This window comes from Schistocerca nitens, chromosome 2, assembly GCF_023898315.1.
Source record: "Schistocerca nitens isolate TAMUIC-IGC-003100 chromosome 2, iqSchNite1.1, whole genome shotgun sequence".
NCBI classification, from domain to species: domain Eukaryota; kingdom Metazoa; phylum Arthropoda; class Insecta; order Orthoptera; family Acrididae; genus Schistocerca; species Schistocerca nitens.
The window spans coordinates 307160079-307232167 of NC_064615.1; the positions used below are offsets into that span (position 1 = coordinate 307160079).

Consider the following 72089-nt stretch of genomic DNA (forward strand, 5'->3'; position numbering starts at 1 on the left):
GTGATGCATTATCTATTACGAATTTCATTTGCGAGTATATGTATTGTGACAGCGCAGTTAAAATGGCTAGATTCTTGAAGAGGTACTTATTTGATGCCTGTGGGTGAACACCATTTATTACTCTTATTGCTCCCTTTTGAGAAATCGATACTTTCTTTCTAGGGAATGAATTACCCCAAAAAATTATTGGGTAAGACATTCTTGAGTGGAAATATGCATAAAAGTCAGAAAGCTGATACGTTTTTTTCCAAGATTAGCAATTACACGAAGAGCAAAAGAATCTGAACTTCACTGTTTGAGAAGCTCAGTAATATGCTTCTTCCAGTTCAAGTTTTCGTCAATATGCGCACCGAAACAATTGGAGCATTCTACCCTACTTACTGATTCCTGCTCATGAGGTACATCAGTTGATATGAGTCTTTTCGTTGTACCAAAATGAATGTACTGCTTTTTTCTCAAAATTTAGAGAGAGTCTGTTTTCAGAGAATCACTTATTAATCCTATGGAAAATATCAGTTAGCATCTCCTCTGTTGCTGCCCCTCTAGAGAGATTTATTAAACCACTAGTATATTTTTCTAAAAGAGCAAATTTTGGTTGTTGAATGAGTGGCCTCCGAATTTAACCCTATGGGGCGCCCTCTCCGATTTCTTTTTCCCAGTCACTAATTTTTTTCTGATTTTCCGACATCATCTGAATTATTCAGCACAACTCTTCCATTCTATTTTTCCAGTATGATTCAAATTAGCTATATATAAAGCCACCAGTTTCGCGAAACTTGAGTGTTTCTATGGGAGTATGATGATCCAAACAACAAACACTTTGGTAAAATCACAAAGAATATCAACTGGCGATATACTATTATTCAAGGCTTGTACAATTTGATGAGTGAATGTACAAATACCATTCTCATTTAAGCAACTTTCCTGGCATCCAAACTATGAATGTGAAGTAAATGGTTTGCACTTCTGTGTGTAACTACTACTGAGTACATTATGTTTTCGAATATTGCTTATCTGACCTTGTTAAATTAGTAAACGTGGACTCGTTATGTTAGTAATGCGAACGGTTCAGAGCAAGGGGAGCCTGCCACCGTTATTTTTCCCGAGGACATGCGGCTCTAATGTTACATTAAAAGACGACAGCATCGTCTCTGGTAAAATATGATGGAAGCAAAATAGTTCCCCATTCGGATCTCCATTGGTAACTAACGAAGTGCGTTGAAAGAAGACTGTAGACGTATGTGTGAAAGAGACCCAAGGTCACCAGAATGTTTCAGATAGGTTACATAATCATAAGAAAGTGGTTTCGAAACCAGATTACAAACCACAAAACATTATCGTGCCATATGCTGTGGGTAAACTTATTTTGTCGGTTATGAACCTCAGTTCGTGATCTAGTGGCCTTTTAAAAATAAGAGGAGAGAACTGTTTTGTTCTACGCCGAGGATGATTTTATCTAAGCGTTTCTCGAACATAAAGAAGAGAACGTAACGGTATACTTCCCAATGGAAACTTTAAGTGTTTAATGTCAACAAAGAGAGAAAAGCCTTACTCTGTTACCAAAAGGCGTCAAGGCCACAAAAGGAAATTAGTTTTGTTTCGATTTAAGTGAAATGAATACTATTATCGTGGAGCATTTACACAATACAATTCGGTTTTTCTCTTGGAAGATGAAACCCACGTCATGGAAGGCGAATAACGGCGAGCTGTAAGGGGTGAATGTGCAAAATAACCAAAACAACAATAATGGTGGTTAGAGTCTCTGCTCCTGTAACGCGGCGTCCCGAGTTCAAAAATGGTTCAAATAGCTCTGAGCACTATGGGACTTAACTTCTGAGGTCATCAGTCCCCTAGATCTTAGAACTACTTAAACCTAACTAACCTAAGGACATCACACACATCCATGCCCGAGGCAGGATTCGAACCTGTGACCGTAGCGGTCGCGCGGTTCCTGACTGTAGTGCCTAGAACCTTTCGGCCACTCCGGCCGGCGTCCCGAGTTCATTCCCCGTTCGACGACCTGTACGAGATAGGCGTATAACCCCAGAGGAGATATCCTGGACAATAATGCCATAGTATTGTTTTATATTTGCAGGTTAAAACTGAAGAAATGGCAAGACGGTGCGAATTTTCGTATGTGAGACCACGACAAAATCAAACCCCCACTGAATATGTAGATTTTCATAGAGAGCATTAGGCATCGTTTGACTGAAACAGAAGTAAGGAATTTGGGTCTTCGGTTTTGAAAGCAGTCTTCAATGGCAAACTTTGTGGCTGCTCTTCTGCAAGTGTTGTAGTTCTGGTTTTAGAATTGGTATTCTGCTTCCTCTCATTCGAGTTGTGGTGATCGTAGCGCTAACACTATGATCATTTGTTTACCTGTCATTTTGTTATGTTTCAAAACATAACGTGAAGTAAAGGACGGTCCACATTCCCAGTCCTGTGCTAATGAGAGGAACAGCTTTGAACTCAGAAGAACGACACTGGTAGACCAGAGTACATAAATGTTGCCATAGACGATACCTGTTAATACACTCTAAGACAAGAAAAAAGGAAAACACCCCAAAAGAATTCTCTGAACGGGAAGGGAATCGGTAGACGTGATGTACACTGTGATGTACACTTGGGGACTGACAAACGGTTACAATTTCCTTAAAAAATTGTATGATTTAGTCAAGAGAAAGGGATTCACAAAGTGAGCAAGTCAATAACGTGCTGGTCCGCCTCCAACCCACATGCAAGCAGTTACTCAGCTTGAAATTGATTGATAGTTGTTGGATATCCTCCTGAGGAAAATCCTGTCGAGTTGGTGCGTTAGATTTTCAAAATCCCGAGATGATTGGATAGTCCTGCCGATACTGCTCCAAACATTCTCAGCTGGGGAGAGATCCGGCAAACTTTCTGGTGAAGGTAGGGTTTGGCAAGCACGAAGACAAGCAGCAGATGCTCTCGCAGTGTGTGGGAGGGTATTATCTTGTTGAAATATAAGCCCAGAATGGCTTGCCATGAAGGGTAACAAAATGGGGTGTAGAATATCGTCGACGTATTGCTGTGCTGTAAGGGTGCCTCGGATGACAACCTAAGGCGATCTACTATAAAACTAAATGGCACCCCAGACCATCACTTCTGCTTGTCAAGCATATGGCAGCCGACAGTAAAGTTACTACCCCATCGCTGTTGGGTACATCAGGTCGTCGTGGCCTGGAATCCCATTCACTGCAGTAGAATTGTCTTCAGTGAGGAGTGCCGTGTCGAAGTGATGCCCGAGCAGAGAGGGAACAGTCTGACTGTCACACGCAATTCGTCCCCGGCAGCCAAGACTGCCATATCATTTTGTAGCAGGACGCCTTTGGTTGTCATCCGCTGCACCCGTACAGTACTGCTGTCTGTCGACGACATTCTACGCCCCGTTTTGTTCCCTTCATCGCAAGCGATTCTGAGCTTACGCTTTAGCAAAATACCGTCCACCCGCGCAAGGCAGGAGTTTCTGATGCTTGTGGTCGTGCTTGTCAAACCCTACCTTGGACACAGAAGTCACTGGATCTGTCCTCGCCGGCCGAAGTGGCCGTGCGGTTAAAGGCGCTGCAGTCTGGAACCGCAAGACCGCTACGGTCGCAGGTTCGAATCCTGCCTCGGGCGTGGATGTTTGTGTTGTCCTTAGGTTAGTTAGGTTTAACTAGTTCTAAGTTCTAGGGGACTAATGACCTCAGCAGTTGAGTCCCATAGTGCTCAGAGCCATTTTTGATCTGTCCTCTTTGAAGAACATTTGGACCATTAATGCTAGGGCCGTCCCACCAGCTCAGAATTTTGAGGATTTAACGAGCTAATTGGCAGAATTTGGCAAATTACTCGTCGAGACGACATCCAAAAACTCTACCGATCAATTTCAAGGCGTATAACTGCTCGAGTAAGGACCAAAAATGGTCCAATGCGTTACTCACTTGTTAAATTTGTCTTGAAAGTATCTTCAAATTTTTGCTGAAACTGAAATCATTTCTTCGTCTTTACAGACACATCACATCTACCGATTTCTGTTCCATTCGGGTAATTCCTTCATTGTGCGTCGTGCTTTTTTTTTCTCTGAATGTATATCAAGGTAAAACCCGCTCTATTTAATTGTATAAAGAGGTACCTAGTTTCAAAATTATCCACAAAATGTTACACGAAACTGATGACGCACAGAAAGACAAAAGTTATAGAAGAAAGGAATGCAGTACAATTGAGGGGAATGTGGTCACGCTCCCCGCGGGTCTAGTCCGGCCTGCCTCCAGACGCGCCGGGGACGCGTCCGATGAGTCAGTCGTCGCCGCGGCTCTGCTGAGGTTCGCCGTATCGCAGAAGACCCAGTGTCCTCGCCTCGTGACCCCGTCAGCCGGCGTCTTCATCCTTTCCTCATAGAGAATCACTTACCACGGTATTTTTCCAACGAACTCAGATACTGCGGCTAAATAATTAGGTTACTTTTCTTCTACTAAATGAGCTCAGTGAGGGGGAAACAACGACACAAAGCACTATATATGTATTTTAGATGCTATATTTATTACATCTGTAGTATTTCACATTACCGTATTTCACCACATGCATTTTGTTAAGTAGGTTACTTTAGAAAATTTAATTTGTTTGACACAAATATTGTGTGCTAAGGTTATTTTATGCAGTTTACATGGAAATGCATCCAGGTTTTGCAAAGTTCAGCTATCAGTAGTACTAAATGTAAAACTTTTACGCAAAATTACAAAATTTTTCAACTCTACAAATACGATTTTATGCAAATAATGCTTCAACTTGTAATACGTTCATTTAAGCTGCAAGTTTGGTACGATTGGAAAGTGACAATGACACGGCTCCTGGTTCTGGAAAATACTTGTTATACAGACATAAACTAAATGGGAAGTTACTCATTAAACATATTTACGCAAGGAGTAGAAGATGCAGAAAATATAAAAGTGGTTAATGGGAGTAAAATATACACTGTAACAAGGCTACTTTTAAATATATCTATGTTATACGGAATGTTTTGAGGACGGTGAGTGTATTGTACATTTAAAAAATAATTTCTACTGTTCAGTCACTTTTTATGAATATGTTAGTACCATGATGCTTTTTGGCTACATGTTGCTACCATTGGGAGCGTTACAATTACACATACATCATATCGATCTAAATAGTGATTAGGTTTATTTGCTGCATGAGCTTGTACAGAAAGATATATTTACTTCAGTGCATACATTAAGTGATTTGCACAGTTAACTTGTAGAATTAGTGTAATTACTTACATTTTTGCTTGAAATTTAGTTGCGTGGCGCTCAGAGCACTATAACAAATATATAAGAACTTAACACTTTTACTATTTATACATTATAGAGTGCACCAATCAGTCGTCCGTTTTTAGGCTTTATTACGCAACTCCAGACTTCGGTTAGTAGCTAGCCATTCTCAATGTACTATTTTCTATTATCAATGCATGTTAGTCCCTGTTTTATATTCTCAATGCAAGTAAGTCCCTGTCGTTCCGGCGTCAGTCACAGTTCTTGAAAGAACTGTGACTGACACCCGAGCATTGAGAATAAAAAATAGTTAATTGAGAATGGCTAGCTACTAGCCGAAATCTGGGTTTGCGTAATAAAATCTAAAAAAGGACAACTGATTGGTGCACTATATAATTTATGTCACATTACAGTCCCTGAGTGCACCTACTTTCCGAATGGGAAGGTAACCTGACTTTTGGTATTCAGATGTTTACTTTTTAAACATTCTTAACTGCCTAAAACAAACCTAATTTCAATTGATAGGACATTTATATATAATGAAGATGGAAAAAACTCTGTTTAAAAGTATTTATGCCTAATTTCATTGGGAACCGTGAGCACCACAAACCTATTATTGTCAATATACTTTTGACAAATGGCAGCAACGGTCGTAAATATTAATTTCTTCAAACATTTCTCTAATATGGAATGTTTATTTTATTGAAAACATTGTCTTTAACGAAAAAGAAACTTTTTACCATCTAATCAGATTGTTTAATATCTGCCATAGACAAATACATCTACAGAGGAAAGCTTCCATGTTGTCTGTATATTAATAACTTGACAGTTGAAATTATCTTTGGAGCTAAGAATGTTTAGAATGGTGTGAAGGGAATGGTGTAACCTTCTGAATTTTGGAAGAGTGAACCTGTGATGTGTCTGTTACTGTGCTATGACTGCCAGACAACGAAGTCTCCACAAAAATGTAGGTGAAGACACTAATGACACAAGATAAAGATCTAGTCCCTTGATGTACACACTAAAATAAATGTATCTTTCTATATAGGGCTGTATTATGATACATCTCCTCACTGGCACATGCAGCAAATGAACCTAGTCACACATCCAAAGTACATATAACTGTACTGCATGTTATAATGACAGCGTGCTTCTAAAACGCATTGTGCTAAAGAAATATTAGTAAAAGTAACTGGATCAGAAGAAATTATTTCATAACTCTATTGTTAATTAAAAGGACAGAATATCAATCAAACGGTTACAGGAACCTAAGAGCATATGTCAGTGTAAAGGTAACTATCCAGAGAATATGAAAGAACGTTCAGCGGTTGTACTTACTTTGTGAAAGTAATGCCAGATGTTGTAGATCAATACATTCCTAGCATGGAGAAAGAAAAGATCCTAGGAAATGGTGGAGTTCCAACAGATGTCGCAAGACAGTAACAAATACTAGAGGAGGCGTGTGCAGAATTTCAGTGATGTATAACACTTTCCAAATACGACGACAATGCTTTAACTGCTTTACTTGACAAGAAAGGAGACGGTCAGCACATAAACAAGTATTCACTTATCAGTTATCTCTCCATTATATCTAGGAAATATTATAATCAACATGTAGAAGAAGAACATTTGATTTTTAAGAAAAGCCCAAAAATGAAGCTGACTTTAGTAGGGGATACAGGGCGATGGAACACTGGTAAGTCGTTGGTGTAACTCTGGAACACAGGAGTGAAACAGGCGTCTGGCTTTCATACATTTTTACGAATACATTAGACTTCGTTTCAGCAGAACCTGTACTGACTGCCCTTGAGAAGAAAGAATTCATTCAGCCTGTCGTGGTATACTATGGACTATACGACACCACAGTTTGCATAGCGTTTAATCAGAACAATGAGAAACACAGGTCTAGTGAGAGGTGGCAAGCAAGGAACAGTCCACACAATCCTAAATGTTCTCAGTAGCCCCCCAGGGCACGCCGTCAGGTCATTACAAAGGAAAAAAAGACAAGTAAGTGATTTGTATTAATAGAACATAGCTACCCAACCCTCATTTTGCTGCAGACTTCCTAAGCCTGCTCAGTGTCTCTAGTGCAACTGACCGTCAACAATAAATGGAAACGCTTTTAGAGCAAATCTGAATGTTGGTCTTAAAACCAAATGTAATTTGCTGGGGAAATGAATAAATCCAAAAGAGAAACTGTCTAAATTAACGGTGATGTCACAGAGAAACTTGATATACATTGTGTAATTTACGCATAGCCGCTTCTTAGTTGTGGCAGTGACACATCGCCTTTTCATGTGAAAATCATTAAAAACCGAAGTAAAATTGAGGAGCATATCTCCAAGGTCATGGAACGGGTCAGTACATGAAATTACAACATAAAAGTAATAGTAAATAGAAATAAAATGTTCCTGGTCCCAAGGAAATGAAGTCATCATTTTAAGTAAACGCAATCCACAATATAACATAAGAATAGAAGGAGTGACCCGCGAGGAAACACTTCAGTTTCGATTTGAAAGTGCGTGGATTACTGCTAAGATTTTTGAATTCTTGTGATAGCTTATTGAAAGTGGATGCAGCAGTATACTCCATACCTTTCTGCATAAGAGTTAAGTCCGATCCAAATGTAGACTGAACTTTTGCCGAGTTCTAATTCAGTGAAATCTGCTTATTCTTGGGAACAAGCTGATATTGTTAACAAGAAACAACAGTGAAGAACACACACACACACACACACACACACACACACATATATATATATATATATATATATATATATATATATATATATATATATATATATATTGAGAGACCAATGTGAAAATACCCAGACTACTGAACTAGGGTCGACAAGAGATTCACTAACCCTTATTGCCTCAACCGCCCGTTTCTAAGCCAAAAATATCGTTTTAGAATGGGAAGATTTAGTCCAAGATATAATACCATACGACATAAGCGAAAGAAACTAAGCAAAGTAGACTAATTTTCGTGTCGAACGATCACTTACTTCAGATACCGTTCGAATATTAAGAATGGCAGCATTAAGTCTTTGAGCAAGATCCTTAATGTGGGCTTTCCATGACAGGTTACTATCTATCTGAACACATAGAAATTTCAATTGCACAGTTTCACTAATCATATGCCCAGTATGTGCAATTAAAACGTCGGGTTTTGTTGAATTGTGTGTTAGAAGCAGTAAAAACTGAGTCTCACTGTGATTTAGCCTTCGATTATTTTCTACAAGCCATGAACTTATCTCATGAACTGCACTGTTTGAAACCGAGCCAATGTTGCACACAACTTCATTTACTACCAAGCTTGTGTCATCATCAGACAGAATTATTTTCGAGTTACCCTTAATATTAGAGAGCACACCATTTATATTAATAAGGAACAGGAGTGGCCCAAACATTGATCCCTGGGACACCCCTCCTCCTTTGAACGTACCCTACTCAGACCCTACATCAGAATCATTTTCTACACTGTGAATAATGACATTTTGCTGTCTGTTGTTAAAGTAAGATGTGATACAACTGTAAGCTACTCCCCATATTCTGTGAAGGTCCAACCACTGGAGCAATATTTTTTGATCAACACAATCAAATGCCTGAGTTATATCAAAAAATATGGCTAGGTTATTCAGGCAGTAATGGAGAGATCGAGGTTGGGAAGCACAGGAACCAAGCAAATGCGTCCGAGAACAGGCTTGAGTGGAAGACGAAATGGCGGCTGTACCGAGTCTGTAATGCAGATGGGAGTAACACGTAACAGGGTGAACACATAGAGATAATCAAAGGAAAATACGAGAAGAAATTGAGTACAGTACTATAAAAGACAATAGGAAGTATGAGAAGATCATGGTGAAAATATGGCACTGACGCAAAAATTTGGCAGAGTGATGAAAGGCCTAAGTGGAAAATATGTCCTGGAGTATATGACACTCCCTTACAGTTATTTCAGTCAGTAGGAGACCCCAACATGACATAATTATTCCACATATTTCGGAACATACTATACGAGAGAAGTGAAATTCCCTCAGCCTTCAGGAAAAATGTCACACCTCAGATTCCTTATTTGGAATTCCAAACAAGGCAGTTGTTGATACACATAAGTACTACCGAACCATCGGTTTTAATAAGCATGAATGCAATACAGTACTTAGTTACAGAAGATTCTAAAATTGATAGTAGCCGTCTTGGTAGAAGATCAGTTCATGATCTCGAGAAATGTAGAAACAAGGCAGGCAATACTGACCTCCGGACTTATCCTGCAAGATAGATTAAAGAAAGGCAAAGCAACAGATACTGCTTCGAAAGATTTAGAGTAAGCTAATCACAACGTTCAGTGAAGTACCAAGGATTAAATACACTGAGCGAAATTCTGATTAAAATTTGTAGAGAAACCATTGTGCAAATATATGGGGTTATATTACGGGTTTGTGACCTAACCGTGATGTAGTTCACTCAGTATGTTGAGCAAGCTAAGAAGCATACCAAGGAGAAATTTGGAGTTGGGATTAAAGTCTAGTAGGATACTAAAATTCTTGAAGTTTATCGATAACGTTGATATTCTGTCAGAGAAGCGAAGTACTCAAAAGTGCCATTAAATTGCATTGATAGTGTCTTGAAACAAGATATAAGAAACACATTAACGTAAGTAAAACGAGGGAAATTGATTGTAGCTGAATTAAATCAGGCGAAGCTGAGGTAATTAGATTAGGAAAGCAAAGACGAACATTACTGATTAGTTTTGCTACTGTGGTACCAAACTAAGTGATGGTAGATGAAATAGACAAGCTATAAAACACGCAATGGAAATAGCAAGGAAGCATTTCTGAAATGATCAGTTCGTTAACATGTAATATCAGTTTTAGTGTAGGAAAGGCTGCTCTGAATGTATTTGTTTGTGGTGTTTCCCAGCGCGGAAGTGAATCGTGGCTGATAAACATTTCAGAATAGAAGAGAATCGGAGATTTTGGAAAATGATGGCATAAAAGAATGCGGAAGACTTGATGGGTAGATCGAATAAATAATGAGTAAACAGAAGAATTTATCAGAGAAAAAGGAAAATTATGGCGCAACTCGCCAAAAAGAATGGGCTCGCTTCATAAGACATGTCCTTAAGCATCAAGAAGTAGTTAGTTTGGTGAGGTAAGGAAGTGAGGATGGGGGATAAAGTAGCAGAGAACACAGTAATCAGATCCAAACAGATGTAGCTTGCGGCAGATGGAGAGGCTAGTGCGAGATGGACTAGCCTTGAGAGCTACATCAAACCAGTCTTCAGACTGAGGACCTCAAGAAGGACTATCAAAGGTAATTCTATGAGGATTCGAGGATAAAGGTACGGGTAGATGGTGCGGAATTCGTGCAAGGTAGTCATGTGAACCTTCACAGTAGACGTCTGTAAAAGCAGTCAAGTGGTTTGTAGGTGCCATATTTTTTTATGTGTTCACCACAGTAATAGTGGTAATAAATTAGAACAAACATATTTTGTGGTTTGGTGGCGTCTCTGACTACAGCTTGAGTGAAGCTGTTCGATTGCTAGGTGAATCAGTCTGGACTCTCCAACATGTCCACAAGGAATGGTGTGCAACTTGAAGCCATATAACGTGACTTGTGGACACTGGTCATAAATATATCCTAAGCGTCAGAAATGGATCAAATGGCTCTTAGCACTATGGAACTTAACATCTGAGGTCATCAATCCCCTAGACTTAGAACTACTTCAGCCTAACTAACCTAAGGACATGACACACATCCATGCCCGATGCAGGATTCGAACCTGCGACCGTATCAGTAGCGCGGTTCGGTTCCGGAGTGGAGCACCTAGAACCGCTAGGCCACAGCGGCCGGTCTAAGCGTCAATGTTTAAAGAAAAGCGCCCAGCTCGTCAATGAGAGTCGATTTCAATATCAGCAGGAATTGCTACTCTCACTGAATACACGCACATGTCAATACTGAGAAGGAAACTGAATGTAACATGCATTTCTAGTCAGGCACGTAACAAAAATTACAGCACCAAGTAAGACTTCACCGTTTGAGGGGGACCGAAAACACTGAAAGTGGCCTGTAGGTGGCTGTAGGCGTTTAGTGCGCACGATGTGTCATAGATACGCCTCTAATCAAATGTTATGAGTAGCCGAGAGCACCAACGGCGAAATGGGGTGTTCAACGCATGGATGATGTTGTTCATTATGGAGTTGGGTCTGTGGTATTTGTGGGCGATTCTCGTAGTTGGGCCCATTCATTCAGGTTACACAAACATGAACAGCGAGGTTTATCTTAACATTATTGTTTTGTAAGCATTGCCCTTTGTTCCACATGGCAAATGGTTCAAATGGCTCTGAGCACTATGGGACTCAACTGCTGTGGTCATAAGTCCCCTAGAACTTAGAACTACTTAAACCTAACTAACCTAAGGACATCACACACATCCATGCCCGAGGCAAGATTCGAACCTGCGACCGTAGCGGTCGTGCGGTTCCAGACTGTAGCGCCTTTAACCGCTCGGCCACTCCGGCCGGCTTTGTTCCACATATTCGTTATTATTATGCCATGGGCACTCCAGTCTTCCAGGATGGTGTGCCATGTGCACTGTCCTTAGCGGTACCTCCGCCGTTTGGAGGACTATCGTACCTTTACTACCCCACTAGATCGATGGATATTAGTTCCATAGTAAACCTCTGGGACAGGGCCGTCGCAGAGCTTAGTAGGTCTACAGATCTGGTCGCGATTTCCACCGCATGCTTGAAAAAATCCGAGGACAATCTTCGACGCCAAATCATCATCACTGTTGAGGCAGCAGACGGTGTGGACTGTATATGCGTGATGACTACTGACACCGACTAGTTCCGTGTGCGGTTTCGGTGTGTCACGGGAGGGTTGATAAAGGGCTCTCCGATGAACAGCCCGCGGCGGTCGAGAACGTGCCTGGGGAGGGGGGGGGGAGGGGGATCGAGCCGGTTAATGTCGCCAGCTGACAGCGACCACCAGGGCAGTCGCCGCAGTTATCGCGCACACATAGGGTCAGTGGTGTGTGACGTTTTGCCGGAACACTTCGAACATCGGTCGTGTCCATAGGTTATCGTTGCGGTGGCAGTGCGGAGGGAGGGAGGGCTGGATCAGTGGTGAGGGGGGCAGGGAGAGATCGCGGGCAAAGGGGTGGGGCGGGGGCCCCGTCTCACTACTCATCTGTGGCCTGTCTAAGCCAGCAGGACGATAAATGGCGGCGCCAGCGAACCGCCAGCGCACAGGCCACACTGCTGCGGCTGCGAGAGGACACCGGGTAAGTCTGTCTCTACGTGCTGTCACCGAGCTGCGTGCTGTGTGTATCACTCTGGTCAACTTGACAGTATCCTGCTCCCGCTGTTACTCATTCATAAAAACTGAGGCTGTGAAGATGAGGGAAACTATAGGTACAACCGAGTTCTTTTTTATCAACGTCTACATCATACTCCGCAAGCCACCTAATGGCGTGTAGTGGAGGGTACTCTACATCATACTCCGCTAGCGAGCTAATAGTGTGGGGCGGAGGGTACTTTCGGGACCACTATCTGATTCATCCAACCCTGTTCCTGTCGCGAATAGTGCGTGGGAAGAATGATTGTCGGTAAACCTCTGTATTCGCTCTGATTTCTCGAATTTTCTCCTCGTGGTTAATACGCGAGATGTATGTGGGTGGAAGTAATATGTTGTACGACTCCTCCTAAAAAGTGCTGTCCCGAAATTTCAATAGTAAATCTCTCCATGATGCACAACGCATGAACAGGCCTCGGAAGGCCCAACGGTACCGACCAGCCACTGTGTCACACTCAGTCCACAGGCGTCACTGACTGCGGATTTGGAGGGGCAGATGGTCAGCACACCGCTCTGCCGGACCTTGTCGGTTCTCGTGACCGGAGCCGATACTTCCCAGTCAAGTAGCTTCTCAGTTGGCCTCACATAGGCATCTGTCAACAGCACCGGACAGATCCAGTCGATCACTCACCCAAGTGGTGGCCAAGCCCCAAGCCCTTAACTTTGGTGATCTGATGTGAATCGGAGTTACCACTGCGGCAACGCCGTCATCGAGGTTATGTTACCAGACAAAATACCATCCATAAGCGAACCAGCATCCGCATCAGCGTATGTAAACAACATGAGCGCAAGTCCATTTGTATTGTGTGATCATAATGACATTGATACTGATGATGACACAGGAAAGACCGAAATACTAACCGTCGTTTTCGAAAGCTGCTTCACAGGCGAAGGTCGCTCCGTGATTCTTCCCACAAACCGTGGCACGAGTGGCAAGATTACAAATTCCGATATATGTTTCCTAGGGACAGAGAAACAACCGAAATCGTTAAACACAGGAAAGTCTGCTGACCTGTCGACGTACCGATTCCATCGTACACGGAGTATGCCAAAGAATTTTCTCCTCTTTTGGCAGCAGTGCACCGTCGGTCTCTACAGGAGTGAAGCGTTCTCAGTGATTGGTAGAAGACACAGTGGTTCACATTTCCAAGAGGGGTCGTCATACAGACGCCAAAAGCTGTAGGCCTATATCCCTGACATCGGTCTGTTGTAGATTTTTGGACCATGTATTATGACATTTCTGGAGATCAACAGGTTCCCGTGCAGGAATTACCATGGCTTCCAACACAATGATCGTGTCAAAACCGTGTCGTTATATGTGCCTACGGGACACAGAAAACCAGCAGATGCCATGTTCCTCGACATTCGGAAGGGGTAGAGTACAGTTCTACATATCCGTCTAATGAAGAAAATGCGATAGTACGGAATATCAGGCAAAATGTGTGACATGACTCAAGAGTTTCTTTCAAAGAGAACACAGCATGTCATTCTAAACGGAGAGAAGTCTTCACATTTGAAGGTGGTTTTTGGGTGTTTTCTGAGGTATCCTTATAGGACTATTACGTATTACAATATATATAAACGACCTAGTAGATAAGGTGGGAAGTTGCATCACGCTTTTCGCGGATGATAAGGTTGAATACAGTTAAGTCGCAACGCTAGAAACTTCTAGAGAAGTGGAGAAGTCCTGAATAGTATCGACACTTCATGCAGGGACTAGCAATTCTCCCTCAACAAAAAAGGTGTAACGTACTGCGAATTCATAAACAGTAGGACCCTTTTATTGTATGACTGTGAGATTACAGAACAATCACTGAAAGAAGTTACATCCGTAAAATATCTATAAGTGTGCCTACAGAAAAATATGAAGCGAAACGACCACATAAAATTAATCGCTGGAGAGGCATATGATAGACTGAGATACACTACATAAATTCTCAGGAAATGTACTGCAGCAAAAAAATGAATGTAGCTTTCAAAACACCCGTTCGAGCAATACTTGAATATTGGTCGTCAGACTGGAATTCCTGCCAAGTAGGACTGATAGAGTAAATACAGAAGATCCAAAGAAGTGGAGCACGTTTCGTTAGAGGTTTATCCAGTAAGCGTGAAGGCGTCCCGAAGGCGCTCAGTGAACTCCAGTGGAAGAGGCTGCAAGACAGCACTCCGCTTCAGTCACCTCCTCACCAGTTATCCGATACAGACGTCTGGACTTCAGAATTATTATGTAGCGTCACATTTCAAAACGTCTCATTCTCTTCTTCTCTGATCTCTTTGTTGTCCACTTTTCGCTTCAGAACAATGATACATTCCAGGAAAACGCCTAAGAAAAAGGTCTTAACATTTTACATTTATATTCGATAGTCAGTTTCAAGTCTGCATTCTACATGCTTTCTGTATCGCTCATCATCAGTTACTTGTTGCACAAATTGCTAAGTCTTGTCTGTTGCTTTGAGTGTCTCATGTCCTAGACTGATTCCCCAAGCGCCGATTGAAATAATTCTCATAAATTCCAGTAACACTGTTTTACTTTTGGTGATGTTCACCTTATAACCTCTTTTGAAGACGGTATCTATTCCGTTCAACTGATCTTCCGAGTCTTTCGCTGTCTCTGACGTAATGAAAATGTAATGGACAAACATCAGAGTGCCAGCCTCTTCGTCATTGACTAACATCTCCATCCAACGTGCTCAGTTATTTGTCGCTCGTATTGCAGTCTCTGCCTTTCCCTACAGTTTTTAATCTCTAAAGCTTCGCCTAGTACCATTGAAGTTATTCCCTTGGTGTCGTAACTGATGTGGCGTCATCCTCTCCCTTCTATGTGTCAGTGTTTCTCGTCTACAAATTGAACAGCATCTGGGATAGGCTGCGACTCTGTCTAACTTCCGTCTCAGTAACTCCTTCCCTTTCATGACTTCTGACCGTTATAGTTGCTATCTCGTTTCTGTATTATTTGTAGATAACCTCTCCCTATTATTTTCTTCCCTAACGTCATCAGAATTTTAAAGCACGTATTCCATTAGTTAGAAACGCTTCTCTCTCGCGTTCACCTACGGTAAACTGCTTCTAGAAGAAAAGCAACTTCAGTCTGGTAATCTACATATAAGCTTACTGGTATCCCGTCGGGCCCAGTGAAATTTCGTCTTGAGCAATTGGAGCTACTATCCCCAGGTCGCTTATTTCGGTATGTGTCATTTACACTTTCGTGTGACAGTTGAAACAAGAGACAACAGGATGATCCTCCTCAGTCGTTTTTTTTTTTGAAGAAAAGGTTTAGTAGTTCATCTCACTCTGTGTATTCCTGATTTAGCATGCGATTTTGGTAAAATAGAGTCTGGACAGGCGGCTTCGATCCCTTTTACAGATTGAACACAAAATTAAGTGTCCTTAGGATTTACTGACGCGTTAGTAGAAACAACTTTACTTTCAAACTCGTCGAATTCTTTGATAGATAAAGCTGTTTCTCCTTTCTCCAAAGGTCTCTTAAAGAAGTAGAGTACTAGAGTACTGAATTTCTGCCGATACGAAAAATATCTTTTTCAGACTATTCAGCTCTGTACTGGCACAGTAGAAAGTATCATATTTCCTTGTTTTCCAGCAAAGTCACAAATTAACAAATAAAAAAACACTCGATTTGATGTCAGAAACACGTAACACCTAAGCATGAAATATTGTTTGTAAACACACCACCGCCCTCTCCTCTGGCAGCGGTGGCTGACGTGGAGAGGCCTGGAGAGGAGAGCCTGTCAGACTCCTCACGTCGCCTCTGTGTATCGTAGGGGTTGCTTGCATACCGTGCTTGAATGCTCTTGCTTACACGTATGGAATGACCCACCTCTCATTGTTCGAATATCAGTGAACGGTGGCCTCACACCAGTGCGGATGCAAATCAAAGTTATTAACAAATAATCGTGAGTATAGTACAACAGTGAAGCTTAAACGATTAACAGCTTCTCAAAGCAACAACTACGAAAACCCATGTGAAAACATTCACAGTCAAGAGGTATTACCGGCCGGAGTGGCCGAGCGGTTCTAGGCGCTTCAGTCTGGAACCGCCCTACCGCTACGGTCGCAATTTCGAATCCTGCCTCGGGCATGGGTGTGTGTGATGTCCTTAGGTTAGTTAGGTTTAAGTAGTTCTAAGTTCTAGGGGACTGATGACCTCAGAATTTAAGTCCCATAGCGCTCAGAGCCATTTGAACCATTTGATCAAGAGATATTGTACCTTCATCAAACACGAACTGAAATATTGTTCATTACTCTTTACAACGTGCAACCACGAACATCAGGTGCCTCTACATCCATTGCTGCGTCGATCTTCACAAGCACAAAATTAAAGTTCGAACAGTTTTCGAAAATAAATCACTGATACTGTGATCATAATATAACTGCGTATGCTTTTGCAACCAGAGTCGGTTGACATAAAAGTTTCCGGAGTGCCATACCACGAAAATGATCTAAAAAAAATTTTTAAAGCGCGGAGGAACCAACGTTTCGGCCACGGATACAGTGGCCACCTTCTGGGTCTCGTGCGACCAGAATATACCAAGTCCCACCTAAAGTTAAAGTAAAACCTGAGATCAATTAACCCATACTAATAGCACTGAATTCACACTTAGTATGGAGCAACATTCAAAGCTAAGTCTATTCTCAAACACACACACGCATTATATTAATCTTAGATTCATTGCGGTAATGTTATGGCTTCTCATGGCACAATCTATAAAACACTACGTAAGGTACTAGCAAAAATCTAAAGTTTTATCACCTATGGTTTTCTACACACCCCAAAATAGTACGCTGAGTAAATTTATAGGAATGAATGTAGCCAACCTAATAGATGTGTCCTCCTGTCCTATGTTCGTTTCTGCATTTAGATTTCACATAGCGTGCACCGTTTGTTTTTTATTTAGCAGCTTTACCAATACCCAATTCCACGACCAGCACACTAACAGTTAAATATCAAACCTTAAACATTCATTAACAGAGCTGATCGGAAACGGAACTGGGTAGTTCACGCTGCCTACATATTACGTGCAGCTGTAGCAAAGCTCAGAGTAATCGCACTTCTACACACTCCAATTCTTATAAAATAGGCTGCAGCTCTTACAGCAAATAAAATAAAGGAAATGAGAATTATGCGATCGACTGGAGACAGAGCCGCTGATCTGTCAGGCGAAGGCAACACGTCGACACTCAGAAGAACATATTGGGTTACAACAACGGTATGTGGGCCAGCGGCGTCCTGTCGGAAAACACCCTATTGAATGCCATTGATTAGTGGTAGCACAACAGGTCGAATCACCAGATTCACATTGTGCAAACTGTACATACTGCAGTCAGCGTGCGTGAGATAATCAGGAGAGTGGTACAGCTCTCATACGAAATTGCAACCCACACTGTAGCTCTCGGTGTAGGTCCAGTGCGTGTAGCACGCAGACTGGTTGAATGCAGGTCTTCAGCCACACGGCCATCACTGGCACCAAGGCAGAAACGCTTTCCAGCAGAAAATCCAACAGACCTCCACACTGCCCTGCAACGAACTTTCGCTTGACTCAACCTTGTTCATACTCTTGAGATGTTGATAATAGCGCCTTTGTCGCCTTAAAAGCATTCATGACTGACATTAAATCGCCGCCTCCAATCTCATAGGTCCCTAACGCTCACGACCCTTACAGAGTTTATTCAAAGCAAACCTGATCTGCATCCTCATAGAGAAGCTACTTGCACCACTCTTAAGCGACTGGGTCCAAATTTTAAAATATGAACGGATATCATGTTTTAGATGCAGAAACACGACTACCAGCTTCCGTTTACGTCGCACAACTCCTTCCTTCTGTTGTTAGTATTTAAAAAAAAAGTTGATAGGGTATGAGTGCAGTTAATATAGGTACGACGAAAGACCTCATTTCCGCATAATTAATCATATCCAAACAGAGTTATGGTATATTCAATGGTCTTCTAAAGTTCTGATGGACATCGCTTAGCTGAACCATCCACTATGAATTGGGAAGAATGAAATGATACTTCACCCTGAAAACTGATGTAATCCATGTTAGATTGATATATAAAAGTATATTTCGTAATTTCCTACATAGCTTCTTGAAAGAAAATTAGTTTTGTAACTGTATTTATTTACAAAATTGCAGGTTGTTCAACACTGTGCAAGAGTCGAAGATATTTTGAGAGAAGAGACTTTTACTTAGCGAAACATCTTCATCCTTCCATTATGTCGTGCAGTAGCATCAGTTGGCTCATCTGCATTTTTGTGGCGGTAGTGACAGCTACTGACTACAGCGACGTAGAGTCGATTAGAGGTAAGAGTTTTACTTTTTTATTTGGTATGAATCTGTGCAGGATAAGCAATAAATTTTTTTAGTAAGTAATGAAGATAATAACGGACAATTTAGGTAAGTATTTTTTCTCGTTATTCCTACCGACATTTCATGGTCCAAGTAATTCATTTGACGCTAACGTATATCACTGTGGTAGTTCTATTTCGTGATTTAATAACTGTTTCGAGTCGTACTGAAAGCATGTGATTGTAGTGGATGAACTTTGGAACATTATTGAGTTTCAGTATAGCATTGCTTTTGGTATTACAGAGTGTACTAGTTCGAATGCTGTTTATTTACCTGTTAGATGTACAGATAATTAGATTGTTAATAGTAGCCTGAGTGTTGGGCCATAGAATTTTCGAAAAGATTTATTAACACACTGTTAGCTACCCAAAGCCGAATACGTGCTGTGATGTGCCCCACATTTGGCGTCGTACTTGTGGGATATAGTAATGTTCAGCTTTGGAACCCTAGTGTAAAAGGTGACACGAAACCAGCTAACTGCAAAATCAGAAAATTTCGTGCATTTATATTCTTATAGCTACGTGTACAGACCGACTTCCGTTATTTCCTTTGTGTCCTGGTAAAAGAAGTTGTCATATAAATTCGCCCCTGAAACGTAGGTTCAAAAACAAAATATTTGGAAGTGCTTCTCTTGGTAATTGTATCAAACCTTATGCTTTTGTCGTGATACATTTCGTATTTTCATACGCTTCATATTGCGGAAGACGTATTTTGTCTTATAGCATCAGTTGCAATCAATATTTGTAGTTTATACATTTTTAAGTACAGTATCCTCGTTCAAAGAATCGTTTATCCCGGATTTCTGTGTACATAAACACTAGTGAAAGTTAGTTTTTGAGAATTTTACGTAAGTTGCGAGTGTCGCTCATAGAATATTTCGCAGCAAGTTTTTTTCTGTGATTTTGGTTCTGTAGGACACACTATAACTAACAAACTGGGTTGTAATTATCTTTCCACCTCAACAGGAGTGCAATTTATCTCCTTGTGTCGTAGATTAACACTGTTTTGGAATTTTTAGCGACTATAATCTCAAAAAAAATCAGGAAATTAGCAACTTTTTTCCTGCTGCGCTAATAGAAATCACAATTTACGTACTAATAGCCTCAGATCTTAACGGTAACTAGTAGCACTTTTAGCTTTAGTGATTTAGGAGTGAATCATACACTGGACCAAACAGCAGCAAATACACCTGATCTCCTTGGGACGATCACACTTCAACTAGTGTCTGGATCAATGAAGAAGTTAGCAGGCTTATTTTATCATTATTTGTTTACTGTTTCGCGAAACATTGTGCCAGCCAAAATTTTGTTCCACTGTCAACGCTGTGAATGAATCTGTTGACATTCGTGAGCAGCTGGAATTCTCCCTGACAACTGTCAAACCATTGCAAGCTGCTGCAATATATGTTGCAAATTCCTGCTGGATATTGACGTTAATGATATGAGCCTGTAATTTAGTGGATTACTCCTATTAGCTTCCTTGAATACTGGAGTGATCTGTACAACTTTCCAGTCATGATGGAGCTCTTGCCTCAGCATGCTCTGAAAGGAACGTAGATGGTATGCAGTCTGGAGCGCAAGCCCTATTTTTTATTAAATGATTTAAGTTTCATAACTAATCCGACGATATCTGCCTCTAAGTTACTCAAGTAGGTAGCTGTCCATGATTTGATTTCTGGAATATTTACTTCGTCTTCTTTGGTGAAGGAGTTTCGGCACTGTCATTGATTGTGTTTTCATTGCTGTCGCTCAGAAAAGACATTGACTATGTCTTGCAGCGAGCATAATTTACATACGACAAGATTCTTTTTAGATTTTCCCCTATGTTTCGAGATAAAGTTTAGTTGTGGAAACTATTTTAAGGATCTGTCATTGAAGTCCGCGCTGTATTTCGAGCTCCTGTGAAAGATCGCCAAAATCGCTTAATTGTAGCACGCTTTTTTCGTTGTTCCTGCAGCAGTGTTCTGACCTGTTCTGTGTGCCATGGGCATCAGCTCCGTACTTTATCAATTTATTTGGTGTAAACCTCTGAGTTACTGTTGACATTTATCTTATAATCCAAGCCAACAACTGGTCTACGCTTACATTGTTAATTTGCAAGGAGTGAAGACCGTCTCTGAGCAAGTCGTGAAGCGAATATTTATCTGCTTCTTTAAATAGGTATCGGTTCCTCGCAGTTCGTGGTCTTGCGATAGCGTTTCCGCATCCCGCGCACGGTGTCCCGGGTTAGATTCAAGGCGGTGTCAGGGATTTTCCCTGCCTCGAGATGACTGGGTGTTGTTGTGTCTACTTCATCATCATCATTCATCACCATTACGGTCGGAGGAAGGCAATGGCAAACCACCTCCGCTAGGACCTTGCCCAGTCGGCGGTGCGGATCTCCCGCATCGTCCCCATACGCTCCTCGGAGTATGTGACCTCTTCATGATTATATCTTTCGTTTTTTCTTGGAGAATTTGGGGGTTATGGTATTCAGTGTTGCTACGATAACCCTGTGTTCACTAATCCATGTATCAGTTTTGATGCTCCTTGTTAGCTCAGGATTATTTCTTGCTAAGAGGTCAGGTGTGTTTTCACAACCGTTTCCTACAGGAGTGGCTCATGGACTAATTGCTCGAAATAATTTTCAGAGAATGCGTTTAGCATAATTTCGGATGATGTTTTATGCGTACCTCCGGATATGAAGATGTATATTCGCCATCATATCGAGGGTAGATTCAAGTCACCACCAACTGCAATTCTACGAGTCGGGTACGTGCCTGAAATTAGAATCAAGATTTCTTTGTACATTTCAACAATTGTATCATCTTCGTTGGGAGGTCGGTAAGAATATCCAGTTATTATTTTATTCCGTTTTCCAAGGACGACTTCTACGCATACTAACGCACAAGAACTATCTACTTTAAATTCGCTACAAGGTAAGCTTCTACTAACAGTAACAACCACGCCACCACCAACTGCAGTTAGCCTATCCTTTCTGAACGCAGTTTGGCCTGTCTGAAAAATCTCTTCCCAAGTTATCTCCGAGTTTAGACAGCTTTCGGTGCTTTCTGTTATCGCTTGAAGCTCCGGTAACTCCTCTGCAAAGCCCACGCCCTTAAGTCTACTTTGGAGAGAAGAAAGATGTATCGAACAGAAACTGTAAGGATTGCTAATACTAATAAGCAGTACTCGATTGCAGAAAACTCTTTACTGGCTCAAAAACTTTGCCCGTCACGCGGGTGGGGCACGGTCAGGCTATCTCGAGCGATGTGGGCTATCAGTCTTAGCAGTGCAGAATGACATTGATGACCGGTGTATCACGAAGTAGCCTGACGGATCCCTACACGAGTGAAACTCGTCGGTTTGGACCTAATAAAGATTCTGCAACCTAGGACTGTCTTTTAATATTAATCAGTAAAGAAGGTTGCCGTTCAACCGAGCCACAACGGATTGGAATAAATTTTGCAAGTACTATATTTAGAAAATGGCTTCTGCATTTAAGTCCACTAGGGAGTGGGTTGGAACTTAGAGCATAACTTCTAAAATATCCTTCAGCAAATTTATTAATCCCGTTCTATCGTGGGTCACGTCAAGAACTGCTTTCATATATCGCATAGAACATGAAGAAAATAATTAATTACAGAAAGTAAATACAGCCACTTCCGTAGCATAACATTTTATCAATTGACCACGGTTCCTATTGCACTAGCGTAATCCTCGTCGAAAAATAAAGTTACATGGGGTACATGTAAACACACTATGAAAACTGCCTTAATGCAGTCGGAACCGTGGTCAATTGCCAACAAAATTTTCTGCAACCGAGATGGCTATATATACGTTCTGCAATTAAATAGCGTACGGTTGTTGGACTATAGCCAATAAATGTTTAAAATTTAAAGAAAACAATTAATTCAGAAGCAGCGGTAAGTGTTCACAATTTTCTAGGCAATTTGTAGCAACAAAAGTGTCGAATCACTCTTTCTTGACGTCGAATCACTGTTTATTTAGGTAATTAAGATTGTTTGAGAAAGAGGAGGGTTCTACTAGAAATTAGTTACGTGAAATATAATGGATTGAATGCAACTTTATGACTCTCTTGTCAATAACGAGAGAAATTCGTTAAAAAACGAAAACCCAGCGAACTGCCTATTGGCAGTGTGAAGCACATAACTTCAGAAACTAATTAAGGAAACGTTCTGCACCTATTCGGCGGCTTCTTGTGCAAAGGAAATGTTAAGAAACACTAAGGAAATTCTAGAAGTGACTTTATTATAGTTTTCCAGCTATTACCCCAACAGCACCAAGATTTTACCGTAACACTCATAACAAACGAGCAGGTACTTTATTTCTAACCTAAAAAGATAGAAAAACCCAAATTTATTAACTGTTGTTGAGTTATATTATACTTATTAAAGAGGTGCAGATGTGTAACAAGGTTACTGAACCAAAATATGTTTCAGCTCTCTCTTGGGAATATCAGCACACTTTCAATAATTTGTACTACCGATTATATGATCACTACAAATAAAAATTTAATCGATCATTTTCTTCAGTGATGTTGACCTTTACTCTAACATATTTTTAAACGTATGTTGAGGCCGTGAAGTCCGCAGCTCGTGGTCTCGCAGTAGCGTTCTCGCTTCCCGAGCACGGGGCCCCGGGTTCGATTCCCGGCGGGGTCAGGGATTTTCTCTGCCTCGTGATGACTGGGTGTGTGTGTTATCCTTAGGTTAGTTAGGTTTAAGTAGTTCTAAGTTCTAGGGGACTGATGACCATAGCAGTTAAGTCCCATAGTGCTCAGAGCCATTTGAACCATTTTTTTGAGGCCGTGAACCTGGAAGTAGAGAACACAACATTCATTCATTCTTGAGTTAATTTTAACTGAAAAATTTCAAACACGTATGGAATCTGGTAAAATATTTCATTAATACAATAAATATGTTTGTCAGAATACTAAAATATAAAGGCACTGCTATTTTCATAAGACGAATATAAAGTCCCCTTCCGCTAGGTTGTTATTGTCAGCGTTAAAAGGTGGCGTCAATTTGACACACAAAAGATATCATTGTCATTATTGTAAGTGACTCGAGATGTATAGCTTTTACCAATAAGGTTCAATATACACTGAAGAAAAGAAATGATATAGGCACACGTATTCCAATACGGAGATATGTAAACAGGTAGAATACGTCGCTGAGTTCGGCGCAATGCCTATAGAAGTCAACAAGTGTCTGGCGCAGTTGTTAGATCGGTTACTGCTGCTACAATGCCATGTTATCAAGATTTAAGTGAGTCTGAATGTGGTGCTAAGGTCGGGGCACGAGCCATCGGACACAGCATCTTCGAGTTAGTCATGACGTGGGGATTTCTCCGTACCAACATGTCACGAGTGTAAAGTGAATGCCAGGAATCAGTTAAAATATCTTATCTCCAACATCACTGCAGCCGGTAAAAGATATCGCATGAACGGGACTAACGACCACTGAAGAGAGTCTTTCGATGTGACAGAAGTGCAACCCCTCCGCAAATTGATGGGGATTTCAATTCCGGGCCATCAGCAAGTGTCAGCGTGCAAACATCACCGATATGGGCTTTCGCAGCTGAAGTACGACTCGTGTGCCCTTGATAACTGCACGACAGAAAGCTTTACGTTTCGCCTGGGCCCGTCAAAACTGACATTGGACTGTTTATGACTGGAAACGTGTTACCTCGTCGAGCGAGTCCCGTTTCAAATTGTATCGAACTGATAGAGGTATACGTGTATGGAGATAACCTCAAGAATCCATGGAACCTGCATGTCAGCAGGGGACTGTTCAAGCTGGTAGAGGCTCTGTAATGGTGTGGGGCGTTTGCAGTTGGAGTCAAATTGGACCCCTGATACGCCTAGATACGAATCTTGCAGGTGACACGTACGCAAGCGTCCTGTCTCATCATCTCCATTCATTCACGTGAATTGTGTGTTCCGATGGGCTTCGGCAATTCCAGTAGGACAGTGCGACACCCTATACGTCCAGAGTTGCTACAGAGTGGCTCCAGGAACACTCTTCTGAGTTTAAACTATTTCCCTTGCCACCAAATTCCCCAGACATGAACATTATTGGGCATAACTGGGGTGCCTTGCAACGTGCTATTCAGAAAAGATCTCCACCCCCACATACTACCGCGGATTTATGGACAGTCCTGCAGGATTGCCGGCAGGGGTGGCCGAGCGGTTCTAGGCGCTACAGTCTGGAACCACGTGACCGCTACGGTCGCTGGTTCGAATCCTGCCTCGGGCATGGATGTGTGTGATATCTTTAGGTTAGTTATATTTAAGTAGTTCTAAGTTCTAGGGACCGATGACCTCAGAAGTTAAGTCCCATAGTGCTCAGAGCCATTTGAACCATTTGAACCTGCACGATTCATGGTGTCAACTCCGTCCAACACTACTTGAGACTTTAGTCGACCCCATGCCAAGTCGTGTTGCAGCACCTCTGCGTGCTCGCGGGGTCCCTACACGATATTAGGCAGATGTACCTGTTCATCCGGCTCTTCAGTGTAGATCTGCCTGTGGCTTTTACAGAGAGTGCCGCGTAAGGGCAGAGGTCGTATCAGTGGCTGCTTGTTTCAGAACCGTTCGTGGTGGAGTCAGTGCAGGAGGTGAGGGAGTGGGCGGCGGTGCCGGGCGCTGCGGACGGCGCCGTGGTGTCGCGGCTGTCGGCGAGCGCGCGCCTGCTGGTGGGCGGCGCCGGGGCCTCCGCGCTCCGCCCCGGCGCGCCGGACCTCGGCAGCCCGCGGGTCACCCTCCTGGACGTGGATGGCCGGGAGCTGCGCAGACTGCTGGCCGCCCACCGCACTCTGCAGGCCCCCCGCGTGCCCAGCGCGGCTCCCCAGCACGACTCGTCGGCAGATTGCGCCCTGCAGGCTGCCCCGCCACTCTCTGTTGAGACTGCTGCCGCCGCGGCCGTCCTTGCTGTCAGGTACTCCTGTACTGACCTCAGGGACGCTGCCCTCGCCTTCATCAAGGATCATATCTTTGACGTGATGGCCTCGCAGGGCTGGGCCGACGCAATGCGCACTCACACAGAAGACCTCATCAAAGTGAGTCAGCTGCTGTCTGAGCCACCCGCAGAAAACAGGTAAGCACAACACCAGCATCTCTGCTGCCCAGTTCTACGTGGGTGCGTATTTCCAAGACTACTGCGCTTGCCACTGAGTCTAGGCAACACCGACTCAAAGGAAGGCCTCGGTGCTTGTTGGTGACATCACGTTAGCTATGCACGGCGAACGCCAGGCCTGTTGCAGGTAGAAACGCCTGGGCATGCTTATCACTATAAATCTCTTATTTTTGGACAAAATGTTTGGTATTGTTTTGGATTCTGCAGTTTTATTTAGATGAAAGATTTTCTTACTATCGTAAAGCTACAAATGAAGATCAAAGTTCTGTATTACTGAATCCTGTCGAAACAAACGTAGATCAATATGAGAAGATGCCTTGCTCATTGCCAGCTTCGGAAATTTTACATTCCAGTAACTATATTTACTTGATCCATTTTGTTATTGAAACTTACCCCAACCCCTTACAATGAACTCGTTTCTTTTATTTATTTATTTATTTTTATTTTCGTTTGACATTGTCACTGGAAATGTGAACTAATTTACATGTGTAGATGTCCAACTGTTGCCAGTCATTAGATTACAGTCGTTTTCAACGAAAGAAATTCTAATCAGGAAACAAAATAGCTTCATACATCGAAAATACTGCTGAGCTTAAACTTTTTTAAACATGCACATTAGAAAAGATAAATATTCCCCTCTTGGTACTGAAAGGAGAAACTTTATAAGATCAAAAAATTTTATTTGATAAAACAAGTATCTCTGTTTTGCCTCTTCTTCTGTCCCCCACCCCCACCCCCAACGTGTACAATCGCCAGACATTTCATTAACATTCAGTGCTCCTCACCCCATAGTCAACCAAGATACCTAAAGAAGAGCACCAATACGTTCACAGTTTCTTGTAAAAGCAGCCCAGTACAAACGTAACTTCCTCAGATTTACAAATAAGGTAAAGAAGCACGAATTCTGTTGCTGCTGGACCATGAAGTTGTTTTATTATATCAATCCTTAAAACAGGTGGAAATTTAAAAAAAATGGTTCAAATGGCTCTGAGCACTATGGGACTCAACTGCTGAGGTCATTAGACCCCTAGAATTTAGAACTAGTTAAACCGAACTAACCTAAGGACATCACAAACATCCATGCCCGAGGCAGGATTCGAACCTGCGACCGTAGCGGTCTTGCGGTTCCAGACTGCAGCGCCTTTAACCGCACGGCCACTTCGGCCGGCGTGGAAATTTAAGTTCAGGAGTACACTATTTGTTAAGAAGTGTAATGAATTGCACAACTAATTGTTTGCAGAAATCTCTCAGAACAATGTGTGTTGGTCAACTACCGCCAATAGTTTCACATTTTCCTGTGTTGGAGAGGGAGACACCGCCATTATGAGTATGCCTGCAACAGACCTGACGTTCACCGTGCCTAGCTGACGTGACGTCACGAACACGCGCCGAGGCCTTCCTTTGAGTCGGAGTTGGTCTAGGGGACTGATGACCTCAGAAGTTAAGTCCCATAGTCCTCAGAGCCATTTGAACCATAACAGCTGTATTTATTAGCAGATACTAGAGAACAAAAATTTTGGATAGCCCCTATTTTTCATAAGCTCATAAACTGTTTAGTCTGTATTTATCATCAGTAGTTCTGTTAAATTGCATACGTGCGACAAGCTGTTATTTAGGTTCTGGCACCATGCCTCCGAGCAAAAGTTGTGCGCGCATTCCAGCTGTGAACCCAGTGATGTGATGCCGAGGACACAAACAGAGCAGATACAGTAATATGCACGCTTTGCAGGCAGGTCACACGGATGTGCAGAATTTGTTATGTCTGCCGGTGAACTCAGATCACTGTTAACAAATTATGTTTTGAGATCATTTCCCGTGGAGTACAGTGATCTCCCAAAAAATACTTTAAATTGAGTACATACAGTCGCGACCGCAAGAAAAAAGCATTTGCGAGGCGTGTTTTTTAAGTAAGTACCGTTTTGAAATTAAAAAAAAGACGTGCTAAGATATCTCAATAATTTTATCTTTACATGAAAGCCTGTACCTTAATCTACGCACAGACGCCATTACAGTCTGATTCTTCCTTGTTTACGTTGTGCACTGAGTGTTTGAGACGCCTCCGATAATCGTGAGTCCCGCTGACTGTGAGGTACCGGCTTTTATAGGATTTATTAGTGCTAAAGGCCTAAAAACGATCGATATTCATCGTGAAATCTGTGCAGTTTACGGAGAAAATATTATGAGTGATGGAATGGTAAGAAAGTGGGTGAGAATATTTAAAGATGACCGCACAAATGTGCATCATGAACAACGGATTGGGAGTCCTTCGGTCGTTAATGAAAGTTGGGCGCAGGAAGTGGACAATAGGATGAGAGAAAACAGACGCTTTACGATTTCCTCCTTGCGGGATGACTTTCCTAATGTTTCTCGTAGTGTTTTGTATGGCATTGTGGCCGAGCACTTGAATTACCGAAAATTGTGCGCACGTTGGGTACCGAAAATGTTGACGGATGTGCACAAAACCAAACGTTTAGACAGAGCATTGACTCTTATTGAGCGGAACCACAACGACGGTAATGATTTATTAAGCCAAGTTGTTACGGGCGATGAAACATGGGTGGCCTACGTCACACCCGATTCAAAGCAACAGTCCATGGAAGTTGAGCAATGGCATTGTTTTGCTGCAAGACAATGCCCGTCCGCATGTGGCGTATCAGACCAAAGATCTCATCACATCTTTTCGATTGGAAACTCTAGATCATCCTCCGTTCAGCCCCGATCTTGCGTCCGGTGACTACTATCTGTTCCTGCACTTGAAGAAACACCTGGGCGATCTGCGTCTTCAAGACGATGACGAAGTCAAACCAGTGGTGATGCAGTGGTTAACAAGTCAGGCGGCAGACTTCCACGAGGAGGGTATTCAAAAACTGGTACAACGTATGACAAGTGCCCCAATATTGACGGAAATTATGTAGAAAAGTAGATTAAGGTACAAGCTTTCATGTAAAAATAAAATTATTGAGATATCTTAGCACGTCTTTTTTAATTTCAAAGCGGTACTTACTTAAAAAAGACGCCTCGTATTCTGTGGTAATCGGTTTCGGTCAATTTCTAATCATCTTCAGACTCTCACACCATGATGGTAGGTGGCAGTGGTGGTCAATGGAGAGGGTGTTACGTCTCCACCAACAGAAAAAAATTTTAAAGTAAACACAGTGGTGGACCTTCGTGGAGTTATAACACTCGCTGCATTCACCACACCACCTGCCATCATAGTATGAGTACCTGAAGAAGGTCAAAAACTGACCGAAACCGGATACCTCAAAATAAATATCTTTTGCCGTCGATTCGAGACGGTTTACGTTCATTTTTAAATCACTGTGAAGTTGTTTATGCGAAAGTAGGCTATGTTGTTGTTTGCTGTCTGTGCCGCTGCCAACAGTGACTTTCCTGTAAATGGCATCGCGCTGCATAAATCGAAGACGAAGATGAGGAGCAAGTTTTTCCCATTTAAAACTATCCGTTTTTTTGTTGCCATGCTGTAAATCCTAATCTGTTCATAAATTACATGTAGTAACGCCGATGATTACTATAGTTGGATATGTTGCAAATTTCTCTTTTACTTTCTAGGTACATTTGTCTTATATGCCCACAATTTCCGTAAGAAAACTCGTTGATTCTCGCCAACCACTACTGAATTGGGGATAACTTCTAAGAAGTGCACTATGTTTCAAATAGAAGATTGTTGTTCTCAATTGCAGCATGTATAGGTGACACCTATAAAAGAAAATGGCGTGAGTACACATGCAAGCCGGCCGAAGTGGCCGTGCGGTTAAAGGCGCTGCAGTCTGGAACCGCAAGGCCGCTACGGTCGCAGGTTCGAATCCTGCCTCGGGTATGGATGTGTGTGATGTCCTTAGGTTAGTTAGGTTTAACTAGTTCTAAGTTCTAGGGGACTAATGACCTCAGCAGTTGAGTCCCATAGTGCTCAGAGCCATTTGAACCATTTTTTCTTTTACACATGCAGTCTTCACAACAACACGGCAGCCTGGGTCAGTTCCACGTGACGCCGAGCCTCTGTTTCACATTCCCCTCCCCTTTCTGTTCAGTTGCGCCTCAGTATATGCGCCACCCTATGGTATACCATCTGCTACAACACACACAGGGATGGGGTTTCACTAGGCCAACCGTCGCACTTGCTTCTTTCAGGAGCTACCGTCCAGTCTCTACCCGTCTGTCTTGTTTTACGTTCTCTGTGGTATTACTAAACGCCATCCAGTGGGTTCTGCAGTGGTTACTTACTCCAGGACCTTCCCGTTATATCTGTTTGAGTTACTAATCCATCAATAGACAATTGAAGTACTAGATGAGTTTTGCTGTCTGACCAGAAAAGTAACTGATGATGGACAAAGTGGAAAGGACATAAAATTTAGACTGGTAATGGCAAGAAAAGGTTATGAAGAGGAGAAATTTGTTAACTACTAATTCAGATTTAAGTGATAGGAAGTCTTTTCTAAAGGTATGTCTCTTGAGTATAGCCACGTATGAAAGTGAAAGTGAAATGTAAAAGTGAAAATTCGATGATTTACAGTTTAGGTAAAAGAGAACAGGGGCTTCTGAAATGTGACGCAAGAACGTTGAACATTAGATGGGTCCACCAGAGGTACTGAACAGTATTGGGGAGACAAGAAATTTGTGGCGCAACATGACTAAAAGAAGGAATCGATTGACAGGACATATTCTGAGACCTCAATGGATCTCCATTTTAGTACTGGAGGGAAGTGTGGGGGTAAAAAATCGTCGAAGGAGGCCAATAGATGAATACAGTAAAAAATTCAGAAAAATGTAGGTTGCGGTAGTTACTAGGAGATGATGAGAGCTGAAGACCACAACAATAACAACAACAACCACACCCTCCCCCCCACATACACACACACACAGACAACAAACACACGTAACAGATGCTCCCTTCAGTGATTATCTCTCAGTTTACATACATTATCCTGTATCTTCAGGTCACTGACAGAAGTCACAGTAGTTAACCTCTTTCTCTGTACAGTCAAGTATCCTTGAGTCTGAACTGTACCCATTCTCTTATGTAACCTCTTTCTCATTAATTAAATTCATACTGACGCCTTCATTCCCTAGGAAATCGTCTAATCACGGTCTGATGATTACAGTTACACTGAACACAACTCTGAAAAGGAATTTAATTCATTGGAGTAACAACCTACGATCAGTTTTCAGGCGTAAATGTGTGTATACATATTGTCCCTGCTTACTATAATGATTTTACTCTCTCACTCATTCCGATTTGCAGTCATATGATATTCAATATGCATAGTATCAGTGAACTGATCGACGACCATTATGATTCAAATATACTTATACGTCAATGTCTCAGTTTATGAGCCATAAGTTTAATGGTTTCTAAAAGTTTTACTGGAACTGTTTCATAATATCACAAAATCTTTGTATCTTTTTAATGTTTGTATATTTACTTATTACTCATCAATTATTAAGGTTTCAAATAGTTCTGCTATATGGAATATGTAATACTAAAATGTCCGTGACGCCTGTTGAATGCCTATGTACCATTTATCAGGACAGAGTTCATCTAGCAAGTTTTGGAAGCATTTCTGCATTACTAGATTTTTCGCAGTCGCCGTGATCTGAAAGAGAATTGTGCTGGAACGCTGCAGCCCTCTTCTGCTCCACGCCGCTGATGCTGCTAGATTCCGTCGTTCTCTGAAACGTTCCGTACTTATACAGCTTCGCTATGGGCAGACGTCACTACGTGTTACGTGCAGTCGTGCACGCCCATGATATTCGAATGCTGGAGTCAGACAGGGGGAAAGTTCCTGATAAAATTATAACAGATCCAGTGAGAGGAGACCTATTCCGCTGGAACTGGACCGTGCGCAGACTCGACCACGCATTGATTCATTAAGGGAGATGACTGTCTATGCACGTAAATGTGAACACTTAACCATTGCAATAAAGTTCGTTTGGAACGAAAAATAGCTCATCTGTTCACAAACTTTTATTTATGTAATGTTCTTTTGCCTTTAATAACATTTCATTACTATTAAACGGACTTTTATAAGCCGTAGCACTTAACTAAACTCTTGTCTTTAAAGCAATAACACACTGGCAGGAAAATTTCCATGTACCCCTCGACGTTTATTCTCGCCATCAGCTGGAGAGCGAAGCTACAATCTCGGCTACTCCTCTTCTCCTCATCCCAATAACGTATCAGAATACTCTGCATTGGAGAGAACCTCTTTATTGCAGTTGATAATGTCTGCAGCTACCCTAATATCGAGATATTTGTCCACGCGCTCGGCATTTAATTTGTTTACCTACAGTTCTTACAAGAAATAAATAATAAATGTGACACAATAATATTTTATGACAATTGTACTCCTCATTGTCAACATACAGATGTATTATTACGCCTTGCTCCTCTGAATTTCATCCCCACTCAATTGAAATCTTGCTATCCCCCTGTTATCATCTGTGCCTCCCACAGCCTCATCCCTGACACACGAGTACGTACACATTCTGCTGACCATAGTGCTACATTAAATAAAAAAACGTTATCGCCATTCCCAGTTCTGTGTGATGGTTACTGTTATGCATTCAAACTGTGTTTTCGAAAAGATCTCACATGTACCGACTTGACAGAAGATCCTAGGAAGTTCTGGTCTTACGTTAGATCAGTAAGTGGCTCGAAACAGCATATCCAGACACTCCGGGATGATGATGGCACTGAAACAGAGGGTGACACGCGTAAAGCTGAAATACTAAACACCTTTTTCCAAAGCTGTTTCACAGAGGAAGACCGCACTGCAGTTCCTTCTCTAAATCCTCGCACAAACGAAAAAACGGCTGACATCGAAATAAGTGTCCAAGGAATAGAAAAGCAACTGGAATCACTCAACAAAGTCCACTGGACCTGACGGGATACCAATTCAATTCTACACAGAGTACGCGAAAGAACTTGCCCCCCTTCTAACAGCCGTGTACCGCAAGTCTCTAGAGGAACGGAAGGTTCCAAATGATTGGAAAAGAGCACAGGTAGTCCCAGTCTTCAAGAAGGGTCGTCGAGCAGATGCGCAAAACTATAGACCTATATCTCTGAAGTCGATCTGTTGTAGAATTTTAGAACATGTGTTTTGCTCGCGTATCATGTCGTTTTTGCAAACCCAGAATCTACTCTGTAGGAATCAAGATGGATTCCGGAAAAAGCGATCGTGTGAGACCCAACTCGCTTTATTTGTTCATGAGACCCAGAAAATATTAGATACAGGCTCCCAGGTAGATGCTATTTTCCTTGACTTCCGGAAGGCGTACGATACAGTTCCGCATTGTCGCCTGAAAAACAAAGTAAGAGCCTACGGAATATCAGACCAGCTGTGAGGCTGGATTGAAGAGTTTTTAGCAAACAGAACACAGCATGTTGTTATCAATGGGGAGACGTCTACAGACATTAAAGTAACCTATGGCGTGCCACAGGGGAGTGTTATGGGACCATTGCTTTTCACAATATATATAAATGACCTAGTAGATAGTGTCGGAAGTTCCATGCGGCTTTTCGCGGATGATGCTGTAGTATACAGAGAAGTTGCAGCATTAGAAAAATTGTAGCGAAATGCAGGAAGATCTGCAGCGGATAGGCACTTGGTGCAGGAAGTGGCAACGGACCCTTAACATAGATAAATGTAATGTATTGCGAATACATAGAAAGAAGGATCCTTTACTGTATGATTATATGATAGTGGAACAAACACTGGTAGCAGTTACTTCTGTAAAATATCTGGGAGTATGCGTGCGGAACGATTTGAAGTGGAATGATCAAATAAAATTAATTGTTGGTAAGGCGGGTACCAGGTTGAGATTCATTGGGAGAGTCCTTAGAAAATGTAGTCCATCAACAAAGGAGGTGGCTTACAAAACACTCGTTCGACCTATACTTGAGTATTGCTCAGCAGTGTGGGACCCGTACCAGATCGGGTTGACGGAGGAGATAGAGCAGATCCAAAGATGAGCGGCGCGGTTCGTCACATGGTTATTTGGTAACCGTGATAGCGTTACGGAGATGTTTGTTGTTGTTGTTGTTGTGGTCTTCAGTCCTGAGACTGGTTTGATGCAGCTCTCCATGCTACTCTATCCTGTGCAAGCTTCTTCATCTCCCAGTACCTACTGCAACCTACATCCTTCTGAATCTGCTTAATGTATTGATCTCTTGGTCTCCCTCTACGATTTTTACCCTCCACACTGCCCTCCAATGCTAAATTTGTGATCCCTTGATGCCTCAAAACATGTCCTACCAATCGATCCCTTCTTCTAGTCAAGTTGTGCCACAAACTTCTCTTCTCCCCAATCCTATTCAATACCTCCTCATTAGTTACGTGATCTACCCACCTTATCTTCAGCATTCTTCTGTAGCACCACATTTCGAAAGCTTCTATTCTCTTCTTGTCCAAACTGGTTATCGTCCATGTTTCACTTCCATACATGGCTACACTCCATACAAATACTTTCAGAAACGACTTCCTGACACTTAAATCTATACTCGATGTTAACAAATTTCTCTTCTTCAGAAACGATTTCCTTGCCATTGCCAGTCTACATTTTATATCCTCTCTACTTCGACCATCATCAGTTATTTTACTCCCTAAATAGCAAAACTCCTTTACTACTTTAAGTGTCTCATTTCCTAATCTAATCCCCTCAGCATCACCCGATTTAATTTGACTACATTCCATTATCCTCGTTTTGCTTTTGTTGATGTTCACCTTATATCCTCCTTTCAAGACACTGTCCATTCCGTTCAACTGCTCTTCCAAGTCCTTTGCTGTCTCTGACAGAATTACAATGTCATCGGCGAACCTCAAAGTTTTTACTTCTTCTCCATGAATTTTAATACCTACTCCGAATTTTTCTTTTGTTTCCTTTACTGCTTGCTCAATATACAGATTGAATAACATCGGGGAGAGGCTACAACCCTGTCTCACTCCTTTCCCAACCACTGCTTCCCTTTCATGCCCCTCGACTCTTATAACTGCCATCTGGTTTCTGTACAAATTGTAAATAGCCTTTCGCTCCCTGTATTTTACCCCTGCCATCTTCAGAATTTGAAAGAGAGTATTCCAGTTAACGTTGTCAAAAGCTTTCTCTAAGTCTACAAATGCTAGAAACGTAGGTTTGCCTTTTCTTAATCTTTCATCTAAGATAAGTCGTAAGGTTAGTATTGCCTCACGTGTTCTAACATTTCTACGGAATCCAAACTGATCTTCCCCGAGGTCCGCTTCTACCAGTTTTTCCATTCGTCTGTAAAGAACTCGCGTTAGTATTTTGCAGCTGTGACTTATTAAACTGATAGTTCGGTAATTTTCTCATCTGTCAACACCTGCTTTCTTTGGTATTGGAATTATTATATTCTTCTTGAAGTCTGTGGGTATTTCGCCTGTGTCATACATCTTGCTCACCAGATGGTAGAGTTTTGTCATGACTGGCTCTCCCAAGGCCATCAGTAGTTCTAATGGAATGTTGTCTACTCCCGGGGTCTTGTTTCGACTCAAGTCTTTCAGTGCTCTGTCGAACTCTTCACGCAGTATCTTATCTCCCATTTCATCTTCATCTACATCCTCTTCCATTTCCATAATATTGTCCTCAAGTACATCGCCCTTGTATAAACACTCTATATACTCCTTCCACCTTTCTTCTTTCCCTTCTTTGCTTAGAACTGGGTTGCCATCTGAGCTCTTGATATTCATACAAGTGGTTCTCTTCTCTCCAAAGGTATCTTTAATTTTCCTGTAGGCAGTATCTATCTTACCCCTAGTGAGACAAGCCTCTACATCCTTACATTTGTCCTCTAGCCATCCCTGCTTAGCCATTTTGCACTTTCTGTCGATCTCATTTTTGAGACGTTTGTATTCCCTTTTGCCTGCTTCATTTACTGCATTTTTATATTTTCTCCTTTCATCAATTAAATTCAATATTTCTTCTGTTACCCAAGGATTTCTATTAGCCCTCGTCTTTTTACCTACTTGATCCTCTGCTGCCTTCACTACTTCATCCCTCAGAGTTACCCATTCTTCTTCTACTGTATTTCTTTCCCCCATTCCTGTCAATTGTGCCCTTATGCTCTCCCTGAAACTCTCTACAACCTCTGGTTCTTTCAGTTTATCCAGGTCCCATCTCCTTAAATTCCCACTTTTTTGCAGTTTCTTCAGTTTCAATCTGCAGTTCATAACCAATAGATTGTGGTCAGAATCCACATCTGCCCCTGGAAATGTCTTACAATTTAAAACCTGGTTCCTAAATCTCTGTCTTACCATTATATAATCTATCTGATACCTATTAGTATCTCCAGGATTCTTCCAGGTATACAACCTTCTTTTATGATTCTTGAACCAAGTGTTAGCTATGATTAAGTTATGCTCTGTGCAAAATTCTACAAGGCGGCTTCCTCTTTCATTTCTTCCCCCCAATCCATATTCACCTACTATGTTTCCTGCTCTCCCTTTTCCTACTGACGAATTCCAGTCACCCATGACTATTAAATTTTCGTCTCCCTTCACTACCTGAATAATTTCTTTTATCTCGTCATACATTTCATCAATTTCTTCATCATCTGCAGAGCTAGTTGGCATATAAACTTGTACTACTGTAGTAGGCATGGGCTTGATGTTTAGCAAACTCAAGTGGCAGACTCTGCAAGAGAGGCGCTCTGCATCGCGGTGTAGCTTGCTCGCCAGGTTTCGAGAGGGTGCGTTTCTGGATGAGGTATCGAATATATTGCTACCGCCTACTTATACCTCCCGAGGGGATCACGAATGTAAAATTAGAGAGATTCTAGCGCGCACGGAGGCTTTCCGGCTGTCTTTCTTCCCGCGAACCATACGCGACTGGAACAGGAAAGGGAGGTAATGACAGTGGCACGTAAAGTGCCCTCCGCCACACACCGTTGGGTGGCTTGCGGAGTATAAATGTAGATGTAGATGTAGATATGTCCCGCTTAGATATTGACGCCTGTACAGGTACGTACAGTCGACAAAACAAAACTTTTGGCACGGCAAATAACTAAGTCCTACGTCAGTCATTCACGGAGTGTACAACCACGTCACGAATTTTGGCCGTACTTTCGCCCCATTACTGCCTATGAAGCCAATACCTCCTCGTTGTGGCAGATGCGAACTGCCTTTCTGTGATAGCTTCTCTTGTTTGGGTGAGTAAAACAGTGGTGCGAATTATTTTTGGTGTTTAAGGGGATTTTTATTGTAAGAGCTAACAAGAACTGTGTCACAGAGCTCACAAACTATTAAACAGAATACTGCGAAATTATTTTAGCGGGATTTGCTTTATGTGATTGAGAAAATATTATCATTTAGAGGAGTAGGTATTTTTAGATCATTCAGACGTACAGTAAAATTTTATCTTCTACAAAAATACTGTTTCAAACATAAGAGAGAGTAACTAAACGAGTAATTATTAAATTTTTGGCATGAGTGAAACTGGTAATGATATACTTTTCTTTCATATTACCCACTGAAATGTAAGTTCCCGCCTCAACAGCATTAGTTTTCCACTTTTACTCAGGAGCACTAGCACTATCAATTTCGAAAACAGTCTGGTCCAAATTAAGTTACCGAAGAGAAAGTGTCTTCTGCATTTATAAAATTATTTCAGGAATTTGCAGACAAAACGAGAAAGCAGATGCAGCAGAGACTACCATCAACATGATATCGAGTAACATAAAATGGATGTCTAGTGATGAGCTCAAAATTTTTGATCTCTGAGTAAAATTGTAAACACGCTGGGAAAAATAGCTTCAACTGTTCAGCACTACTTGTCTGAATAAGACATTCACACTGTGTCAGAAATTTTTTATTAATATTTCATTGGACGAGTACTGTGATCCAAAAGAGATAAGCAGATTCGAAATTCGACGACTATCCAATTCACAAGGGAAGCATAGAATATGGTTTTCCAATGGAAATTACGTTTCCTTTCTCTCTAACTTAGAAGAAAAATATATCTCAATAATTTGTAAGGTCTGCAGGTGTGAACTTACATGTGTCAGACGTAGGAAAGCAGTCGCAGAATTTAGTTCGAGAAAAGGTCTGATTATGTTCTGACCTGACATTTCTTTTAATGTAACAAAACAATACTATCATTATCAAAAATTATTTTGAATTTGAAGGGAAGGTGCCTGTTAAGGGAGACTTCTCTAGTGTGATGCAGCTGTATCCTGACTAAAGTAGGAGCTCACCTTTCTTGGGAAGTACCAGAACTTCAGTCCTTACACCGCCAGAGGTGCAGATCAGTGACGCTAAGACCATTAGGAGCTGGGCATTGTCAAGTGTAATTAATTTTAAAAGTGTATAACTTATTGTCGGTCAGGCGACGCAAAATAAGTACGAGTCTAGGTTTCTAGCGCAGGATGGCTTATTCCGAATATGCGACCCCACAGGTATCTTAATACGCTGCAGCATCGCATATTCGGACACACTATACCGTATTAGTATACCTTCAGTTAGCCACCCTAGAATCAGAATTCGGACACATACGTTTACCGACGAGTTTGACAATTTTGTAAACTTAGAGAAACCATCTGATGATGACCCCGTTGCACTTATACATATGGGCATAATAAACTGAAGCGCCAGAGAAATTGGTATAGGTATGCGCATTCAAATACAGAGATATGTAAACAGGCAGAATACGGCGCTGCTGTCGGCAACGCCTTTATAGGACGGTAAGTGTGTGGCGCACTTGTTAGATCGGTTACTGCTGCTACCATGGTAGGTTATATAGATTTAACTGAATTTGAATGTGGTGTTATAGTCGGCGCACGAGAGATGGGACACAGCATTTCCCAGATAGCGACGAAGTGGGAGTCTTCCTGTATGACCATTTCCCGAGCGTACAGTGAATATCAGGAATTCGGTACAACATCAAATCTGCAACATCACGGCGGCCGGAAAAAGATCTTGCAAGAACGGCACTAACAACGACTGAAGAGAATCGTTCAATGTGACAGAAGTGCAGCCCTTCCCCAAATTCCTACAGATTTCTGTACTGAGCCATCAGCATGTCAACCATTCAACGAAACATCATCGATATGGGCTTTCGGAGACGAAGACCCACTCCTGTACCTTGATGACTGCACGACACAAAGCTTTATGCCTGCCCTGAGCCCGTCAACAGTAACATTTAACTGTTGATGACTGGAAACATCTCGCCTGGTCGGACGAGTCTAGTTTCAAGTTGTATCGAGCGTGAGGGACGTGTACCGATATGGAGACAACCCCATGAATTCATGGACGCAGCACGTCGGCATTGGACTGTTCAAGCTGGTGGAGTCTCTGTAAGGGTGTGGGGCGTGTGCAGTTGGAGTGATGAGGGACCCGTGAAACATCTAGGTAACACCTTTAGCAGGTGATACGTACGTAAGCATCCTGTGTGATCACCTGCATCCAATCATGTCCATTGTGCATTCCGACGGACTTGGGCAATTCCAGAAGAACAATGTAACACCCCGCAGGTCCAGAATTTGACATAGTTTCTCCAGGAATACTCTTTTTAGTTTAAACACGTTGCGCTGGCCACCAAACTCCCCCGACATGAACATTATTGAGCATATCTGGGTTACCTTGCAATGTGCTGTTCAGAAGAGATCTCCACCCCTCGTACTATTACAGTTTTATGTACGGTTTAATGGACATCCCTCCAGGATTTATGGTGTCAGTTCCCTCCAGCACTACTTTAGACATTACTCGAGTCCATCCAGGTCGTGTTGCGGCACACTGCGTTCTCGCAAGGGTCCTACATGATATTAAGCAGACGTAACAGTTTTTGGGCACTTAAGTGAATTTCATTTGTGTGGTAGACGAAGCAAGCGAAAACCGTGTCCACATAATTCTTTTATCACCCCATTTCACGATAAAATGTAACCTCTCGTAGTGGGCAGCTCCAACGTTAGGCACGTAATGGGGCCCCTTAGAAACATGTTTGCCAAGGAGGGGAAGCAAGCCAATGTGTACTCCGTGTGCATACCAGGAGAAGTGATTCCGGATGTGGAAAGGCTGCTTCCGGATGCCATACAGAGTACAGGGAGCAGCCAACTGCAGGTGGTGGCTCATGTCAGTACCAAAGACGTATATCGCTTTGGATCGGAAGAGATTCTCTCTGGTTTTGGACGGCTAGTGGAAATGGTAAAGACTGCCAATCTTGTTTGAGAGATTATGGCGGAGCTCACGATCTGCAGCATCGTCGAAAGAACCGACTGTGGTCCTTTGGTGCAGAGCCGAGTGGAGGGTGTGAATCAGAGGCTCAGGCGGTTCTGTGACCGTGTAGGCTGCAGACTGCTTGACTTGCGCCATCGGGTGGAGTGTTCCCGGGTTCCGCTTAATAGGTCTGGAGTGTACTACACACAGGAAGCGCCTACACGGGTAGAGGGGGCTGTGTGGAAGGGACTGGATGGTTTCTTAGGTTAGAGGGCCTCAGGGAAGCACAGAAAGGGCGTCCATCTAAAAGGGGGCAGGGAAACCACAGCAAGTTAGTTGTAGAAACGATCGGTTTTGTAGTTGTAAATTGTCGTACTGCTGCTGGTAAAGAATCAGGACACCAAGGACTAATAGAAAGCACTGAAGCTCAAAAGTTATAGGTACAGAAATCTGGGTAAAGCCGGAAATAAGTTCAGCCGAAATTTTTTCTAACGATCTAAGAGTGTTCAGAAAGGATAGACGAAACACAATTGGTATTTATTGCTGTCAGAAGTAGTTTGCCTTGTAATGAAATTGAAGTAGATAATTCCTGCGAAATAGTGTGGGAGAGGTTATACTTGACAATAGTACTAAACTATTAACTGGGTCGTTTTACCGATCTCCCGACTTAGAAGATGTAGTTGCTAAACAGTTTAAAGAAAACTTGAGTCGGGTTTCAAGTAGGTACCCCACTCATACAATTATAGTCGGTGGTGACCTTAATCTACCCTCGATATGCTGGAAAAATTTTAAGTTTAAAGCCGGAGGCAGGCATGAAACATCATCCGAAACTGTACTGAATGCTTTCTCAGAAACTTATTTTGAACAATTAGTTCATGTGCCCAATCGAAGCGGCCGGCCGAAGTGGCCGTGCGGTTAAAGGCGCTGCAGTCTGGAACCGCAAGACCGCTACGGTCGCAGGTTCGAATCCTGCCTCGGGCATGGCTGTTTCTGATGTCCTTAGGTTAGTTAGGTTTAACTAGTTCTAAGTTCTAGGGGACTAATGACCTCAGCAGTTGAGTCCCATAGTGCTCAGAGCCATTTGAACCATTTGAACCCAATCGAAGCGTAAATAATTGCAAAAGCGTATTTGACCTCTTAGCAACAAATAATCCCGGACAAATAGTATCGTGACGAATACAGGGGTTTAGCGTCCACAAGGCAGTAGCTGCTATGCTGAATAACGTAACTCATACAACCATAAAAAAGAAACGCAAAGTATATCTATTTAAAAGACCTGATAAAATGCTATTAACGCCTTTTTAAGAGACAGTCAGTACTCCTTCCGAACTGATCAAGTAAGCGTAGAAAAGTTGCGTAATGATGTCAAAGAGATAGTACCTACAGCAATTGAGAGATATACAGGGCGTTACAAAAAGGTGCGGCCAAACTTTCAGGAAACATTCCTCACACACAAAGAAAGATAATATGTTATGTGGACATGTGTCCGGAAACGCTTACTTTCCACGTTAGAGCTCATTTTATTACTTCTCTTCAAATCACATTAATCATGGAATGGAAACACACAGCAACAAAACGTACCAGCGTGACTTCAAACACTTCGTTACAGGAAATGTTCAAAATATCCTCCGTTAGCGAGAATACATGCATCCACCCTCCGTAGCATGGAATCCCTGATGCGCTGATGCAGCCCTGGAGAATGGCGTATTGTATCACAGCCGTCCACAATACGAGCACGAAGAGTCTCTACATTTGGTACTGGGGTTGCGTAGACAAGAGCTTTCAAATGCCCCCGTAAATGAAAGTCAAGAGGGTTGAGGTCAGGAGAGCGTGGAGGCCATGGAATTGGTCCGCCTCTACCAATCCATCGGTCACCGAATCTGTTGTTGAGAAGCGTACGAACACTTCGACTGAAATGTGCAGGAGCTCCATCGTGCATGAACCACATGTTGTGTCGTACTTGTAAAGGCACATGATCTAGCAGCACAGGCAGAGTATCCCGTATGAAATCATGATAACGTGCTCCATTGAGCGTAGGTAGAAGAACATGGGGCCCAATCAAGACATCACCAACAATGCCTGCCCAAACGTTCACAGAAAATCTGTGTTGATGACGTGATTGCACAATTGCGTGCGGATTCTCGTCAGCCCACACACGTTGATTGTGAAAATTTACAATTTGATCACGTTGGAATGAAGCCTCATCCGTAAAGAGAACATATGCACTGAAATGAGGATTGACACATTATTGGATGAACCATTCGCAGAAGTGTACCCGTGGAGGCCAATCAGCCTGCACACACTGTACATGGTACTGAAACAACTGGTTCTCCCGTAGCACTCTCCATACAGTGACGTGGTCAACGTTACCTTGTACAGCAGCAACTTCTCTGACGCTGACATTAGGGTTATCGTCAACTGCACGAAGAATTGCCTCGTCCATTGTAGGTGTCCTCGTCTTTACAGGGCTTCCCCAGTCGCGAGTCATAGGCTGGAATGTTCCGTGCTCCCTAAGACGCCGATCAATTACTTCGAACGTCTTCCTGTCGGGACACCTTCGTTCTGGAAATCTGTCTCGATACAAACGTGCCGCGCCACGGCTATTGCCCCGTGCTAATGCATACATCAAATGGGCATCTGCCAACTCTGCATTTGTAAACATTGCACTGACTGCAAAGACACGTTCGTGATGAACACTAACCTGTTGATGCTACGTACTGATGTGCTTGATGCGAGTGCTGTAGAGCAATGAGTCGCATGTCAACACAGGCACCGAAGTCATCAATACCTTCCTTCAATTTGGCCAACTGGCGGTGAATCGAGGAAGTGTAGTAAATACAGACGAAACTAAAATGAGCTCTAACATGGAAATTAAGCGTTTCCGGACACATGTCCACATAACATCTTTTCTTTATTTGTGTGTGAGGAATGTTTCCTGAAAGTTTGGCCGTACCTTTTTGTAACACCCTGTATACCACATAAATTAATAAGTGATGGTACTGATCCCCAATGGTACACAAAACGGATTAGATCGCTGTTGCAGAAGCAGCGAAAAAACTTGCCAACTTAAAAAAGAACTCAACATTCCCAAGACTGGCAAAGTTTTGCAGAAGTTCGAAATACAGCGCGTACTTCAATGCGAGATGCTTTCAATAAATTCCACTCTGTCTAGAAATCTGGCAGAAAACCCAAAGTGATTCTCGTCATATATAAAGCACACCAGTGGCAAGACGCAATCAATTCCTTCAGAGCGCGATGACAACGACGAATTCCAATCCAGAACAATTGCCAAGATGAGAAACATAGAAATAGATATCCTCGTTGTCGCAAAGCAGCTTAAGTCACTTGATGAAGGCAAGGATTCTGGTCCAGATTGTATAAGAGTCAGTTTCCTCTCAGAGTATGCTGACACAAAAGCTTCATTTTTAGCAATTATATACAACAGCTCACTCGCAGAAAGATCCGTACTTTGAAAATTGCTCAAGTCACACCAATACCCAGAAAGGCAAGTAGGAGTATTCCGTTGAGTTACAGGCCCATATCACTAACGTCGACTTGCAGCATGGTTTTGAAACATATACTGTGTTCGAACATGATGAAGTACCTCGAAGAAAACGATTTATTGACACATAGTCAGAACGGATTCAGAAAATATCGTTCTAGCGGACCACAACTAGCTTTTTATACTCATGAAGTAACTATTGATATGGACAGGTGATGTCAAATTGATTCCATATTTTTAGATTTCCAGATAGCTTTCGACACCATTCCTCACGAGCGTCTTCTAGCCAATATCGCGTCAGTTGTGCGACTGGATTCCTGATTAAATGTGAGAAAGGTCACAGTTCGTAGTAATAGACGGAAAGTCATCCACTAAAACAGATACAGTATCCGGCGATCCCCAAGGAAGTGTTATAGGTCTTCTATTGTTCCTAGTCCATATTGACTTCATAGGAGACAGTCTGAGTAGTACTCTTAGAATTGTTTGCAGATTATGCTGTGATTTACCGTCTTGTAAAGTCATCAGATGACCAAACCTAGATCCAAAATGATTTAGATGAGATATCTGTATGATGCTAAAAGTGACAAGAGACCATGAATAAAGAAAAGGGTGAAGTTACGCAAACGAGAACTAATAGAAATCCGCTAAAATTCGATTAGGTATACGCAGTAGTTCACACAAATTTGAAGGCTGTAAATTCAACTAAATACTTAGGAATTTCTATTTCAAATAACCTAAATTAGAACGATTACATAGATAATGATGTTGGTAGAGCAAACCAGAGGCTGCCCTTCATTGGCAGAACACTTAGAAGGTGCAACAGGTCTACTGAAGAGACTGCTTACACCAACCTTGTCCGCCCTATTATGGAGTATTGCTGAGCGGTGTGGGATCCACATCAGGTGGGATGGATGGATGACGTCGAAAAAGTGCAAAGAAGAATGGCTCGTTTTGTAGTATCGCGAAATAGGGGAGATAGTGCCACAGACATGATACATGATCTGGAGTGGCAGTCATTAAAACAAAGGCGCTTTTCGTTGCAACGGGATCTTCTCATGAAATTTCAATCACCATTTTTCTCCTCCGATTGCAAAAACATTGCGTTGGCAGCCACCTGCGTATGGAGAAATGATCATCACAATAAAATAAGAGAAATGAGGGCTTGCACTGATAATATTAAGTGCTTGTTTTCCCCGCGCACCATTGAGATTGTAATGGTGGAGAGACAGCTTGAAGATGGTTCATTGAACGCTCTGGCAGGCACTTCATTATGAATAGCACAGTAATCACGTAGATGTAGATCTAGATGTGTATCGCCCTCACTCCATCTCCACACCCTGCACCCACTCAACTTCAAGCACCTACTTCTACAGGACGATGTGCTTCATCCTGATATCTACTCCTCCTACCAACCGTAACCCCACCTTAACCCCTCCCAATCCTCAGGGCTCTCTCTCCCTTCCTCTTCCCTTCCCCTGAGCAGTTTTTTTCACCGTCCCTCACCCCTCCTCCCTTTCCAGTGCACCACTTCCGGGTCTCTGAGCTCCCTCCCAACTTCCCTCTCCCTCTCCCACCCTGTCATGTCCTGCCCCTTGGTGCGCTCCCTGACCTCCTTTTCTTTTCATCCTAGCCCCTCTGACCCCCCTCCACCACTGTCCCTTCCTCGCCTCTCTTTTCCCCTCCTCTCAGGCCTCCTCTATCGAGGTAGGTCCCTCCTGAAAGCTTTCATTCTCTGTAATGTGTGCTCCATCTACTACAGTGATTTTAAAGTGTCTTCATTCTGGAGTGCTTTAATAATGTGGCCAACTTTTAGCCTGTATGTGTGACTATAGTGTAGTTTACGTGCTACATTAATCGCCAACTACCTTTTTTATCTTTATATCGATTTTTTTAACTGTCCCACAGGGCATGTCTCCGTGTAAATGTATATTTTAATCCCTACTGTTTCCCCCTTGTTATGTTCTTATGTCCCTCCTTTTGGTGCTTTTTATGTGTCCTGTTTTCATCTTTTATTAAGTGTATCACTTGGTTGAAGAGTGGTGGATTGTGCCACTGCCAGCCCTCCTCTGCATAGCCAGAGAATGAAATTACAAAAAAGAAATTGGAACTGCAGCCCAGTCTCTCGGCTCACTCTGAAGGTGGCTGAATGATGTACAGCCGAAATATTAGAAGCATAAGCTAAACTTATTCAGCTGCACACTCGAAATTTAATGGAGCTGTAGTTTCATATGCTCAGCTACTGGTTTGGGCGAGGGGATGGAACCCAGGAGAAGCAGTGCATAAACCGATTAGGTCGATGGTAAGTCGCTTGTGTCAGAAGCCGCTCTACTGTCATCAGCAGTGTGTGCTGCATCGTTTGTGCATGGGCAGTACTCTGGGTAGAAAGTAACCCGTGGCCTCCACCAGACCCCGCCCTCCTTGCACATCAAAAATGTTAAAATGTGTATGAATTTCTAAGAGACCAATCTTATGAAGTCATCAGTCCCTAGACTTACACACTACTTAAATAACTTATGCTAAGAACAACACACACACCCGTGCCTTAGGGAGGACTCAAGCCTCCAACGGGAGTGGCCATCCTCGCACATCACCTGATGCCTATCTGTGCAGCACGCCAGCCTCCACAGAGGGAAGCACCGCTCATTGGCCCAGCGAGCACGACCAGACGCCCCTCCCAGATGACGATGGCGCCGCCCTAGCCGACGTCGGCGACGTCTCTTCGTTTCGGTGAGTTCAGTCGCTACACACGTTCACATACGTAGTATGACTAAAGGGACCGCTATCCATGTGTTACGAAACATCTATGCAGTACAGAAAGAAATTCTTCTTATAACATTATTGTGTCCGCCCCTAGTAACTGACTGGTCAGCGCGACGGAATGTTATTTCTAACGGCTCGTGTTCGATTCCTGGCTTGGTCGGAGATTTTCTCCGTTCAGGGACTGAGTGTTGCGTTGTTCTTATCATCAATCCCCATCGACAAGCAAGTCGCCAAAGTTCTGTCAACTCGAAAGACTTGCACCAGGCGAACGGTTTACTCGAAAGGAGGCCCTAACCACACGATATTTCAATTATTGCAATTAATGTCACAATTATTGTCATTATTATTTTTACTATATCACTATTAGTGGCTGTAGCTGTAGTTCTATGAGAAATGCTAGTATTCCCTTTTTAATTGATGGTATAATTAACTCACACTTCACAAATTCAAATCATTTCAGTACTAGTTGCCAGATTAAATTAGCTATTTCTTAGGTGGCTATTGTGTAATAGATACTGTATCAGAGAAACCCTGGCCTGATGTAAAACAATGCCTTACAGCCTTAATCATGACAGGTTTAATTAATTAATTAATGAGTCAAATGTCAGTTTATTGAATCTTTTGATAAAGCAGATGTTATCGTTGTCAGAAATTTTTATACTTTTATAGATTTGAGACTTTATAGTCGGTAAGGAGCGAAGTGTTTCTCTGCATCCTTCTCTCGGTTCACAGGGTGAACTGTATTCAGTTTCATCACCAACGAGTCACTCAGTGGTGTTATATGAGAAAGATCCTATATACCTGAGTTCTTCCCCAAAGATAGTGAATATACCGATGTGTTGGATGCAATTTCTGTTTTCAGTCATAGTTTTCTGTGTGCACTATTAATTCAAAAGGAAATTCATCTTTCAGACTGTTTTCATGCCGCATTACTCAAGGAAATCTCGATTTTATATGAATATATAATTGTAAATGAAAATATGTGATAGTTGTCGAAACCAAATGGCATATTAATATTGAGTAGATAAAGGCAAACTAATAACATTCAGCAGCTGAATAATGACTTGACCCTTTCTAGAGTGTGCGTTTAGGTATGCCTATTTAGTATACATTTTTCTATAAATGACCTTTATGGACCTTATCGTATGTAGTTAACATTGCAAAGTTGTAATACATGGGGCTCTAATGTGGATTTCTCGCTTGTTAGCAGCAGTCGCCTTAACTATTGTCACTTATTTTTCCATCTTTGTTTTCCAAACGCTAGTATCAGAGCTTTTACCCCAGCATATGTGAGAATACAATCACTGGAGAAACAGAATGTGTAGATGGTGGTAATTTTGTGCAGTACGATAGATGTATATGAAATCTCCTGGTGGTAGGTAGAGTTTGGAAATAATTCGTGGAGACACCAGACACAGTGGGAGCAGAAGCCAGCTCTGCAGGCGCGCTGCAGTTAAGGCTTCCACTCTCTATAACCGAGAAATCCGGGCAGCCATGCTGACTTTAAACTGTGTACCACATATCGAAATCGAAATTAGCAGAATCTCAGAAGAGAATGGCACATAAAACAAATTAGAGGTACTGGATTCAGAAACAAGGCACGGAAACATACGAACTTAACAGCACAAAAGCACCAGTACAAAGTGTCACCAAAACTTTCGTGAAGGAACCACAGTAGGTTATCAAAATCGAGATAAGTCGAAAATCGGACGAGGACATGAAAGTTTTAGACCAGAGGAAAACAAAACTAACCAGGACAACACTTGGAGAAGGAAGCGAAAAACTAGTTGTTAAAGAGAATAAGAAATCAAGGGCATAGAGTAGAACAATTGCTGAGAAAGAATAACTTGCATGGTCCTAATAACAATAATTATATTGAAGGTGATAAATTGAAGACCTCCATCATAGATGGGCGATAGGCAGTTGAAGGGACGAACAAAATACCTTACATACAGAAGTCACAGGTCATGAGAGGCTACAAACAACTGCTTTAAACATAAACTGCATGCAGTCTTAGTTAAATCACAGCCACTCAAAGACCACAGTTACTCAGCAGATATATTTTCTTACGAGTACAAACCAAAGAAAACTAAATACAGTATTTATTGTACGTGACACGGTGGAAAAGCAATTTTACTTAGAGGTTGAGGGAACTGTAAGACATCCACAGATTTAGAAGATGGAAGATTCTTAGTGGTATGGCTACAGGATCTGTTGTACTGAATATTTTTAACACCCTCTGAAAAGGAAAATACAATAAGCAGAAACAGTTCCTTCACAGAACATATTGTTAATTTGTCTGCCCAGGCACACTCGTTTGAGGACCGTTGTAATTGTGTGATTCGAAACGAGGTCTAGAAGTCTAGCATTAATTTTATGAACCTGCATCTCACTATACTAACACCTTATAAAACAGCCCCTCCGTTGGGATTCCCTCCCCTCCAGGTGGTGGATAAGGGAAAGCCACCCAGATGTGTGTGGTCATGTGGTAATCAAATACCCAAGGCAGACCAAATACTAAGACAGGCCTAAGCCCACTAATTTCTGTTCTGGCATCCAGTAGCTAGCGGTGACATTCCGTTCACCAAGTTTGTGATGATATGACAAATATGTCTTGGTCTCAAAAATGATGTCTTTAATAACTGTGATCTCCAACAGATATCACCACAACCACTTTCAATTTGAAACAAATGTGATAGATAAACAGGAATGTGGCCACAGTGAATGTGCTGTACTTCTGGGAGAACTGGAATGACATCCGAGGGTGCAGAGTCGGAGATTCTCGAAGCATCTTCACAAATTCTATAGTGACACATTCAACGAAAATACATATTCGAACTTAGTAAAATTTAGCAGCTTATGGGTGAATCAGAAAAATTTCACATCATATTCCTCACAAAACAAGAGACAAGTTTCACAGACAAAAACCATTCAACATGGAAAACAATACGAAATACATAGCAAAACTCTCTGTTAGGAGGGGAGTACCGTCAATATTGCAGTACACAAATCAGTGACAGGGAAAACATTACATTCCAGTTTAATATGAGACAAGATCTTCACAATTGTCTTCAAATATGGAAACAAAAGTTGCACACTCGTAAATGTACGTGTAATGACAAAATATTGCAAGAAAAAGGAACTACAAGACTTCAAAGACTTTATTCAGACATAGAAGAAACAACAAACAATAAAGCAGAAACGCATTTTTCAGTTATATTAGGGGACGTTAACGCACAACAAGATAATGGTAACAAGTAAAAGCAAATCTGAAGCCCATACACAGTGCACTAATGCACAATCAAGAAAGGGGAACATCTCACACATTAGTGTCAAAATATTTACTTTTATATTACTACAACGGAATCAAGGTCCAAGACGATATCCCACCACCTGCAAAACGCTCTAAACATGTGGGGAGAATTCCAAATAGATTAAGTAGCCATGACAAACCAAACTGGAAGACAAATTTTTAACTCTGGAACATGAAAGGATTTTTAGATTTTGATCATCACTTGCTATGAGTAAGGACTGTGCCAGTACCAAGAAACAGCAAGTTAACACGGAACAAAATCGTAATACCGGAAACAGAACAGCTGACGATAACCAAAAAAACCAAGAAAATGTTGTATAAATTAAAGAAAATACAACAGAAAGTAGAACAGACCTCGAGAGGATAGTTCAAAAGGTATTGCATTAATGCACTGAAGACAAAGTTCCAGGAAATGCAAATATAGTTGGTGGAACACAACTTGTGATCAGGCCACTGAATGATGAATGGCATCATAGAAGAAGTGTAGTAAAAACAGAACCACAGAAACATGCTAGGATTTCTATATTGTCCAGAAACTAATAACGAAAGTATTCGATGATTGAAATGTGCATACAGCAGAAGTAGACTAAGTGAATTCGAGAAAGATTTTAAAGAAAAAACATAAAAAACGCCTACAAATTTTTCAGGAAAAATATAAAAGGTTATCAGTCTCGAAATACCTGCCTCAAAAGAATAGACCAATCATGACAGGTCCTACAGCTCTCTACTGGTGCGAACAGACTTCGTTTCTTTGTTAGTTAGGTTAGGGTTCTACGACTTGAGATGGGAAGATTAAAGACATTCATGATTCACAAGGAAGGAACTCCTTTTAAATATATCTCTGAGTGAACTGTTGAAAAAGAAGGTTAAGTTGACTGTTCGTTCTAAGAATGAAATCTCGATTTTAGTTGTGGTCTACAAGTCGTTTATTATACCCACCAAAATCAGTGCCTGGAACGCCATACATCAAACTGTCTGACGCACCGCACCGTCTTCTGCCACAACTAACTTGAGTGGAAGGAGAGGATGTCCTTGGTTCGCAGCTCAGGCACACTGCTACATTCTGACGTTACTGCCTGCTCCTGTGACCACTCGAATGCAAAACCCTAGATCCTGCTACTGTAGGTGATTTCTGGAGGAGCTTAAGCTGCAGATTTAGAGTAAGGAGTTCAGCTCCAACAGGCAAAAACACTGAGGCACGGTAGTATGCATATGATTGTCCTAACAGAGTACAGACATCCGGTAACTCGGCAATTCAGAACACCCGTCGACTTGAGCAGAGGACTTCTTGTGCTAGAAGTACTGATGAGGCAGGTAGTTCCTAATTAAAGAGCAGGTTACAGAAAGTGCACAGTAATAATGACAGAACGTGGTAGGGTAAAGGTCTTGCAACGTCACTGAACCTAATCAGTTCGCCGGCCGAAGTGGCCGTGCGGTTAAAGGCGCTGCAGTCTGGAACCGCAAGACCGCTACGGTCGCAGGTTCGAATCCTGCCTCGGGCATGGATGTTTGTGATGTCCTTAGGTTAGTTATGTTTAAATAGTTCTAAGTTCTAGGGGACTAATGACCTCAGCAGTTGAGTCCCATAGTGCTCAGAGCCATTTGAACCTAATCAGTTCGCATCTGCTTGCCATTACATCGGCAGCAGTCTATGTCACCCAGCTTGGTTGCACCAAACCAAATTTCCAGGATCCGTAGCTGAGGGTTTGACTCGCTTTTTTAGGATTATTTTGAATCTTTGTCTGTGACCATGACCTTTGTCAGTACTCTGTGTGATCTAAAATAAGTGGCAACATCACTAGTAATCTTAAATCCGACTGTTGGTCCGTGAGAAGCGGTGCAAACTCATGAGGAGGGAAAAGGAGCAACACCTTCAATAGGGCCATGCCTAGGACAGCACTATGGGACTCAAAGAGACAGCCATGCTGTTGTCCACTGTACAGGCGTTCAGAATTCGATTTTTATGCGTCATCATTACACAGAAAAGATCAACAAGCTTTTGACACAGTTATAATAACAGTAAGATCCATTTTGAGGGTATGAAGTGTATGATGTTCAGATGAATCAGCTGCTTCTTTGGAGAAGCAGAAAAATTGTTTTTGATTGATTGGTGGCTGTTGGATTTATCAGACTTAGTATTACAATTTGGATAATATTGAAATAAACTTGTTCTTAATGGCCTTATTTTATAAACAACAAGGAACAGTTAAGGTAAAGGACTTGGGTGACTGACGGCGCACGTCCACGAAATTCCTTGGTTGACATCGTTGTGCATGCGACGCTCATTGTTGTTGTAAGCGCTGGTGAGATCACTTTATTTACAAGTTTTTGTACTTCAGTAGTGAAAAATTGAGGAGAAATTTAAGAAATTAGAATTCTGAGACCAAGGTAAGTCAAGGAAATTTTTCACTATTCCTTTTTAATAGTATGCACTAATAGATAATGGCCTAGTAGTTAGATCGTCCAATAGATACGTGGTAGATTATATGGGTCTAGTAATGGCTTCTTTCGCTAGCACGTTTAGTGAAAATAGCGGCAAGGCATCTGTCTCTATGAATACGGACAGTTGGACAGTTGACACGCCCTTACTGTGAGACAGATGCCGCAATTCTTGCAATCCTAACAGGAGTGCATACAATTCTGTTTTACAGGAAAATGCCGAGAAAATACATTAGGATAACAGACAGGGAAAAATGGACTGCAGAAGTTTTCATCGAGGCCATGAAACCATTCAAAGAGTAAGGTAATGCAAAATGGAAAGCAGCTCGAGTGAAAAATATTCCAGAATGAACAATAAGGAGAAGATCTGCTACAAGCTATTTCAAGAAAACAGGGTGTGGACCATATTCATACGTGAATGAGGATACAGAAAGAAAATTAGTTACCCATGCAAAGAAATTCTAAGCAGGTGTCTTTGCTCCCAAACCATCAGACCTCAAGCAAATGGCTTCCAGTTTTATTGATCAGATTCGACTGAAAAATAAATTCAATCACGAAAAGAAACGTACAGGGAAGGATTGGCTTCTTTCGCTTTTAGAACTCAATGCAGACTTAAGCATCAGGAATCCGTGAGAACTTCCTGTTGCTAGAGCGATTGGAATGAATAGAAATGAAGCTAATCGTTTCTTCGATCTAGTGAAAGAAACGTTGACAGAAAATAGGCTTTTGGATAAAGCAGGTAGTATCTACAACGTAGACAAAAACTGATCTACAGTTAAGCAATGACCATGAGAAGAATGTGGCGGCAAAAGGCGGCAGAGATGTCCATGTTATTACTTCTGCTTCGGGTGGAGAGGCCTGCTGCAATGCTGAAGGAAATTTCTTACCACCTCACAGCTTTTACAAAGGGTCAAACAAAGAACTAGAGGCTGAAGACAACATGCCTCCAGGATCAGTTGTTGTTATGAGAGGAGGAACCGCTTATCTCAACACTGATATTTTCACGGATTGTTTCAAAAACGATTTCCTTTCTAGGAAGCCACCTGGCCCTGCTCTGTTTCTGCTAGAGGGTTATGCCTCTCATACGAATCCTGTCACCTTCTTGGTTCTAACTGCTGGAAACGAAGTGTCGATAGTTCGTTTGCCTAGCCATATGGCACACTTCTTATAGCCACTAGACTGATCGTTTCTCAAGCCGCTAAAATCATACTTTAAAGAGACTTGACATACATGGATTGACAATAATTGCATGCAAAGACTTAGAAGCCAGCGGTTTGGAGAGTTGCTCTTCAAAGCATAGACTCTTTCTGCGTCTGTTCAGACTGGAATATCCAGATTTAGAGCTACTGAAACAATACGGCTTGAGGGAGCAGCAATTTCTAAGCATGACATTTCTTTCAGACATTAATAATACTGAGACAGAATTCCCAACTACAAAATCTGTCTCTATTGATTTCACTCCAAATCAGCCATCGACGCTAACGTCTGAAACAAATTTGTTAACAGGACACCCTTTTACTTGCAAATATTTCATAAATTCGTACTGTTCGATCAGCTGCACATGGAAAGTGCTGTTTCAATAAAAATTTAATGACTCCTCTTGGAGAAACTCGATGAATTTGCAGGAACAGATTTCACCTGTTCCTACACTACCTCAGAGAAATAAATCCAAAAGAAAGCAGTCAGCAAAGAATCTAACATGCGACGACATTATAGCGATGTTAAGATGGAAAAATCACTGAAGGAAAGAAGAAAGGAAAAGCCTGTGCATAAAAAAATGTAGCAGTTAAAAAAATCAAATCCTCAAACCCAGAGGAAAAAGCACATCAAAGAAGCGCCAGTTTGAAGAGACAGTTTCAGAAGGAGATGATGATGGTATTTCCGTACTCAATATTTCCTTAGATGATTTAAATTTTGAGGAAATCGAATGTGTAGAGTGCCTTGAACTTAATCAAGAAACGTCGTATACCTCTCGTTGGATTCAATGTGTGGGATGGCTTCATGAACAGCCACCCTCTATGGGAACATGCGTTGCTTGTGTGGATGATTTAGAAATAAACTTTAAATACAAAAATCAAATTTAATGTCATTTTCAGTGTCTTTTCTAATTTTCCATCTGTTCCTCCCTTCTGCAGCATCTTGCTTGGCATTTAACATATTTTTTTGAAATTTACAAGCCATTGTACATCATAAAAATGATCCTTTGCTGAAACGTTTTTTGTAATACTATGATTTCTGTAACAATGTACAATGTTCAAACCACCAAAGTTGCCTAAATTTATCGCAATTTAAGTGTTTAAATCGAATAAAATTAATTTGAAGAGATGTGTGGAGTCTGTCCTGCCTTTATCTTAACACCAGAGGACCTGCAACACTCATGCAACACTCATGTTGTAGTACCAAAATGTAAGTCTTATCTATTGGAGTCATAGCAGCGAGTTTGTTACATTTCCCAGTATGTACGTGATCAGCACATGGTCTGTAGTGTCTTCAAGAAACCAAAGATTTGCTTAGAGAAGCTTTTAGAATAGCAATCGAGACAAGTTAATGAATCATGTATTTACTCTGTGTGCCTTCAGACAAATTACAGCTCCAGGAATTTACGTAGGCAGTGTGTGTGTGTATGAGAAAGAAAGAGAGAAAGAGAGAGAGTGAGTGGCTGTGTGGGTGTGTGGGTCGGTGTCTGTAGAAAAGAGTGAGATTAATCTATTTTGTGCAGGAGCCTTTCAGGAGAAGAGAAATACATAAGGCTGATCGAAGCAGCCAAGCACGGGCGAGTGGAAGAGATGAGGGCTCTGCTGGTGGCAGGGGCAGACATAAACGGAAAGGACATCTACGGGAGGACTGCACTGCACACTGCGGCATGGAACAGACACGTCGAAGCGGTGAGGACTCTTCTCGATGCTGGAGCAGACGTGAGCGCTAGGGACAACGAGGAGTACACGCCTCTGCACATGGCTGCCTTAGGCGGCAGCGCGGCTGTGGTGCGGCTGCTGGCGGAGTCCTCTGCCGATCTCAACGCCAGGGATGTGTGGGGGTGGACGCCACTGCACTTGGCGGCACGCGAAGGCCAGCCAGAGGCGGCGCAAGCGCTGCTCGACACAGGAGCCGACAGCGGGGCCAGGGAAAACACTGGGCTAACCCCACTGGACATCGCCAGGACCAGGAACCAACAGGAGGTGGCAGACGTACTAACACGAGATTAGCAGTCTAACAAAAGTTTGTGGAACCAAAAGGCATCCGACACAGGAGTTTTCTCTACTTTTGAAATAAAGAATACAAAAAAGTTAACCCTCTACTCATTCTTTGTACCCATACTGTGCCCATATTTATGTAGTACTTGAAACTAGTGGTGTGACGAGTGATTGCGTGTGAGATCGCTCTCTAAGTTTTTATATACTTTTATGTTTCAGACACATATTTTAACGGCTTTTGTGATAATATTTACTATATAAGTGGCTTATTGGTTTCTTCATTCACCTCTGCCTTTCTTTTGTTGTGACCTGATATTTGTGAGTGTTTCGTATCGACGACCAGTTGCAGCTGTAGCGGCGCATCGAAAGCTAAGTACTAATTAATTGTTTGTGTATAGTGGTTTATTTATGAACTTTAGTAGTCTTCAACCGGTATTCCTGGTGTTTTCTGGTGAAATAATTTCAGAAGAGCGTTTTGGGAACTGTTTTCAGTTTCGTTACTGTGTCATTAGACGTTTGATTTTCTTTCTGTCTTAGTCTTTTGCTATTTTCCCATTTGCTGTTGATTAATACCGTTAATAATAGTAGTTACTTCCCTTGTAGAGTAAGTTTGTGATTATTGTAGTCAGTTTTTTAACATCTTCTTATTGTAGTAGAGGAAATTAGTTAAAGTAGTTTTCGTGTTTCAATAAGTGTTAAATTTTACTATGAGTGAGAAGTGTGGGAATTGCAGTAGGTTCGTGAGTATGGATTGCGGTGTGAGACTTGTTCGAAGTATTTTCACTGGGGGGAATGCAGTTGGGAAGCCAGTGGGCATTCTGGTGAGATCCTCTCCTGGAACTGCAGGTTATGTAGCAAAAGTAAGTTGATAGAGCAGCAGGAACGTAAGATCTGTGCCCTTCAGGTGCTGTTGAAAAACGCACAGGAGGAGCTAGATAGGAAGAGGAGGGAGAAGGGGCTTGCGGAATGGGAGCTGGCTGTTGGCAAGAGATTCGCTAGGAGAAGGAGATGATCATATAGTTTTACTACTGGCGTTTGCAATAGATATGACCAACTGTCAGAGTCTAGTGGAGAGGAATCTCTAGTAGCTGTAGATGTAAAAAGTATGCAGCAGACCTCAGCAGTTACGGTGGCTAGGACAGTTGCAAAGTCGAAGAGAAAGAAGGAGGTTCTGCTGTTAGGTAGTTCTCATGGCAGAGGTGTAGGCCAGCAGTTGCAGGAAGTGTTGGGGAGTGAGTACCCGGTCACCAGCATTGTGAAGCCTAATGCAGGATTGGCTCAGGTGACTGTTAACATAGGGGGGGGGGGGGGGGGTTATGTAGGGATTTTACTTAAGAGGATCCGTAGTGATTGTGGGTGGGGCTGGTAACAGTATTGATAGGGATGGGGAGTATGACATAGATGGTGACCTGGAAAAGATAGCCACTCAGACTGGCAACAGGAATGTGCATTTCATGGGACTGTTTCAGCGTCATGATCGGCCTCATCTTAATACAGCCGTCAGGCGTAATAACATGAAACTTGGTGGTGCGCTGATGACAGAAGGCATGGATCACATTTCAGTGGTGTCGGTGGAGTCTATCAGCAGGATTTCAGCCGTAAATAGAAATATTAAAAAAGGTAGGAAGATTTTTCGGTTTTGCAAAAGTGACAAATAGCAGATTACAGAGTACCTGACGGCTCAACACAAAAGTTTTGTCTCAAGTACAGATAGTGTTGAGGATCACTGGACAAAGTTCAAAACATCGTACAATATGCGTATGTGCCAAGAAAGATCGTAAGAGATGGAAAAGAGCCACCGTGGTACAACAACCGAGTTAGAAGACTGCTGCGGAAGCAAAGGGAACTTCACAGCAAATATAAACATAGCCAAAGCCTTGCAGACAAATAAAAATTACGCGAAGCGAAATGTAGTGTGATGAGGGCTATGCGAGAGGCGTTCAATGTATTCGAAAGTAAAGTTCTATGTATTGACTTGGCAGAAAATTCTAAGAAATTTTGGTCTTATGTCAAAGCGGTAGGTGGATCAAAACAAAATGTCCAGACACTCTGTGACCAAAATGGTACTGAAACAGAGGGTGACAGACTAAAGGCCGAAATACTAAATATCTTTTTCCAAAGCTGTTTCACAGAGGAAGACTACACTGTAGTTCCGTCTCTAGATTGTCGTACAGATGACAAAATGGTAGATATCGAAATAGACGACAGAGGGACAGAGAAACAATAAAAATCGCTCGAAAGAGGAAAGGCCGCTGGACCTGATGGGATACTAGTTCGATTTTAGACAGAGTACGCGAAGGAACTTGCCCCCCTTCCTGCAGCGGTGTACCGTAGGTCTCTAGAAGGGCGTAGCGTTCCAAAGGATTGGAAAAGGGCACAGGTCATCCCCGTTTTCAAGAAGGGACGTCGAACAGATGTGTAGAACTATAGACCTATATCTCTAACGTCGATCAGTTGTAGAATTTTGGAACACGTATTATGTTCGAGTATAATGACTTATCTGGAGACTAGAAATCTACTCTGTAGGAATCAGCATGGGTTTCGAAAAAGACGGTCGTGTGAAACACAGCTCGCGCTATTCGTCCACGAGACTCAGAGGACCATAGAAACGGGTTCACAGGTAGACGCCGTGTTTCTTGACTTCCGCAAGGCGTTCAATACAGTTCCCCACAGTCGTTTAATAAACAAAGTAGGAGCATATGGACTATCAGACCAATTGTGTGATTGGATTGAGGAGTTCCTAGATAACAGAACGCAGCATGTCATTCTCAATGGAGAGAAGTCTTCCGAAGTAAAAGTGATTTCAGGTGTGCCGCAGGGGAGTGTCATAGGACCGTTGCTATTCACAATATACATAAATGACCTTGTGGATGACATCGGAAATTCACTGAGGCTTTTTGCAGATGATGCTGTGGTGTATCGAGAGGTTCTAACAATGGAAAATTGTACTGAAATGCAGGAGGATCTGCAGCGAATTGACGCATGGTGCAGGGAATGGCAATTGAATCTCAATGTAGACAAGTGCAATGTGCTGCGAATACATAAAAAGATAGATCCCTTATCATTCAGCTACAAAATAGCAGGTCAGCAACTGGAAGCAGTTAATTCCATAAATTATCTGGGAGTACGCATTAGAAGTGATTTAAAATGGAATCATAATATAAAGTTGGTCGTTGGTAAAGCAGATGCCAGACTGAGATTCATTGGAAGAATCCTAAGGAAATGCAATCCGAAAACAAAGGAAGTAAGTTACAGTACGCTTGTTCGCCCACTGCTTGAATACTGCTCAGCGGTGTGGGATCCGTACCAGATAGGGTTGATAGAAGAGATAGAGAAGATCCAACGGAGAGCAGCGCGCTTCGTTACAGGATTATTTAGTAATCGCGAAAGCGTTACGGAGATGATAGATAAACTCCAGTGGAAGACTCTGCAGGAGAGACGCTCAGTAGCTCGGTACGGGCTTTTGTTAAACTTTCGAGAACATACCTTCACGGAAGAGTCAAGCAGTATATTGCTCCCTCCTACGTATATCTCTCGAAGAGACCATGAGGATAATATCAGAGAGGTTAGAGCCCACACAGAAGCATACAGACAATCCTTCTTTCCACGAACAATACGAGACTGGAATGGAAGGGAGAACTGATAAAGGTACTCAAGGTACACTCCGCCACACACCGTCAGGTGGCTTGCGGAGTATGGATGTAGATGTAGATGTAGATTTAGATGTAGATGGGTTTCATTAGACATGGCCTGCACCTCAACAGGTTTGGGAAGGGGAGGTTGGCAAAGCTTAAAGGTGACAGCATAGGTGGGGGTGGTGGGATCACTCATGGGAAAATTCCGGTAGTAGTGGGTGTTAGAGCTGAACCTTTTTTAGATTGAAGTCAGCTGATAGATATTTCTGCTTAAGGGAAGTCTCTCTAACAGAGGAACCACTTTCGACAAAGCTTAGGTATCCGAGTAATGAGGGAATTAGTATATTCGATCAAAATATATAAAGTATTAGAGATAAAGTTAGTGAACTTTTAATATTTTTTTTTGTGGGATCTAAAATTTAAAAACCTCTCTCACACCGGCCTGATTTAGCTTCACTGATCAGGATAGTAAAAACATGGGTATATTAAGGGAATTTTCATTCACAAAGCCGGCTTATCACATTCACACAGTTCAATACTGTTCTATCCTGATTAAATTGAGCTTAACTTAAATTCCATAAGGCAGTGAAGCAATTTCGAAGTCTCGGTGCGACGAAAATTGTCAGTCGATCTCCTGAAAACATTTGTAATAATTATTAACTTTCGGTGATCACATGGGGAAGACCGGAGATCTGCTGGTAAGATCGTGTTAGCCTATTTATTTGAAGTAACTGGATATCTTGAGCATACAAAAACGGCAGGTTCGTCCAGTGTAAATCAGAAGTTCCCCACTGATCCCGTGCAACATACCGTAGTAAGCAGACACTCAATAATAATCATTTAAATAATACGAGAACACACTTACTTTAGTTTAGTTCATGTATTAAATTCCTTCTCATACAGAATCTCATCAAGATGGCAACTAGCTCAACAATACATACATATACATCCTCCTTCTTTCACGGCTAATGGGCAAGCATTCTTCATTCTTTTCGTAAGAGAAAACCTAGATACCAGAGAAGCTATTCCATGGAGTAAATGGACGCTCCAAGGAATAATAGGGCTTGAAACTACTTTTCATTGATAATCATCGTATATTAAAGTTTAGGAATCGGTAAGATAAGAAGAGATATTTCGAGATATGTACTGAGTTATACAATTTATCACATTTCTGAAAATATCGCGGAGAGACCGCTGCAAGAGACATTACAAACTGCTTATAGACGTTGAGTCTGAAATTATTGGTATATCTGAACAATTCTTAAATACGGAGGTAATTCAGAGGTTTCCTTTACCAGGATACAAGTTGGCTGGCAGCATTTCTAAGAGCTCTTTGCGGTGTGATGGAGTAACCATATATGTAAAAAACGGCATCCCATTTGTGTTAATTGATGTTTCAAAGTACTGCACTGAAAAGGTGTTTGAATGTTGTGCAGGTGTGGTTAAATTTAGTGGAGCTAAATTTCTAACTGTTGTTATTTATAGATTCCCACACTCCGATTTCACAAACTTTTGCTAAAGCTAGAGGAGGTTCTTGGTTCACTTTATAGGAAATACAAAAAGTTAGTTATATGTGGTGACTTCAATATTAATTGTATAAATGACTGTGCAAGGAAAAGGATGCTGGTAGACCTCTTTAATTCATATACTCTTATTAACCGTATTCTTTCCAACGAGAGTGCAAGGGAACAGTAGAACAACCATAGACAACATTTTTGTTCATTCCTCATTACTAGAAGGGCATTCTGTTAGCAAAAAGGTGATTGGCCTTTCATATCATGATGCACAAATTTTAACTATAAAACATTTTTGTGCTGCAACACATGTTAAATGTAGTTATCAACTGTTTGGGAAAGCTTATCCAGTTGCTGTAGAGACCTTTGTAAATCTTATCAAGGAACAAGAGTGGCAATATATTTATAGTGCTGATACAGTAGACGATAAACATAATGCTTTCCTCAAGACTTTTCTCATGCTTTTTGAAAGTTGCTTTCCGTTAGAACGTTCAAAACAGGGTACTAGCACAAACAGGCAGCCTGGGTGGCCGACTAGAGGGATAAGAATATATAGTAGAACAAAGTGGCAGTTATATCAAAACGTAAGAAACAGTCAAAATATAAATGCAGTAGCCCATTACAAACAGTATTGTAAGGTGCTTAAAAGTGATATTATGAAGGCAAAAAGTATGTGGTATGCATATAGAATAGCTAAGTCTCAGGATAAAATTAAAACCATATGGTCAGTCGTAAAGGAAGTGGCTGGTCTGCAGAGACAGGTCGAGGATATAGAATCAGTATGTAGTGGGAATGTCCGTGTTACTGATAAGTCGCCTATATGTACACTTTCTGAATATAGCAGGTGTACTAAACAGTAACCTAGTCTTAACAGGGAATCATATAGCGCTCTTACAAAAAAGTGTTCAAAGACTGTTATCTGAAATGCTCTTCCATGATACTGACAAGAGGGAGATTGAGATAATAATTAAATCACTGAAGACCAAGAACTCTCATGGATATGGCGGGGTATCTAGCAGAATACTGAAGTGTTGGTCTATGTATGTTAGCCCAGTACTTAGCCATATCTGTAACTTTTCCTTTAGGAGTGGTCGGTTTCTGGACCAATTAAAGTACTCAGTAGTGAAGCCCACTTTATAAAAAGGGAGATAGGGATAATGTTGACAATTTTAGACCTATTTCCATGCCATCGGTGTTTGCTAAAGTTATCGAGAAGGTTCTATATACACGGATACTGGAGCATTTAAATTCACATAATTTGCTGTCAAATGTACAATTTGGTTTTAGAAATGGTTTAACAACTGAAAATGCTATATTCTCTTTTCTCTGTGAGACTTTGGACGGATTAAATAAAAGGTTGCGAACGCTAGGTGTTTTATTTGATTTAACGAAGGCTTTTGACTGTGTTGACCACAAAATATTACTGCAGAAGTTGGACCATTATGGAGTAAGAAGAGTAGCTTACAATTGGTTCGCCTCTTACTTTAAGAACAGAAAGCTGAAGGTAATTCTCCGAAATATTGAGAGTGGTACTGTTGCTCACTCCCAATGGAGTACTGTTAAGTGGGGCGATCCCCAAGGGTCGATGCTGGGGCCACTGCTGTTTCTCATTTATATAAATGATATGCCTTCTAGTATTACAGGTGATTCAAAAATATTTCTGTTTGCTGATGACACCAGCTTGGTAGTGAAGGATCTTGTGTGTAATATTGAAACAGTGTCAAATAATGTAGTTCATGGAATAAGTTCGTGGCTTGTGGAAAATTATTTTATGCTAAACCACAGTAAGACTGAGTTCTTACAGTTTCTAACTCACAATTCAACAAGAGCCGATATTTTGATCAGACAGAATGACCTTATTATAAGCGAGACGGAATATTTCAAGTACCAACGCGTTCGGATAGATAGTAAGCTGTTGTGGAAAGCCCATGTTCAGGATCTTGTTCAGAAACTAAATGCTGCTGTATTTACCATTAGAACAGTATCTGAAATAAGTGACAGTTCAACACGAAAAGTAGTCTACTTTGCATCTTTTCATACGCTTATGTCATATGGTATTTTTTTTTGGAGTAACTCTTCTGATTCAAAAAGGGTATTTTTGGCTCAAAACCGGGCTGTTCGAGCTATAAGTGGTGTAAGGTCCAGAACGTCTTGTCGACCAGTATTCAATAGTCTGGGAATTCTGACGTTGCCCTCACAGTATATATTTTCTTTAATGTCGTTTGTTGTTAACAATATTAGCTTATTCCCTAGAGTTAGTAGCTTTCTCTCAGTTAATACTAGGCAGAAATCAAATCTGCATGTGGTATGCAGTTTCTTGACTCTTGTGCAGAAAGGAGTGCAGTATTCTGCTGCATCCATTTTCAATAACTACCACAAGAACTCAAAAATCTTAGCAGTAGCCCAAGCACTTTTAAGTCCAAACTGAATAGCTTCTTCATGGCTCACTCCTTCTGTCGAGGAGCTCCTGGAAGAGCTGAAAAATTAAGCAAATTCCAGTGTTACATTAATGATTTTCTTTATTTAAACTTACGATTTGTCGCCTGAATATATTTCTTATATTTGATTTCATCTAATTCTCCTATCGTGTTATGATTTCATGTATTGACTCGTTCCATGACCATGGAGACTTCTCCTTAATTTTGTCCCACAGAACAATAAATAAATAAAAAAAATCTAGTGGCATCACAACAAAAGAGTTGGAGATATATATAAACTAATGTATGTAATAAGAGGCATGCTTCCTTTCGTGAAAACGCAACAAAATTCGAAAAATAGTGCAGTACTAATAAACACCAGTTTCCTACAGTATTGGATTATTAAAATGTACTTGGTGGAAGCATTTTTGCTCCTATTACAAATTACAATAAATATCACTATTACCAGATCACTGTCACACAACCTCTGTCGCTAGACTCAAACTGGATGTTACATATAAGATTATTTACTTCTGTGTCCATCATGCTGATGGTGCAATGATTCCCTGTCTGTAAGTACAGTGTGACATTATTAGAAAATATTCACACGACACTAGTTATGATCCCAGACAGAATTTACTCATGTGTCTTCGGTACTGCTGCATCAATAGCTACTGTATTTCATTACAAAGTGCCATTGCTAGCAGTATTCCCACAGTGGTACTTGCTTATCATCTAAAATCATAATACCTGTTTATTATCTATTAATAACAACTGTATAGCAACTTCCAATAATACATTCCTCAAATAGCTCTAATGCTGCTGTTACAAGACATAAAAAGATGTATGAAGGTAAGTATATATTGACAAACTGCCTATTGGCTTCTGTCTCGGGTTCTTCGGCCGACGTTCATCTAATGATTTTTCTGACGTTTCGCCAGCACGAGTGGCTGGCATTGTCAAAGCTTCACCCTCCATTGCCGGTGGTGAACTGGAGCCGAGCTCGCGGGCGTAGACTATATGTACCTGGCGCGCCAACGTCCGAGGGCTTCTCCGCGGTCATTTCCGGTGCGGTTCTCCTCTTGCTACCTGCGACGGTCGTTCGCTGCAGTACGGGAAGCCAGGATCCGTTGACCTTAAGGCTTTCCTCTTTCTTGTTCAAACTGTTCGCGTGTTTTTGTATTTCTACAGCTTCTCTGAACAAGCGCGTGTGATAGTGGTTCTCTACGACACGGAAGTTCTGTCTGTAGAGAACCACTATCACACGCGCTTGTTCAGAGAAGCTGTAGAAATACAAAAACACGCGAACAGTTTGAACAAGAAAGAGGAAAGCCTTAAGGTCAACGGATCCTGGCTTCCCGTACTGCAGCGAACGACCGTCGCAGGTAGCAAGAGGAGAACCGCACCGGAAATGACCGCGGAGAAGCCCTCGGACGTTGGCGCGCCAGGTACATATAGTCTGCGCCCGCGAGCTCGGCTCCAGTTCACCATCGGCAATGGAGGGTGAAGCTTTGACAATGCCAGCCACTCGTGCTGGCGAAGCGTCAGAAAAATCATTAGATGAACGTCGGCCGAAAAACCCGAGACAGAAGCCAATAGGCAGTTTGTCAACAAGTGGCCACGAAAGCCTCAACAATTTTGTAAGTATATATTCACTGACACAATACAGTGTCCTTCAGGAAATTTCCCTCTTTTTACATTTTCTACACATTTATTTTAAGTTAAGTTCACTCAGCCTGGCTTCAAATCAGCATACCACCTGCAGGGGTCATCACACAGCCCACCGTACAGCCACTACCAATAGCCCCCCCCCCCCCCCCCCCATAGCCCCACTGGTTGCTGCAGAAGTATGATGCACAGAAACTGTAAAGCTGAATGAGAATTTGGGTAGGCAATCCAGTTAGAAAACTGAGCATGTAATATACTGCATGAATACTACTCCACTGCAAAGGGCTGAAAACCAGTACTGCTTGTAACATTAAAAAATATTGTAACACAGATACATAGAAATTCACAATTTCATGATATGAGTAGTGAAATATTATGGCAAATAGTGTCACTTTTCAGGCAATGTCTTCCCACCGACTACCAGGTAGTAGCTACAGCCTATCTTAAAAACTGTTTTATAATATCAATGTAATGTAACCAAGTTTAAGACAGTCAAGGACAAACAAAGTGTACCCGAAATAAATGTGTACCAAAGATCCATTTTGTCTACATTAAAAAAGGCTAAAGCAATAATCAGAAGCAGTAACACTGTCATAAATGAAAAAAATTTACTCAATTTTGTCTACTCATTGTCTTGTAAACTTTTCGTCATCAAACTGCATCCATCGAAAGAACTGAAGTTTCACTTCCGACACAAGATAGATTCTCATCTATGAGCCCAAGACTGTAACACATATTTCACCAGACAAAGTATGCCATTGATTAGGGAGAATGGGGTAACTGACATGCTAATTAAAATAATAAAAGTACAAGAAGTAAAATTATCTCCTTTGGCCTATAAATCAAGTAAATAATTCTACTTCAGAGAGTGTTACGTTAACTGACTGAATTGTTGATAACCTTAAGAATGAAAATCGTACAACTTCTCTGACTGCCCGATCTAGATACACAGTGAATATCAGCAAGCAATTTCTGGGTTTCAAAGAGGTGTGGCAGCCTGAGACCGAATCCTCCTGCAGACTAATGACGTGGGTTCTGTTGTAAACTGATGTGGGTCGCAATGTAATTACTCAGAAGAGGGGTGACACAGCATTTAAGGTGATCCATATCTTGGAATGCGATAGTGAGAAGGCGATGCGATCAAGCTGAGATTTTTCAGGTGTTTGTGACTGTAAACATGGACAAAATGAATCGTATGTCTGGCTAAGGAGGAAGAGATGGTATGGTAAGGAAATGAGTCTCTGGGTTGACTTACTGGTTTGTATCTTCACGTGTTTATAATAAAGATGCTGTAGAGCACAAATACTGGTTTATAACTTCAGTAGGTGTAAAACGTAGATGAAACTTATGGGATTCCCCAATCAGTTTCCAGAACAAATGGCCACACCAGCACATAACGTTTGGTACTACAGTCCTGAAATCATCGAAGGGTCACATTCTATTGCTCTAAACGAACCCTTACATTTAGTGGCATGTCACAAGGAAATAACAAACACATACAGGTAACTGTAGAGAAATGTACAAGCGACGAAGCAAATCGTTAACCATTTCAGGATTCAGTCATTACGTCTACCACACAGTGAGAAGATTTCTCCTCAAATCTTAGACATTAATTTTACACTTCTTCCTTATATGAGTTACTTATGTATGCAGTTATGCATACACAAATACATGATTTTCCCCTTTGTTTCAACATTTGAACAATCATACATAAATCTTTCCATTGAAATAATTAGTATGGGCCTGAAACAGAAGTATGTAAAACACATAATCACATCTTTTCCATCCTTTATTTGTGATCCTCTGGATCTGGTTGTGTAGAGTGGGATTATGAATAATTTCATTTAAGGGTGGCATTTTTCGTGAGATTTCACCACTAACTGATTCACAATTCACATGCACATGGTCACACACTTCTCTTCATATAGCATCCCTCGTTTGATATATCTAGGAATCATTCCTGTGATTATTGATGGCAGATTTAGACTAGGACAGCAAAGTGACTGCGTGTCAGCCTGTCTCAGAGCACCAATCTCAGTTGGTCAGTCACCTACACATCTAGAACACCTATTTGCAAGACCTCCTTTAAATAATTTCAAAATAGGATTTAGCCTTTTGCTTCTCTTTATTAATTTAGAATAACGTCACATGACGAAAGTTAAAAGAACTCTTTTCATCTATTCGCATGCTCTGCTTTTGCCTTCTTATTCGTTAATTGCAGCATTACATTCGATTCATTAGGCTTTACAACACAGGAAGCTCCTCTTCATGAACCTCTTTGACCACCCTCCTCTCATACATTTGTTATGTAATAATAGTCTGTGTCATGCCTTAAACTCTTTTGGGTTTTGAGTGTGATCATAGTATTCGTTATTCTTCTCCTTACACTTCTTACTTAACTCCTTGCAATCAGATGCATGTGGAGCAGCCCATCCTTCGTTTTTCTTCTCCTTACGCTTCTTACTAAAACACCTCACCATCTGATGCATGTGGTGCATACCATCCTTAATGTCTGCTATGGAATCTTCATAGTTGTATTCGACTTTTCCAGGATCGTGCTGTTGCAACTCAGGAATATGGTGTACTCTCCCGAAAAATAATTGGAATCGAGTTAGCCAGTTGATGAAGGTGGTATGTCACACTAAAGTGGCAAAATGCACCCATTTATCACAGTTTTTCTGCTTTGTTGTTCCATAATGACATATATATTGTTAGCTTTCGATGCATTCTTTAGAGTGCTGCACTCGTTTGCAGGTGGTACATGAAAGGCTGAATCTTCTCTATCTTCAGTAAATGACAAACTCTGCTTAAGATGTTACTTAGGTAGTTATTTCCTTGGCCACTCAATAAAAATGACAGTTTTCCATAATGCAAATTATTTCCTGTACTAAGACTAGGGTTTTGTTTCAGTATCCTGTTGTGCTATGGACACTCCTACAACGAATTTCGTGTGGGCGTCCTGAAGGATTAGGATCTATCCATTCTCTATCTCCATTATCGGAAGTGGACAATCCACTTCCACATCTCAATGGCGAATACCTGTTTATGTACGTCAGTTAGCACTAAGGCACTGTTGACCTTATCCTGCGTAATTTGGTTTTTCTGACAACTGTCATAATGTCGAATGTACTCCTATACATCTTTCTTCATAGCTCTCCATGATGTGTATCGTCTTATGTGCAGCTGACTCCTTCCTGTGCACATGTTGCAGAATCGTGAAATTGCATCAAAATAGCTCGTTTTTCTTCTTCAATATTTGTAGATTGTTGGTCATCTAGTACTTCTAGAAATTCCTCGTAAGCCTATTTTTATGACTGATCACTTATATGCTCTACCCACTATACAGGTTTGAGATCAGTACATATGATTAATTTACTTCTGTACACATAAAATCGGCAGTGTTTCACTGCCAAAACTGTGGCTAAGAACTGTCATTCAATCATTCTGTGGTCTCTTTTGCCAAGGTCAGCTTTCTGGCTAAAAGGATACTAGTCAGGTATGTGTTAATTCTTCATGACAGTAAGAAACCAGTCGATATCCTGCTACCATCTGTTATGGTAACAAACAGCTTCTTAAAATCAGGGTACTTTAAGAACATGAGGCTAACTATTTAATCATAGGAAAACTGCTTCCTCCTGTGTCGACCACAATTACTATCTGCCCTTCCTCAGTAATTTATGTAGGGGTTTGGCATTCAACTGAAGTCCTTGATGAAACATCAATGATGTGAACGATCCCTAGAAAACTCTTCACCTGCTTCATAGTACTGGGTCTTTGACATACTCTTACTGCCTTCACCTTCTGTGGATTCATCTTTATTAATTTCTCTCGTAATTGGATGTACTAAGCAAGTTACTTCTTTGTGTAGGAACTCATACCTGTCAACTTACAATTTTGAGTTGTGCAGTTTGGCCTCTGAAACGGTTCTCAAACTCTGGCATTACTGTGCTCTAATGTAGCTCCAAAAATGACCATATCATCTGGATATATGATGGTCTTGAAGTTCGGTTGGAATTGTGTTCATCGATCTCTGAAAAGTGGCCTCACTATCTGTTATTACCATCGGTAACCTCTTGTACCTGTAATGTTGTCCTCATTGACGAGTATCTGATAGAGACCCCTTGCACAGTATAGAGTAATGAAGTATTTTACCTTTGCTATGTCACCTAAAATCTCATCAATACTGGGTAGCAGAAATACAGCACTAGAACAACAGCCATTTAACTTCTAATGATCCACAACTACTCTCCACTACCACTTCCCTGCAACACTCATCGTCTTTGAAGTCATCAATAAGGGTAAATTTGACCCTTTTGGGCTCAGAACTATGGTATCTTCCCTTAACATACCGTCTATCTCGTTTCGGAGGACTTTATTTCATGCCTCTGGTAATGGGTACAGCTTGCCATTTACCACTTTTCCTTGAACCTTGTGTTTCTACTTAATCACATGCTTCACCATCTCAGTGTACGTTAACCTACCTATGGGCAGATGAATTACACAATGATGTGTTACATAGATCAATAATCATCGTCCTTCCTTCTTTGTTTAAGTGGTACACTTGAGCCATTCCTTTAATCTGCTAATTCGCAAACTTGGCAACTGTAACTATACTGCATATGTGTCTTTCCTCACCTTGTCCCATGACAGGTAATGTGCATACCTTCATTTTGGGACAATCCAGTATGACGTCTTCTTCTGTGATATTAGAAATACTCGTGATAAAAACGATTCTTTCCATGGTCACCAAAGATGGAGGGAAAATCTGCACTCCTTGTGAACTGCTACTTCTCCGTTATTCCAACAGATAGGTCTATGGTCTGTACCTTAATCATTCAAGCATTTGTCCCTGAGCAAGAAATTTATCTATATCTACAAGACGAAATGCTCATTTAAAATTGATTAATCAAACAAATTTTATTCTTTATAAATAAGAGCCATCAGACCTCATCTGCTTATACAGAAAAGACCAAATACTCACTTTTCCATTAAAAATTAAAAAAATCTAATAAATTTTATTCCATATAAATAAGAGCCTAAAACCTCACTTGTCTATACTGAAATATCCTAATTATGAATTGTTTAAAATACAACTATCTAATATACTTTTCTCTTTATAAATAATATCTGTCAAACTTTGCTTGTCCATACAATAAACTGAAATTTTAATTTAAAATCTCAAGGGTACATTTTAACCATAAACGTTCTAAATTTGTAAATTCAAATTTCTTTCTATATAAACACAACCAGGACAAAATGAACAACCAAGCTGATCTATTTCAAAACTTAGAAAATCTTAGTACCAGAAAATATGGATTGAGTTATAGAGATTTAAATGTTATTCTAAAGAGAATGGTTATTCAAAAGCAGCTAAACGAGATTCAATCGAATTTATCGATTATTTTAATAACAAAGAAATGCAGTATGAAATGAAGTTTAAACTAAAATATAAAGTACTTTGTTCAATTAGAAAACAAAACTTTTAAATAATTATACAAAAAATAATAAACAGAAATTAATTGGTCATATTGCTAATCCTATTGACAATATTAATCACAAAGGCAATGATAATGAATTGAATGAAAAATCTGAATAACATCTTATTAAAGTCTGTCATATCAAAAAATAAAATATTACCAATATAGAAAACGAGAATTAACTGCTTTTATCAAAAGACATGCAGGTAAAATTAACAACAAAGATAACGATTTATGTTAAAATCCTTGAAAGATTTTCGTAAAACCTATAACCAAAAAAAATAAGAAATTTCTAGACTTAATATACAACATTAATTGGACTTATCAATAGATCTACTAGTAAATTCAATAATAACGTTAATTGTAAATATTTTCAAAAGCTTGTAGTAGATAAAAATCAAGAAAATACAAAAAATATTAACAGAAAAATTTACCTGGTTTCAATTTTGTAGATGATAACAATTTCCTTAAATCTTCTAAACGAATTTACTGGATAGCTTCTGCTTTTACATAAAGAATAATAATGGATGGAATTATCAATAATGATAGTATTGTTGAGCCACAAGCACTTTTAATCAAGTTAAAGAAGACATAATCACCAAAGTGAAGCATATTAAATTCAAACAAGAATATTTTAAGTTAACATGAAATTATATTGTAACTTTAAAAGGCAAGATGCTATACAAGAATTTAATTTTAAACCAGTTAATAATTTTTTTTAAGAATATCTCATTTAGAATATTATTGCCATAAAATTAATGAATAGACAATTAACTGAAATAGAATCAATGGAAGGGAGAAAATCTGGTTGGACTATATTTTATGTAGTTAGTAGTTAACAACAATGATAGTATTGTTGAGCCATAAGAGCTCTTTAATTAAATTTAAAGAAGAAATAATAACCAAATTAAACATATTTCAATTCAAAGAAGAGCGATTAGGGTTAACATGAAATTTTATTATAAATTTAAAGATAAGATGAATTCAAGAACTTCAAAAGTTTTATAATGGACACTGAATTAGATAATAACGATCAAAAAAGTCAGTGAATAAAGTTCTGACATGGAAGAAAATGCGAAGCAAGAAATCTGAGTGGTCTTTATTTTAGATAGTAGTTTTAATAGACATAATCCAATTTATCATTCTTCTTACATCGATTTACTAAAAATACAGTAATCAAAGATACAAAAGCTGTAGTTAACTTAAAAAAATTTCCAGAGCGACAAAAAAACTGCAGTATACCCTATTGACAAAATTAAGGGAGAGTTAATATTTATAAAATTATTTAATTAGAATTAAATGAAATTTTTCAAAAGAGAAAATTAATTTAACATTTAACTTAACAGACACTGGTAATTTGAAATGAAATCAAATATTTCAATGAATGTTCATGCATTTCGAAGCAATGAAGAAGAAGAAAGAATAAACTTGAATAAACAACAAAACATCTTAGTTAATTAAAAGTGAAAGTAATTGACATTATTGTTGGATAAAAAATATGTAGATCACTTAGTTCACAAACTGGTAAGCACAATAGAAGAATATATGTTTGTGTTCTATGTTTAAGATATTTCATCCACAAGAGAAATTAGACAAATATGAAAATGGTTTGCAGAGAACATAAAGACATAAAATTAGATATGTCTGTTAAAGGACAAAAAACCGAATTTGAAAATTATACTCATCCATTAATGATACCATTTGTAGTTTACTAACATGTCGAATGTTTATTAAACATATTAACACTTGTCAACCAAATCCTGGGAAATCTTATGTTAATAAATACCAAAAAATACCATAAACATTTAACAGTTTCATTCAGTTATTATGTTAAATTTTCCAATGGATCTTATAGAGATCCTGTTACA

At 41.0% G+C, this 72089-nt stretch overlaps 1 protein-coding gene across 2 annotated transcripts; it reads left to right on the forward strand.

The window, feature by feature from the left end:
* The first annotated feature begins 12462 nt into the window (after positions 1–12462).
* Positions 12463–55607, forward strand: LOC126236073 (serine/threonine-protein phosphatase 6 regulatory ankyrin repeat subunit A-like). Of its 2 annotated transcripts, XM_049945129.1 has the most exons (5): positions 12463–12551; positions 18772–18939; positions 25576–26083; positions 46415–46531; positions 55036–55607. In XM_049945129.1, the coding sequence occupies exons 2-5, from the start codon at positions 18852–18854 to the stop codon at positions 55520–55522; spliced, it is 1200 nt and encodes a 399-aa protein (XP_049801086.1). In that variant the 5' UTR covers positions 12463–12551; positions 18772–18851; the 3' UTR covers positions 55523–55607. The 2 variants fall into 2 exon arrangements, with proteins under 2 accessions (XP_049801086.1, XP_049801088.1); XM_049945131.1 differs by lacking the exon at positions 46415–46531.
* The last annotated feature ends 16482 nt before the right edge of the window (positions 55608–72089 follow it).

Excerpts from the sequence above, each read along its gene's own strand:
- LOC126236073 (XM_049945129.1), top strand. The coding sequence starts at position 18,852 with ATGTCGTGCAGTAGCATCAGTTGGCTCATCTGCATTTTTGTGGCGGTA. Across the intron at positions 18,940-25,575 it reads CGACGTAGAGTCGATTAGAG|AACCGTTCGTGGTGGAGTCA; the intron begins GTAAGAGTTTTA and ends TGCTTGTTTCAG. Across the intron at positions 26,084-46,414 it reads GAGCCACCCGCAGAAAACAG|CACGCCAGCCTCCACAGAGG; the intron begins GTAAGCACAACA and ends CTATCTGTGCAG.